Source organism: Lagenorhynchus albirostris, chromosome 2 (genome assembly GCF_949774975.1).
Source record: "Lagenorhynchus albirostris chromosome 2, mLagAlb1.1, whole genome shotgun sequence".
NCBI lineage: Eukaryota > Metazoa > Chordata > Mammalia > Artiodactyla > Delphinidae > Lagenorhynchus > Lagenorhynchus albirostris.
The window spans coordinates 160,201,266-160,268,510 of NC_083096.1; the positions used below are offsets into that span (position 1 = coordinate 160,201,266).

Genomic DNA, 67,245 nt, shown 5'->3' on the forward strand with positions numbered 1-67,245 from the left:
CAGGTCAGAGGTGGACTCATGAAGGCACTATGTGACCCTGAGCGGGTCCCTCTCCCTTCCTCGACCTCTGTTTCTCCATCTCTATTAGAGAGGGGCTAGGGATCTAGTTAACTGATTGCCAAGGTACTAGCTCTAATGATCCAGGATTCTCTAAGTCTACTGTTGGCCCCAGGGCTTGGCCTGCTTAGCACCTAACAAGGCCATTAGCTCTGGGTCTTTCTCTCTGGGGTGGCAGCAGGCAGCAGGAACAAAAAACAGAGATAAGGTCTCTTTTTTGTGTGTTTTTTTTTTCTTTTTTTTTAAAGTGCAAAGAAAGGATGAATGGTTGGACCTCGAGTCTCTCCTTTGTTCATCTCAGCTACTGGTGTGCAGGAGTTAAACTACAACAGGCTCCTGTAGAAACAGTGAAGTTAAACAGTCTCCCGTTAGCTCAGCTTTGAAAGGGAGAGGGGGAGAGTGCCCAACGTGGGGTGGGGGAAAAGAGAGAGAGAGAGAAGGAGAAGAAGATGGAGAGAGGTAATAAGGTCTCTTGACAGCACAGTCTCAGCTCAGGGGCTCTAGGGATGGGCCTTCCCTCCTGCCAGAGAGGACATCCTGGGAGGCTGACTGCTCACACCTGGGCAGAATTCCTGGCTTCTTCCCCTCCTGCCTGAGTCTTGCCCTGTTCACTATCCTCAAATGCTCCACCAGAATGTCCATCGCAAAGGACCATGTCACAGGCTTAAATGCAGGTGGCCAGGAGTGGTGAGGTCGGGGGAGGGGTGGTGTGCTGGCCAAGGTGCTGAATTGTCATTGGCCACCAGGGCATGATGATTTCTCCTTACTCTGGGACACCTACAATTCTAGCCAGTGTCTCTGGGGAACAAGGGGTGATGAGAAGCAGAGCAGAAATCAGAAGTAGAGGGAGTGAGAGGGGGGAGGGGGAGGGAAGGAGAGAGAAGTAGAGATGCATTCAGGAAGCACAGCCTCCAAAAAATAGCGGGAGGGATACTTTTATTCTGAAATATGCTCATTTTCCTTTGTTTTTCTTTTCTATCTGGATTAAATTATGTGGATTTTTGTTTACCTTAGATAGAGAAAAGAACAGTCTTCCATCTTCTTTCAAAATTTTGACAGTTCTATCATATTTCTATTACAAAATACCCCCCATTCACCCTAGGAATTCAGTGAACTAGGGGAAGAGTGGACACTTTGGACCAGAGGACCAGGGGCTTCCTACTCTGATGTCATGACAAGGGAGGGCCTTTCAAGAGGCTGGAGCCAGGGGCACAAAGCCCAGGCCCTGGTGAGCTCCCCAAAACTGTGGGCCATGATGTGATCGAGTCTGAATGCTGGAGGATTTGGGGCTCCTCCAGCCCAATCCGGAGGCCCAGAGAGAGTTGGTTTCTAGTTCAAGGTCATAGAGCACATGGTTGAGCCAAGGCCAGAACCCAGGTGTCCTGGCTCCCAGTCCCTGAGGAGGGAGAATGGCCAGCTGAGAGGGCCTCCCACCCAGGAAAGAGAAAGGAGCACAGACGGCCAGCTGGGAGGGGGCGGGGGCAGGGCTGAGGTGGGTGGTGCTCGGAGGAGAAGGGGCCCCATACCTAAAAGGTCAGCGGGGTGTACGGGTGCCCTCAGAGTGGTGGCTCTAGCTCCTCGGCAAGGAAGAGGAGCAAAGCAGAGTCAGGAAGTCCTCTCTGGGGTGGAGTTAGCCCAGCTGAGCGTGCTAGCCAGCATCACAGATTCCACGATGGCCGTCATTTCACAGGTAAGAAAACCGAGGCCCAAAAGGAAAGTCACCAGCCCGTGAGGAAGAGCCAGGCCCAGACCCAGGTCTGCAGACTCACAGCCATCGGCTCTTTCCACACAACCTTTAATCTCCCCGCTGTGGATGCTGATGCCTCCTCCCACCCCCTGGGAACCTGGCATCAGAGCAGAAGGAGAAGGGGAGTGGCTTGTGTCCCTGCAGCTCCAGGCACCAACAGTGGGTGCCTTTCTCCATCTTCCTCCCCGAAGGGAATGCAGAATTGGCCTGGGCCTCCATAGCCCCTCCTCCAGGGCAGAGTCAGTCGGTGCCTACCCACACCTTGTACCTCGCTTTCTGGCAGCAGAGCCAGAGCCAGAACCAGCCACAGCAGGGACAAAGCCACCTGGGCAGCTACTGGAGCCACGGGGCGTCACAGGTAAGTGAGGACACTGACCCGAGGGCATCCCCTGATTCCATGGCACTAGTGTCAGCCCCGCTACCCCAGGTGGTCGGGGATTTGGAAATTTTTTCCCCGGAGAAGGGGCTTTCCCTCACTCCCTGTAGGCTGAGCCCCTGGGCCTGCTTCCTCTGCCCACTGCACACCCCAGGCAAAGCCCCTCCATAACTAAGCTACCAGATCTACAAGCCAGGAATGGGGCCCTGGGGCCCAGCAGCTCTCCTCTGCCACTGGGAGAAGGGAAAAGCAGATAAGGGCTCCAGGAGGTCCCAGAAAAAGCAGAGACCAGCTGGAGGTGTGTGCGTCCCACAGATGCAGACTGAGGGTGGAGATCTGGGCAAACCTGCTAAATTGGGAGGGGGCCCTGACTTGGTGCCTGACTCACCAGTGACCCTGGACAGCTCCTGGCACCGCCACCTTATGGGTGCCCACTCCTTGTTGGTTTAACAAGAGAGATGGGTGGCCCTGGGCTATGGGGCAGCCCCCAGTTCTAAGGTTCTAACTTGAGGCAGCCTCATGGAGTTTGTCCAGCAGTGCCCACCCCCTTCACCACCACCCCTTCTTCTTTAAGGGCCTCCCTCTGTCACACTTCTGGAATGCATTCCTCCATCCCTTTCGTTCCTCCAACAAAACTTACCCTCCTGTGTTCCTCGGGGTAACTGACTTATGGTTTGCAATGCCTCCCTCCCTGACCCATGCACATTTATAAGAGAAACCTCTTTTTTAAATATAAATAAATAAATTTATTTATTTATTTATTTATGGCTGCATTGGGTCTGTTGCTGTGTGCGGGCTTTCTCTAGTTGCAGTGAACGGGGGCTGCTCTTCATTGCAGCACGCGGGCTTTTCATTGTGGTATCTTCTCTTGTTGTGGAGCATGGGCTCTAGGCGCGGGCTTCAGTAGTTGTGGCACGTGGGCTCAGTAGTTGTGGCTCGCGGGCTCTAGAGCGCAGGCTCAGTAGTTGTGGCTCACGGGCTTAGTTGCTCTGCGGCATGTGGGATCTTCCTGGACCAGGGCTCCAACCCGTGTCCCCTGCATTGGCAGGTGGATTCTTAACCACTGCGCCTCCAGGGAAGTCCCAGAAACCTCTCTTAAAGAGTAGCTAGTGGTGAGATTTCAGGCACCACACCAAGCAGGTGGGAGAAAGATAATAGTAGGGATAGGAAGGCAGAGGAGAACTCTTACAACTCCACATGGGCAGCACCACAGTAGCTGTTACTGTGTGGACAGAGACCCAGCCAGAAATGACCGTGGCTCCCATGCACCGAACTGATCCAAGTCCTACTCTTGGCCAAGCTTTCAGCCCTCATTCCCCCTCACCAATACCCAGCAGGCTAATGATGACACAACAACTGCCTTTCTGTTTTGGGGGTCTCACGGTGGAGGAGAAAAAAATGGTGCATATAATGTTAGAATCAGAGCACTCAGAATGTTAGGATCCCAAATGGAAAATGTTAAGCAGATTCTGGTCCTTAACACCTCCACTTTTGTAATACCCATCCGCCTTCTAGAATGCCCTTGCCCTCCTTTCCCTTCCTGTTGAAATCTTACTCATCCTTCACGTCCCATTCAAGGTGAAGCTGCCCTGGTCGTTCAGATCCGGCAGAACTCAATGCTCTGGACCCTTGTAGCACTTTGGGTCTTCCACTACCACTAGACCATGAGCATCCCGAAGCAGGGATCATGTTCCCCGGGGACATGGTGCAGAGAGTGTCTCAGAAAATATTTGCTGGCTGGAACTTGTTAGTGCCCAAGCTGGAATCATGAAAGGCACTCCATCTCCAAGTTGGGAGAGAGCTTAGAGGCCAGGGATGGCTCCTCCCTAAAGATGCCCAGGGTGAGCACACTGACCACCCCCAGCCAGACTGTGCACAGAAAGAACCAGGAAGAGCCGGCAAAGACTAGGGACATTGTTTGATTGTTTGTCTTTTTTTTTTCAATTATAAAATAACTTCTGCTTATTGCAAAAAATTCAAATAGACGTAAGACCATAAAACAGAAAGTCCCCTCATCCCACTCCCAGGAGTCAACAGCTGTTTACAGTTTGGTGCAGGTCCTTCCAGGCATTCTTCCTTATGCATAAACAAAAATAGAATTTTCTTTTACAAAAATATGTTCACTCTTTATTTCCTATGAGTTCTGTAAATTCCTACAAATAGAATTTGTTGGTCAAAAGGCTTGCTCATTTGAAACGTGTTGCTTTCCTAAGTAAATTTTTTTCTTATAACATGTTCATCGTAGAAAATTTGGAAAATACAGTCAAGACACACAGAGTAAATATTACCCATCAACCACTGTTCAGAGATAACCACTCTGAACAGCTAGCGTTTGGGTGATAAGGTCTGCAGTTTTTATTTTCCATGTGAGTATTATTTACCAAAATCGAACACACTCTCCTATTGTTCCATAGCCTATTTTTTTCTCCACTTATTTTTTTCCCATGCTGTTAAATAGTCTTCTACAGTATCAGTTTAAAACAGTCAGGTTGTTTGACCTTGAGGGCCCGCCTAGAAGCCTGCTCTTTCTAAGCCCTATTCTGAGTAGGGAGCCTGCTACAACAGTGGGCCAGAACCTGTCGCTCCAGGGTGTAACCTTGGCCTGCCCCTACTTTCAGGAAGGGAAGGCCCAGGAAGGCCTTGAGCACCTGCTGCCTCCACCCCTCCTGAGCGAAGGCCCCAACACCTCACTGATGGGCTCAGAGCCCCCCTGTAACTTCTCCACTGCTGCCCACCGGTGCAGTAAGTAGATACCTGCCTTGCCCTTTCCTCGGCTGCTTTCCTGGACCCTTGGATCCTCCAATCCTGGGGGGTAGGGGACTTGGGTGATCCTGACCTTGAGGTGGAGAAGGGCCTCTGGAATCAAGTGGGGGGTGAGGGGAGGAGTGCCACTTGCCGTTGCACTTCAGCCAGCTCTTCAGCCAGCTTTCCTGCATACTGACCAGATTGGGGGAGGAACAGGGGCAGATGGAGGTGGGGGGAGGATGGGGGAAGGAGCTGAGCCACTTGAAAGTTTTCCAAAGCAAATACCCAATTTCCCAAACCAAGCCCATGCTCTGCCCCAGGAATTTACCAGCCAAATAGTGTGGAATTAAGTGTGATCTTGGACAAGACTCCTCCACTCTGGGGGAAGTTTAGGGGTGGGTCTCAGTCTCCTCACTGACATACCACAAGGTTCCTAAGGCACATTCCCAGCTCTGAAATTCTGTAACCCAGTTCGAACCCATGTTTCCAAATGCTCTCTTTTCTCTCCAAGCCCCTGAACAGCCCCTGAAGCCTCCAGCACCCTTATGATTTGTTAAATCTAATTGCACGCCAGACCTTGAGGGATCATTAACAGAATGCATGTTATTAGGGGTCATCTCGTTTAATCCTTACAACAAGCCTGAGAGGAGGTACCATTTTATTCCCATTTTACAGATGAGAACACTAAGTCCAGAGAGTTAAGATGATTTTCCAATTAAGTGGTAAAGCTCAGATTTGAATCCAGGGCTGTGTGACTCCCAAACCCATACTTGTTATTATCCTCCCATACCCATACCACTGTGATGTGTGCAGGGATCATTCTTCCCTAGCTACAGTTGAGGAAACTGAGGCCAGAGAGGGGAGGTGAATTCCTCAAGGTCACACAGCATGTTCATGGCAGAGCTAGGTGAATCCAGGCTTTGTGCCTCCCAGCCCACCCTCACCTCCTACATAGCACTGACCAGTTTTCACAGAGGGAAGCTAGTGAACGAGAAACAGCCCTTGGACTGGAGTCAAATGCCCAGAACTGATTGGGGGTGGGGCAGTCAGGTGGGGAAGGCCATGTTTGTTCAGCCCAGCCTGGGTCCACCCTCCCCCAGCTCCATCCAGGAAGTGTTGACTTTGGGCAGGTCCCCAAGGAGAAAAGGTAGCATTACCTGTGGGTGGGGGAGGGCTGGGCCAGAGGAGCCCCATCCCCGCTCTCCTCCTAGAGAGTCCCACTGTCCTCTCCACTCCCTCACTCTCCCATTCAATCACTTACCTAACAAATCCCTACTGAGTGCCTACGATGTGCTAGCACTGAGATGAGCAAGGACAGGTGCATCTCAGGTCTCCAGCAAAGAGCCATCAGTGACCAGGCAGTCACAGCACACGTGCGGAGGGCTGGGCTGGAACAATAAGGGAGGTGCAGGAACTCAGAGAAGAGGGGCCTGCTGCAGGAGGTACCACAGAAGCTGAAACCTACAGCATGAGTAACAGCTGGGGAAAGTGTTCCAGGAAGAGGGAACAGCATGTGCTAGGGATAGGAGTCCGGAAATGAGGTCATGTGGTTAAGGGTTGAATATGAGGCAAAGGGGCAGCCCCTGCATCTCACCTTCTCCATCTGGTAAATGGGAATAGCATCTTGCCAACCTGTATAAGTCAAGGTACATGAAGCACCTGGTGTTATTAGCATCCCTTCTCTCCCTTTTAGTCCACAAACACGTACCAAGCAACAAGTGCCAAACACTGGGGAAAAGTACTTTTGGCTACTTGTCTCCGGTCACTCAATCTTTGCCTCCAAGCCTGTTCTTGCTCTGTACCATGCCTCCTCCAGACCTGGGAGCCCAGTATTGTGTGGGTCACAGCTACTGAGGGCAGGGGCACAGCCTACCCCTGGGGAGCAGTCTACTACCACTGCCCTGACGCCTCCATCCCTTCGGCCAGACGTGGGTGGCTTGCAGGCTGCAGCGATCATCATCCCAACCCTGGTCTCCTCGTCTGCTCTGCTGGTCATAAGCTGCATCTTATGGAAGACCTGCCGTCGGTGGTCTCGGGTCACCCACCCCAGCCTGCCATCCACATGAGGGTCCCAGGTAACTCACTCAAGGACCATAAGGACAATGAGGTTCTATTTCAGCTTTATTCTTTGCCTTCCTTAAGAGGAGAAACTCTCCTTACTCTTTTGAGGCAACAAGGGATGATGTGCTGAGCTGGAAGAAGCCTCACAGAGGCCACAACCACGTGTGGGGCCTTATAGTCTCCTGTACCCTTGTCCAGGTTCTGCTGGAAATTACTCATCAAACTCTCAGGTCAAGGAACTGTGGCCTTTGTTAACTATGAGACCAAGGCTACCCTTGGCCACATGCTGCCCCCCTAGTTCCCTGCGATGCCCGCTGCCTCGTGGGGCCTCCACAGGGAACCAGACCAAGGAGCAGGAAGTCCTCCTCCAGGGACTGGATGAGAGCACTCCCGTTTTCACCCAGTTGGGGTGTGGCTTATCATATTATCCAAGGCTTGCAGTCCTTAGAACTTTCCACTTCTCATATTTTTAAACACTCCCATCACCAGTGCTTTCCTGAGGTCATGGTGTTTCAGCTTATTACATGGTTCTTAGGGGGAACACAGCCCTAAGGCCCCTGACAGGCAAGGCTTGGATGGCATGGAAATTGCCTGATCCCTGGACCCCTGCCCGGCCTGGAGCCTCCTCTCTCCCTGTCTACCGCCTGAGCCCTGGGATTCAGAGGAGCAACAAAGTGAGGAAATGGGTTTCATGCAGCTAACACAAAAGCCCAGAATTCTCACCACTGCCCTAAGATCTCAGGATATCTGCTCTGTCTGCCAGCCACAGGTTCACGGCTTCTTCCATTCATCCAGTGACACTCAGGTGTGTACCATGTGCCGGGCATGCCAGGTGCTGGGTTTATAACAACAAATGAGACCCAGACTAATAATCTAGTGGCCGTAACAGAACAATGACAACAGAGTATGAGAAGCGCTTGGATGGGGTACAGAAGTCTGGGGGAGCATAAAGAAGAGACCACTAACTAGCCAGGGGAGGAGGGTTAAGGAAAGTTTCCAAGAAGTGGCATCTAAACTGACAACTGAAGGATGACTAGGTGCTTGCTGGAAGGAAGGTGGGAAAGGACAGTACCGGCAGAGGGAACAGAAAGTACAAGGTAAGGTGCTGGCAAACTATGGACCACTGTCTAGCTTTATAAATAAAGTTTTATTGAGATATAATCATGTCTATTCACTTACATATTGTCTCTGACTGCTTTTGCTCTACACAGCAGAGTGGAATAGTTGTCAAAGAGACGCTATGGCTCACAAAGCATAAAGCATTTACTATCTGGCCCTTGACAGAAAAAGCTTGCTGACTCCTAGAGGTTAGAGTGCTTATACTGCCTTTTAGGAACATAGTAGCTGGAGGGTTGAGGGTGGGAACTGTGCAGTAGTCAGCTCACAATGAGTCCTTCTTTCCTCAGCCACAGTGGATTGATCCAGGAGTAGACACACCTGATTTAAACTGATCTAATCAGATTCTCTCTTCCTAGGAATTTGAAATGTGGATTGTGAGACCCGGAAAAGGAGCTGAGTTACATCAAGGTCTGTGAACCTCTGCTGCTGAGGCCCTTAGAGCTGCCCTGCTCCTTTCCAGACCCATTCATCAATAATCCCTTTGAATCTGAAGCCCCTTGCAATCAATTCCCCAAACTTTTAATTTTCATTTCTTTCAGTTTCTGTTCATTTTAATGAAAAAACTTTAACTAAAATTAACATAGTGCAGAGAGATGAAACCGGTGGGGTATACAGTCAGCATGGTCCACTACATGTATAATATGAGCCACACATGTACTTTTACATTTTCTAGTAGCTACATTTTAAAAAGTAAAAAAGAAATTGGTGAAATTAATTTTAATAATATTTTATTTCACCCAATATAGGCAAATATTATCATTTCAGTATATAGTCAATATTTTAAAATCACTAATGTGATGCTTTACATTCTTCTCTTTGAACTATGTCTTTGAAATCTGGGGTGTATTTTACATTTATGGCACATCTCAAATCAGACTAGCCACATTCTGAGTACTCCATAGCCACATGAGGCTGGGGGCTAACATAATGGACAGCACAGATTAGAACCTTCAAGGCAGCAAAGGACCTGCTAAGAAGTCCTGGCTTCATTCTGAAAGCAGTGGGCATCCCCTGAAGAGATTCAAGCCAGGAAGTAACATGATAAGATATAGATAGATAGATGATAGATAGATAGATAGATAGATAGATAGATAGATAGATAGATATAGATAGATATAGATAGATAGATAATTTTAGGAAGATCACTCTAACTTCCACTTAAAGAATGGACTGGACAGGAATTGAGGCTAGAGTTAGGGAGATCGGCTAGGAGGAGTTGAAGAGAGAGGAGAGGTAAAGATTATGATGATAGACTGGCAGCAGCAGCAGGAATATTAAGATACAGTTAAACTCAAGAGAGGCTTAGGAGGCAGGAGCAACATGTCTCATCCTCATTGCTGCCCCTACACACTAAATCTACTTCCCACCTGCACATCTTTGTGTATCTCCTCCCCATCACTCCATCCCACATATCTTCCTCATTTCCTCTCTGGCGACCAAAGAGGCAAATCCTCCCCAATCTTTAAGGCATAGTCCAGGGTAGTTATGCATACACAGTGGTCCACAGTAGGAGATCAATTCACAAATGTTTCTTTCCTCCCTCAATGAAGTCTTCTCTGAATGCTCCTGCCCACACCTCACCTCCAATCCTGAAGTATGAAAGACAGGAATATTGGCCCAATCTAGGGTAAGCTGGAGGTCCTGTCCTGAGAAGTTTCTGGCAACTCTAAGAGGAGCTTTCAGCTTCATGGGTGAAGGTGGAAAGTTATATTTAACCAGAGTTGTGGTTTTGCTAAGAGAGTACACATACAACAAATGAAAAAGAGGCAAGGAAGTAGAGGGTGAATGCAAGGGAGTGATGATAAAGATTAACCATGGAATTTCAGCTGGCATGGGAAACTCTAACTGCTATTCACAAATATTCAAGTTCTCCAACCCCACCGCTTGCTTCTGGACTTTGGGTAGAAATGCACTTTCCAGTCCACTTGAGGCTAGGTATGGCCATGTGACTGGTTCTGGCCAATCAGATTACAGATTCTAGATGGAGCAGTTAATTGCCAACATGACCCTCCAGAGTTCTCTTTTCCTTCTCCCATAGTGACCAACATTATTAGAGATGGTGGCTTTTCCATCACCCTGGGTTTCTGACTATGAAAAGCAGAGCCTTCTGTTGACCCACGATGTTCAAGTTGTGCAAGAAAGAAAGAAATCTTTCTTCGTTGTATTAAAGCTTAAAATGTAAGCCTTAAATATAAGCCTGAAATATTGGGAGTATTTGTTACTGCAGCAGTACCTAGCCTATCCTGACTGATATAACTGGAGGAGAGGACATTAACAGGGAGAGAGAGAACGCAAAATGTAGGATTAATAGATTTCACTTCCTGCCATGGAAGGATTGATGGGGTCAGAACAGGAGGGGGAATAGTTGGAAAGACATGGGGTATTGTTTAGAACATTAGATTCATGATAAGGTCTAGGGTATGACCATGAAGTGAGTGCCTGAGGTACAGAGAGGACAAGATCTCTGAAGCAAGGAACTGAGAGAACAATGTTGGATCATCTCTGTGTATACTGAAATCGTCAAAGATTAAGACAGAAGCAATGTTGGAGAGAGCAAGAACCAGAAGCCAAAAATCTTGTTTCTCTTTCTGCAATGAAGATAGGAATGCCATGAAGGCAGAGACTTTTGTGCTCACTTTTACATCCCCAGTGCCTGGGATAGTGCCTGGTTCAGAGAAGGCACTTAATACATATTTGCTGAATGAATGACCGGATGAAGGGGAGAGTAGTATACCATACACTTTGACAAGAAAACCTAATTCAGGGAAGAGAGTTCCTTCCAGTTCTTACTCCCTTGATTCTATTTTTCTGCAGTACTTTTTCCCCAGACCACAGTGACTCTTCTCTTTGTCCAACCTAGAGTCTGCTTGTTGATCTATCTTGTTGTTGCCAGAAATCTCAAGGAGCTACTTTTTAAACTCATCCCCAGTGGTCTGCATGCTGGCAACTCTAGCTAGCACCACCCCCCCGTGTTAGCAAACACTGGTGTTGCTCTCTCCTCTGCCTCCTCCATCATTCCCACATCCAGTTCCATTGCCAAATGTCTTTCCTTTGTTTCCAGACCTATCTCAAATCCGTTCCCTGCTCTTTACCCCCACAGCTGCTGCCCCAATCCAGATTCTCATCATCTCTTCCCTGACCTAGAACAAGTGTCCCCTCCTAATCCCCCCCGATTTCTCTTTGCTTCTAAGCCCTCTCTAATAGCTAGTTAACTATTGCTGCATTAAAATTACCTTAAATTTTTGTTAAAAATTAAAACCACAAATATTTATTACCTCAAAGTTTCTGTGGGTCAGGAATCTGGGCATGGCTTAGGGGTGCCTCTGGCTCAGGGTCTCTCACATGGCTGCCACCAAGTGTTGGCCAGGGCTACAGTCATGCCAACGCTCACCTGGAGGAGGATCTACCTCCAAGCTCACTTAGGTGGCTATTAGAAGTCCTCAAGTCCTTGCTAGTGGACAGAAACATCAGTTCCTGGGCACCGAAATCTCTCCATAGGGCAGCTTGCAACATGGCAGATGTCTTCCCTAAGAGCACGTGAGCAAGAAAGAGAAGGTGCCAAAGACAGAAGTTACGGTCTTTCTGTAATCTAATCTCAGAAATGGTAACCCATCACTTCTAACATATTCTATTCATTAGAATGGAATCAATAAGCCCAGTCCATACTCAAGGAGAGAGAATCATATCAGTATGTGACCACTATGGTTTGGGATCACTGGGGACATCTTAGAGCCTGCCTACCACAACCTCATCACTGCCTCCTAGTGAGCCACCTGAAGTGCAAAGCTGATCTCTTCTCTCCCTTTCTCAGAAACTTCTGTTAACTTGCTCATACTAGGACATAACCCTTTCATAATATTCCTCAATCACTATTTCATTCTCATCTTCCATCCTGTACTCCAGTTCCTAAGAAATAGCTCTGAATTATCGCACTTCTATCCCTTTACACACCACTTCCCTGGTGTGGAATGCTTCCCTCCACCTCCCCAGACTTTTCTACCTGGCCAACTCCTACTCACCCATCAAGGTTTCTGCTTCCATCCATTGCTTCTGCAAAGTCCATCCTAACTTCTAGCAGGCAGTTACGTCTATCCCTAATCAGACTTCCCTTGGCACCCTGTGCTTTCCACTAACACACCACTTAGCACACCAAATTATAATGATCTCCACTTGGATCTCAAAGTCGACATGTTCAGAAGTTCGTTTCTGCTGATTTTTATATCAATGAAATTTAGCAGGAGATGGATCTTGCAGCCTCGCCATCTTCAATGGAGATGTATAGAACTAGTTATAGAATCTCACCATCTTAACTGGCATTATTAAATGCCCAGAGAGCAGTCATTTGGTAATAGTGTCCTACTAAATAAATACATGTGCTGCTCTAAAGGCAATTCTGGTCCCCACAGGCTTCCATAGGAAGAGGGCTGGGTGAGTATGACTGAGAGATTCTTCCAGCGTAGGCAGAGATGCTTCCCAACCTGCCTCCACTAGTTACTATCTATTCTAGACAAGTTACATCATATCTAAGCCTCAGTTTCCTAATTTATAAATGGAAATAACCTAAGTGGTTCCTATGGTGACCACAGATCAGCTGCTATTCTGAGCACTTTAAATATGTTAATTTATTTAATCCTTAGAATTAGGATATGCGGTAGGTGTACTACTCCATTTTACAGATGTAGAAACTGTGGCACAAAAAACACAGGTAATAACTGGCAGAGCCAGGATTCCAACACAGGCACTGAGGAGTCGGAGTCTGTGTCATAATATCCACTTCACAGGTTAGTGCGGATTAAACGAAAAAGTGCGAATCAAGGTCAAGGGCAGGGCATGGCACACAGTGAGTACTCTTTATTATTTTAAAACGTGAAACACCTTGGCCTGCAAGAATTCTTTCAAAGCCCATGATTTTCTGCGTGAATTCATCGGGTGTCTCCTGTAGGGAATGAAATGGATGAGTGGGGAGGACTCCGGGGACGAGCCTCCCAATACCGATACAGCTCTCTGTCTCCGTTACTCAGGGATGCTCCTACTTTGTAAGGGGAAGCAGAAGTAGCTGGTGGGCAAAAGCCCAGTTCCGGTGTTACTGCGGGCCTTTCTAGCCGGGCAGGGGCACGGTAACCCCCTTGCCTGCCTCCTGCGTGCCAACAGGACCCCTTGCTCGTGGGGGCCCGCCCTCGGCGAAGGTTTGATTTTTCCACTGGTGGAGGCTGCGGGCGGCGTCTGTCCGTCCTTCAGCCAACGGACTCGGCTGTCTCTTCTCGCTGTTTGGTAAAGTCCTCCTCCGCTCTAGCAGAGGGCGCCAGAAGACGGGCCTCGAAGCCTGGGAGGCTCTCTGACACGGAAGTGACGTCACGCCGCCGGAAATCCGCGTCCGCTGGGACTCCGGGGTGTGACGGGTAGTTGAAGCGGCTGAAAGCCGAGCGTGTAAGGTTACGTTAGGAGGTGTTTAAGGGCATTGTTTCCACGCCGGTTAGGCTCGGAGGCTCAGATGAGAAAAGTGAGCTCCTGGAGACAGGGGCTTGTTCATATTCACCCAGCGAGAACCTCTCCCGAGACCAGCGCGCTTCGCACACGACTCCTTTTAGCGGAGGAACGGCCTTGGGGTGGTTTGCTCCGCCTGAGGAGTCCCTGAGGCAAGTGTCACAGGAATACCCGCATTGCACAGATGGGGTAAACGAACCCAGAGAGAGACAGGGACTTGCAGGGTAGGGTTGCCGGATTTAGCAGCTAAACTGCAGGACGCCCAGTTAAAGTTGAAGTTCAGGGGAACAACAGTGTTTTAGTATAAGGATACCCCTAATAGTCATGGGCCATACGTTTACTGAAAAAGTAGCTGTCGCTTTCTGAATTCAGATTTAACTGGGCGTCCCATATTTTGTATGGCAATCCTACCTCACGGTCACCCAGCTGAGTGGAAGAGCAGAAAGAGCTTTTGAGACATCCTGTATGCCTCCCCACCTAAGGCTCACTAGTGTGTGGACCCATGCCCCTTCTGGGTGTAACCCTGGCTCGTTCCAGTTAGTGGCCTGCCCTTCGCAGGATCTAGGCTGCTGTTCAGGAGCTGAGGAGAAGGGGTCAGATACCCCTGCCTCGAGGTTCAGGGGTAACCCCCCCCCCGCCACCATCCTCCAAAACTAGTTTATTCGAAGACACTAAGCACTTACTCTGTGCTAAGCACAAACCCAGGCTCCGGATGACATTGGCAAGTAGGAGAAATATTCCCTCTCTTTGTGGAATTAACAGATTTGCGGGGAGACGAGTAGAAAGATTACATTACGATCAACAGTTCTTTAATATGGGTAAGTGCAGCACGCTGTGAAAGCACAGAGGTGCAATATCCAGGCAGAGAGTAAGAGAAAAGGGAGATACGCAAGCTGAGGCTTGAAAGGTTCATTCAGCTTATTTGTTGAATATTTGTTTGTGGGCAGTGCTTTAGGCACTAGGAACACGGCAGTAAACAAACATATCTCTGCCCTTAAGAGCCTAAGTCTAAGTAAAATGCATGTCAGATGATGAGCTGTGGGGTGCAGGAGTAAAAGGTGAGGCTACGGAGGGGATCATGGGACACTGGGGTGCGAGTATCACAGTTTTAAAGAGCATGGTGAGGAGGGCCTCACTGAGAAGGTAACGTGAGCAGAGATCTGAAGGTGTGAGGGGGAAAGATCATGGAGCTATTTGGGGTTATAAGGAAATGTGCCTGGTGTGTTAGAGGAACACAAAGAGAAGCATGATGTACTGCCTCCAGTATGATAGCTTTCTCAGGGATTTTCAGTGACAACTTTGACAGTGTGTTTCTTGCCTTCAATACTGCCTTTAGAATCTAATTTCTGTAAAATGTGACTCCACATAATTAGCTGGGGGGGCCACTTTAAATAGGGTGTACAGAAAAGGCCTTTCTGAGAAGGTGACATTTAACGTGAGCCCTTTAAGATAAGGATGAATCAGCCCTGGAGAAGCTGGAAGAAGAGCTATTTAGGCAGAGGGAACAGCAAGGGCAAAGGTCTGGAAGCAGGAAAGAACTCAGTAGACGTGAGGAACTGAAAAGAGGCCAGTAGGCCGGTGCATGGTGAGAAGAGTGGCAGGAGATGAGGTTGGAAAGTGGACGGAGAGCTCAGGCAATTTAACTTTCATTGGCATCACAGTAGGAATCCACCGGAGGATTTTCAGCAGAGGATTGACAAGATCGGATTCGTGTTTCAAAAAGATCCCTCTGACTGTTAGGAGCCTATATCAGATATTTTGTAGGTTAAGTTTACACGGGCTTAGCTACTCATCCCCTAGGTGCCAGGAAGAGGGTTTAAAATGGAGCAAAGGGTTGACTGGGAACTCACATCCTGTTGCCTTCCGTATGGTCCCTTTACAGCTGGAATGAGTGGCCAGGGGTGGGGGTGGGGGACACCCGGGGACACCCAGAGAGCCACCATCCCCCTCCTGAGCAGGGGTGGACAGAGATGACAACTTGGACCCCCATCAGGCTCCCTGGCTGGACCTGCCTTAAACAGGCTGGGGGGTGAAGGAGGGTGAAGTGCATGCTACCACCAGCCCACTAGGTCTTCCTCGGCCCCTTTTGAATACACTTTCAATTATCCTCTCAAAGGCCCTGTCATGCTTCTGTTCCAGAAGCATTTAGGGCTGCCTGCTGCCTGCAGAATTAAGTTCAGACTCCTTGCTCTGTTGTTCGATTTGTAGGACTGAGCCCTTAACCTGTGGGATCTGATTCTATCTCTTAGGTAGGTAGTGTCAGAATTGAGTGGAGTTGTAGGACGCCCGGCTGGTGTCTGAGAATTGCTTGGTGGTGTGGGAAAAAAAAACACACACATTATACTAGGCTTACCCAGTGAGAAGCTCAAGTGAAAATATAAAAACAATCGCAATGAAATGTCTAGACCAGGCAAGTCCACAGAGATGGAAAATAGATTCGTGGGTGCCAGGGCTGGGGGAGGGGAGAATGGGAAGTGACTGCTAGTGGATATGGGGTTTCTTACTGAGGTAATTAACATGTTCTAGAACTAGGTAGTGGTGATGGTTGCAGAAACTCTGTGAATATACTAAAAACCACCGAATTCTACACTTTGAAAGGGTGAATTTTAAGGCATGTGAATTATATCTCAATTTTTTTTTAATTGCAGAAGAAAAATTTTTAGGGTCACCAGTAGCAGCTGGGGGAACTCTAAAATCTGAACTCCCTTGCTAAGCGGTTCACACACCCCAGTTGCATAGCTTGAGACCCTAGCAATGTGAAGTCCTGAAGAGAACCGCCAGTGTCTGAGGAGACGTGAGCATCAGAGCCGTTGGCACTGGATGTGGCAGTAGTCTGTGGCCAACCATGTTCTAACAATTACTGCCTGAATAAGCAAAACCAACCAGCACATATTTGCATTACTCTGATTGCCTTGCTGACCTGCAAGGAGAGGAAGGGTACGGGGTCTCCTCAGAACCTCCCAGGGACCCACCTCTTTGCTCTTTATCTTTGGTATGAATTTCCAAAAGCGGTGTCAAATATTCAGTTTTCCCCACTTTGAGCCGGGACTTAAGCTGGCTGTTGGGTTCACACAGAAGCCCCTCACCAGCCATGAGCTGCAGCCCCGGTGCCACACAGAGACAACCGTGACCCCGACCCCAGACCCTGACAGCTCCCCCTTCCTCACGAAGCCAGGCATGGAAGCTTGTGAAGACGAGAGAGATGAGTTAGAGAAGCTGGGTGCCAGTGGGAGGTGCCCACACTGCAGCGGGTCAGGACCGAAGCAGAGGGCATGGGGTTATCATAGTAGGGTGGGGAAGTCTCGGCCCTGGCCTCACCCAGGCTGCTTCATGGACTGAACCGCCGGGTTCCACTGGCGTATTAAACAACCTAAATATTTATTCACTTCATATTTACAAAGGTGGGAAGCAGACCAAGGGAGACCCCAAGAACACCCCCATACCTGGCTGACCAGGCCCCTGGCGCCGCAGAGGAGGCAGACACAACTGGGAGGCACAGGATTTATGTTGCGTACTTGAACTACAGGGAGCGTGAGACTGGTCCTATTTACAGGGCAGAAACACTGCAGGGGGAGCGTGGGGCCGGCAGAGCGAGCGCCGGAGTCCTGGCCAGAGGGTGCTCCTGATCGCCACCTTCCCCTCCGCTCCCAGAGGCGTCTCTGCGGCCCCGCTGGGGTTCTCCGGGGGCGGGGGGACAGGTCCCGCTCACATGATGCTCGCCGGGGTGAAGACAGGGCCCATGCACAAGGTGTCTGTGATCTCCCAGCCACAGGACAGAGGCCTGCACGTGCCCTCGGCGTCCTCGTCCTGTTCTGCAGGCAGCAGCTGCCCTCGCAGGGCTTCCCTGCAAGTGAGAGGGGGTCCCTGGAGGCAGCCAGCACGGGGCCCGCAGGCCAGGCACTGCTAGCCGATGCACTGGAAGACCTGGCGCCACTGGGGCCGCAGAACCCAGGGGCAGGGGCAGGGGAAGGCCTGCTGCCCCTTCTTCCTCTGCTGCTCCCTTCTCCCCCATAGTCTACCCCCACAAGGGAGAGGAACCCACGTTCATTGATGTGCCCACTATTGGGCCAGGCACTTTGCTTACAGTATCTAGTATCCTCCCAAAACCCTATAAGGGTGACATTATCGACCCCATTTTACTCTGAGGAAATTGAGACTCAGAAGTTACCTGCCCAAGGTCACATCTTCTACCCTAGAAGGTGGTAGAACTAGGACTCAACCCAATGCTCACTTCAGTGCCCACATTCTTCATATCCCAAGCTTAGTACTTTAAAAGAATCATCTGCCTCCCCTCAAAAACTCTACAAGCTGTTTCTCCTACATCCCCACGTTACTAAATGGCTCGTGCTCTTGCCACACGTTGTCTTCTTCCCACACCCAGTAGATCCCTGCTGAGCCTAGTTCCTGAGCATCCTCAAAGGTACCTGCTTCTCTCCATTCCCGCTGAGACCACCATCTCTAGCCGGGAAAGTGCAGTCTCCCTGATCTGCTCTTGCCCCCTCTGGACAATTCTGACCCAGGTTCATCTTCCCAAAACGCAAACCCCTGCTCTTGAGTCGCCAGTAGTTTCCTTCCACTCTCAGGCCCCACAAGATCTGGCCCCTGCCAGCCTCTCCCATCACACACAACAGTGCTGCCTGGTTGCCAGCCACAGCAGCCATCTTTTGGGCTCACGTCTCATCCTAGGCCTGTGCACATCCGGCCTCTGCCTGCATCATCAACCGTTCGCTGAGTCCCACAGCCCAGTGTACTCCTTCATAGCAACAAGGGTTCAATGCCTGCTTCCCTGACATTCCTCCAACTATAGCAGGGCAGGGGATATGTCTGAGTTACTCACTGCCTAGTGGCCCCAACAGCAGGCTGGTACATGGTAAACACTTGGTGAGGAGGGGTGGACGCTAGGTAGGAGGACAGGGAAAGAGCACTGGGTTCAGTGTCAAGAGGCCTGGGGGTAGGGGCAGCAGGACAGCCTGTCCTTTACTTCTGCCAAGTTCTGCTTCCCCACAAAACCCTCCCTCTTCCACCTACATCTTCCCTTCCCTCCCTTCATACTTCCAGGCTATTCTAGTCCCCCACCTGCAGGAAGGCCTCCCTCTTTGCCGATATGTGCAATTCAGCAGCAAATCAGTAGTCAGTATCTTTGCGGAGTCCAGTCAGGCTGTTCCCTTCCAGGTGGGAGGTCCTCTGGGCCAAGCACCCCCTGTCTGAGCCTCTGTCTCCTTATCTTTCAAAATGGGTTTTGAAAGGTAAGTTTCTTAGAACCCCTCACTGGCTCCCTACTGCCCTCAAGATCAAGTCCAACCTGGGCCTCCAAGCTTCTTCTTGATCTATTCTTCCCCACAGTCCACTCCAGCCAGCCAGAGCTACTAAAAATTCTTTGGATGGACTAGACTCTGAAGCCCCTACCCCTCCTGGCCCAGACTACCCTCCTGTCAGCTTGCCTGGCCCTCCTTACCCATCAGGCCTCCTGAGAAGCAGCCCTGACCACCCTCCCCAGCCTGCTGGCCCTCCCTCCCTAGTGACCTTGGCACTCTCTATGCCAGGGTCTGTGTATGCAGGTCTGCGCCTTGGCTCGCCACGTTCTCAGATGCTCTTTTACCCGCCAGGACCCAGCACAGAGCCAGACTCTAAAGTAGGACATTTTGATGAGGCCCCTTTAATATGGGGAATTTTTTGACATGGCCATTTCAATACATCAGAATTTTGTGTCCCTAAGTAATGAGCGCATCTGACTCCCTGCAGCCTCATCCAACTGTGCTTGCTGGTGACGGTGCCAGGATGGGATAAGGAAGTCTGTGTGATTATTGTTTTTTTACTTTTGTTTTTTAGGCCTTGTCAAAACAGACCCCTGATGTCAAAACGGTGGCATCAGCCTATCCTGTGCCCCTGCAGGGAGTAGAAACAACAGGTTTGTTGACTGGATAAATGACATGCAACTTTGATACTGAGCCCCGTCAGGCCTGGCATTTGGTAGCACTGTTCCGGTGGGGGTGGGCGGGGGTGGGGGGTGCAGGGAAGAGGCTCAGGAACCCAGCATGTCCCTGGGGACACAGGCTGCACTCATTCCTGAGGGCCTATTATAAAAGCCCCTCCCAACTACCCCAGCCCCCAAAGAGGGGGCCTCTTCATCACTGACCAGCTGTGTGACCTCAAGCAAGTGACCTCTGTTTGTGTGGGTAAAAGGAAATCGTCAAAAGGTGCCTAATGTAGGGCCTGACAGAAAGTTTCAAGGGTTCAGGGTTAGGGTTAGGGTTAGGGTTAGGGTTAGAGTTAGTTTTCTTTCCATCTGGCCTCACTGGATCCCACTGCTGGCCTGCCGTGGGCGAGCTCAGTGAGCAGGCGAGTCTTTGTCTTTCCCGGGTCACAAAGCAGCCACCCAAGTGATCAGCCCTATCTACATCTGCCCTCGTCTTCTCTTAATCCACCCAGTAGTCAGAGCGGTCTTTCAGGCTTCAAACCAGCTCTCAACTTCCTTCAAGTTCCTTCCCAGATCCAACCCTGCTCCTTCTCCAGCCCCGACCAACCTCGTGTAGTTTTCTGAAGTTATGCTCGCTCCCTGTTCCTTCTGCCTGGAACCTGCTTCCCACCCCTCCTGCCACCTAACTCCCACTCGTCCACCAGGCTTTGGCTTCATCCTTCCTTCCTCAGGGAGGGAGATCTGGGCCTTGGGTTGGGAGCTGGGCTCTAAGCCTCCAGAGCCTGCCCCCCTCCCTCCAGCACTGCATTATCAGGAATGTCTGTCTGCTTCTGTGTCTCTCACGGGACTCTGAGCTCCTCAAGGGAAGCTCAGTCTCATTCATGGCCACAGCCAAGCACAGGCCTCACTTGGAATCAGCAGCCAACAGCTACTTGTCACATTGGGTTACACAGGAGCAGGGACCCAGACCTGGGGTTCCCCTTATTGCTTCTGCCCAGGCTGCTCCCTTCTCCCCCCACTCCATTTCCCAGGAGGGCCCCCTTACCAGGCCACCCGGGACATGGCATAGGTGATACGGCAGGTCTGGGCGCCCCCGAGGAGGGAACCCATGCCCACGGTGTAGGCGCCCATGTTCTCAAAGACCAGCCAGTCCCCTACATGTAGTTGCGGCAGCCACAGGCCCTCAGCTATGCAGTCACAGCCATCGATCACTGGGCCCCATAGGCTGCTGCTGTACAGGGGCTGCTCCGTGGATGGTTTCTGCAGGAGAGAAGGATGACAACGGTCAGCTTTCCTGGGCATACGTGCACAGCCTGAGCACCCCCTCCCTCCGAAGCCTGCATGGCTCCCAGAGCCAATAGAATAAAGACTTGATGGGCCTCTAAGCCTGCAGTTAAGGCCCTCCCACTTCTCTGCATTCATTGCTTCCTACACTCTGAAGCCATAGTGCCTGGTCTTACATCCAGACTCCAATACTTGCTAGTTGTGTGACCTTGGGCAAGATACTTTATCCCTCTGTGCCTCAGTTTGCTCATTTGTAAAATGGGAATAATAACAGTACCTACCTCACAGGGCTACCGAAAGGATAAATGACTACAGGTAGAGCATGTAGAACAGTGTCTGACACATGGCAAGGGCCCAGTAAGTTAGCACTATCTTTATTATTGTTGGTGTTGCTGTCAGCTCCCGGCTTGGGCCTTCACTGGTGTGTCTGCCACTTTCCAGACCCTGGGTGAGTCCCCCCCTCTGCAGCCCTACCCGCTCCCTCAAATCAGAGATTGTCCTCTGGACCCAGCCCTGGGGCTCCTTCTTCTATGCAGGCCTCCACGATCCCCTCCTTCCATGCTAGGCCTGGTAACAGGAGCTAGAAGCACACCAGTGAGTTAGACCGACCCTCCCTCCCTCCCTCGGGCTCTCAGTCTGGTGAGGAAGACGGGCCTCCCACAGACAGTCACAGGGTGACCTGCCAGAGGTCACAGAGGACCTCACAGGGTAGATAGAATTACTCCCATTTCAGGGAAACTAAGGTTCTGAGAGGTTAAGTGACTTACCCAAAGACACAACTAACAATGACATAAAATTTTTATTTTTTTTTAAGTGACTTCCAAATCCAAGAAAGAAATCTGTAACATAGGCCATTTGCGGACAACCAAGATATCACTGCAGTTTGTCACAGTGTAGGGATCCTGCCAGGCAGGTCCTAGAGGAGGAGTCATGACTGAAAGAGGGACAGAAGCGAATCCTGGCTGAATCATGCCCTTGAAAGCCCCTCGTTCCAGTTAGTCCAGCTGCTCTAGGCTCCCCAGGTAAACCCTGCTTCCCTTCCCCCAGCCCCAGCCATCCCCATGCTACTCCCTGAGGCTCCAAACCTACCAATTCCTAATTTTCCTTTAGATCTCAGCTTCCTCATGGAAGCTTTCCTAAGGCTCCCCAAGCTTTGTCATCATAGCACGTACTATGATTTATGATTAGATATTTATGAAATGTATCACCCAGGCCTGTCTTCCCTGTCAGACTATAAATTCCATGAGTCCAGAGATCACGACAGTCTTGTTTACCCCCATCTCCTCCAAGCCTAGCAGTCTGGCATACAGTAGGTGCTTTTGTCAATAATATTTCTTAAGTGAATGAATGAATAAATGAATAGAGAATACATGAGTGATGAGAAAGAGGAAGAGCCAAAAAGAAAGAAAAAGAAGGTACGAATGGAAGCCATCAAAGAGCCTAGAAGGAGGCAGTGGAGGAAACCAATGCAGGATGAAGGAAAGGTGTTTCAGTACCTCAGCCAGGAGCAGGAATGAGTCAGACTGAGAAGAGTCATGGGTGCCATAAGCAGAAATAATACTCATAGTTGACAAAAGGGTAATGCATAAGCCACTGTCTCATTAATAAAGAAAAACATGCACGTTATTAAAATCAAACATGAGAACTATCCTATACTCATTAATTCATTCAATAGATACTTATTAAGCACCTACTATATGCCAGGCTCTGATCTAGGAGCTGCAGACGCATCAGTGAACACACACACAAAAAAACAAAGTTCCTGTGCTCATGAAGCTCACATTCTAGGAAAGCGAGATAAACCAATACATCCTTGTTCATATAACTTAACGAGCTTGTTCACAAGCTTCTTGTTAATGAGTAAAATTCATCTTAGTTGCTCTGAATTATTTCCCTTAGCTCCAGTTCTTAAAAAACAATAAGCTAGGGACTTCCCTGGTGGTGCAGTGGTTAAGAATCCACCTGCCAATGCAGGGGACACGGGTTCGAGCCCTGGTCCGGGAAGATCCCACATGCCGCAGAGCAACTAAGCCCGCGAGCCACAACTACTGAGCCCGCATGCCACAACTACTGAAGCCCGTGCGCCTAGAGCCTGTGCTCCGCAACAAGAGAAGCCACCGCAATGAGAAGCCCACGCACCACAACAAAGAGTAGCCCCTGCTCGCCCACGCGCAGCAACGAAGACCAAACGCAGCCAAATAAATAAATAATTAAAAAAAAACTTAAAACAAAAAAACAAAAAAAAACAATAAGCTAACCTTTAAAGAACTGTGAGAGGAAATGCTATATAATTGTATCCATGAGGATCCTTAAGAAAATAGGTTCCAAAGATTCTTCCACAATAAGATAAAAAGGAACCCTTGAGTTATAATCAGAGTTCTCTCATTTCTTAGTAGTGGTATAAATTAAAAATGAGTGGAAAAGAAAGATTTTAAAACTTCACAGGAAATAATGCAATTATCATTTAAAACCTTTAAAAAAAAAAGGAAACAAAAAAGGAATACGCAAAATAAATGTTCCAAAAGCATGTGGGGACAGGCTTGTAAGTCTCAGCTCTGTTTATGAGTCGGAAAACTGAATGGAAATGGACAGGCACCTGTAAAAATATAAGATGCCCAGTCTGCTACTAGGGCCCCCTCTGAGAGAGAGGTCAGAGGGTTCCTACTTTACAAAGCATGCCCACCACTACTTCACACCTCATCTGGGAGGCAGTTGCAATTCCCATGTTACAGATGAGAAAACTCAGAAGAAATGACCTGCTTCAGTAGAGGGGGTTAGCAGCAGAACTCCAGGTGGTCCCAGACAAGGTGCCTCCTAGCTGCACCTGAATGGCTGCTTTCCTCAAAGAGACCCAATAGGTGAGCAGATCCACAGATGAAACAAGGTGAAACATTTAGAATGGCACATGGCTTTGATGGAATCCCTAAATAGTTCCCCAACTTTTAAACAATAAATCAATTAACTCCTATACTGCATAAAGTATACAGAAATATTTTCAAAGGGAAAAAAATGGCATGAGCAAGGGCTGCACACAAAAAAGGAAAAAGAGGAAACAGAATAAAAGCCTATGATCAAAATCTCACTCGTGAACATATAGGCAAAAATCCAAAATGAATCCCTAGCTAATCAAATCCACACTCATATTCAAAGAATCACTTTCAATGATCAGATAATTTGTCTCTAAATGGAAGGCAGGGATGATATGAGCAAGGCAATCACTGGCTTCATCATAATATGGAAAATATAGATCTACAATTCAAATTAAATTTTCCCAATACGTGTCAACATGGCATTCAATAGCCTATAGCATCTCTTCTTGATTAAAACTACAGACAAAACTAAACCCCACAACGAAGAGAAACTATTTAAAATAAGGAGCCAACTCTTAACTTAATGGAGATACACTAGAATGGCTTCATTTCAGAACTAGAAGCAACCTTAGTAATTAAAGTTAAGCCCCCTCATTTTCCAGATGAAGAAACGAGAGAAACAGGGCCCAGAGAGGTTAAGTAATTTGCCTAATGTTACTCAGCTACTATATGGCAGAGCCAGGACTAAGACCCATATCTTCTGGCTCCAAGTCTGAAGCTTTCTGTCATGAGAAATGCTGGCAATAGCTAGCAGGGAAAAAATAAACAATACAGAGAAAGTGAAGAAATAAAATATCACATTGCAGATAACACTTGCCCACCTGGCAAACAAAGGGGAGAGAGGTAGTTACTAGAAGAGCTCAGTGAGTTTCAGCATGCAAGCCAGTGTCTCGGCTCAAACACACAGGGGACCGTCTTCACTCACGACAGTAATGAAAGCATTACTAAACTCAGGGATGTACTTGGGCCACAATAATACTTATTCAAAGAAAATAATAAAACCTTAAAAGGAGAGATAAAATACAAGAGCTCTACCCTCTCCTAGCTAGAAAAGCTGAGTAAAGCAAAAAAGAATTCTCTCCAGTTTAATAGATTAAATATGCTACGACTAATTAAAACTCCCAGGATATCTTTCTAAACATTAGAAACAATATGACAAAAAATAAACATGAGCCTATCACAGAATATTAATAAGTAGCAGTGACAGACTCAATTTTTTGTTAAATGTTTAATTCATACAAAAGGACATTTGTATCATGTGTAAAATAAAAATAATGATAAAATGAGTATCTGTGTACCCACTGCCCAGCTAAAGAAATAGAACATTTCCTCTATCTTTGAAATCCCCATCCCAATGACATGTCCCTTCCCAAACTCCTCCAGAGGTAACCATTATCCAGAATTTTGTTTTCATTTATTCTTTTGCTTTACTTTTTTCCATGAGTATACCTAACCCTAAACAATTTAGAATTTGATTTTGCACTTTTTAAAATGTATATGATTGGAAATATAGGGTATGTAATCTCTGCAACTTGCTTTTTTGTTTATTTGAAACTTACATTCCCAAGATTCATCCAACTGATGCATGTAGATATAATTCACAATAAGCTGCATAGAATTCATTGTATGGAATACACTGTAATTTATTTGATTACTACCCAGCATCAAGACAACATTAAGGTTGTTTCCAACGTTTTGTATTATAGAAATTGCTCCTGTGAACATTCTGACATCTCTTCAAATACACATGCCCAGAGTTTCTATGCAATATATACCTAGGAACTTGCTGGGAGAGTGTACACATGTCTAACTTTACCTAAATAATGCCAACTTGTTTCCCAAAGTAGAAAGACCAACTCCACCTAGCAGTATCTAAGAGATCCAACTCTCTATATGCCACCAACACTTGATATTGTCATGCTTTACACTTTTTTCTAATCTAGTTGGTAGAAGATGTATCTTGTTTTCCTTTTACTTTGCATTTTCTTGATTACCAATGAGGTTGAGCACCTTTGCATTTTCTATTTGGCTTTCCTCTTCTGTGAACTGCCTGTTAAAGTCTTTTGCCCCTATTTCTATTGCTTTCTGCTTCACTTTTTTCCCCTTATTTTCATAAGATTCTTATTTGTCTCTGTTTCCTTTTTAAGAATCCTTCATATATTCTCTCTACTAATCCCTTATCAATTATATGTGTTTCAGTATTTTTCTCCCACTTTATGATTGCCTCCTTCCTTTTACTAACAGATGAGCAGAAGCTCTTCATTTTAATGTAGACAAACATCAGTCTTCCTTTTTGGTTTTAAAGATATTCTTCACTGTTTTTTCCTATTTCAAGGCCAAACAGATACTCTCCTATATTGGTCTCTGGAATTTATATATATGTACGGTGTAAGATAGGGATCCAGTTTCATTTTTTGCATATGGACAAATCAGGTGGTCTAGCATCATATATTAAACAATTCCTAACGATATGCTTTGCAAGTGCTGTCAAATCAAGTTTCCAGATATATGTGGATCTTTTTTGTGCTCTCAACTATGTTTTGCTGGTCTATGTTTTTATGCCACTCTCCAAACCAAACTATTTTAATAAACTTCTATTATTTTAGTGGTTACTCTAGACATTTACATTTTAACATGCATACCTAACATAAAGTCTAAAATTAATCGATATCTTTACCTTCTGCTCAAACAATTCAAAATCTTAGAAGACCAGCTTGGTCACTCTACCTCCCAACTTACATTCTATTGCTATCCAGTGTTTTAGTCTATCTTGTTTGTGACAGAGACTGCTAGTTGCCTACCCCCAGCAATTCCAATCTTCAATGTTAGCTGGGCACATGTCCACCCAGAATAAAGACTATATTTCTCAACTTCCCTTGCAGGTAGTTATGGCCATAAGATAAAAGCATAAGCACTTTCAGGAAATTTCCTTGAAAGACAACTGGCAGAGGGACTTCTCTTATTTCCTATAATGGCTGGAGCTTCAAAATGCACCTACCAAGATGGGGGCAACACCTAGAAACAGGTACAGCTGAAAGCCATATGGTTCCATGTGAATATGAAACCACTATACCAGCTCTGAATTGCCTGCATCCAGACAGTTGCATAAGAGTAAAATAAACTTCAGGGTCTTGTTCTAGTCACATAATTGTTGTTGGTGGTGATGCTGGTGCCAGTCAGTGATCCTTTAAATATACCCGCATATTTACCTACCTTTGCTCATCATTCCTTCCTGCAACTCAGACCATCCATCTGGATAATTTTCCTTATGTCTGAAATATATCCTTTAGAATTTCCTTTAGTGAAGATCTATCTCTCAGTATTTGCTTGTCGGAAAATGCCTTTGTTTCATACTCATTCTTGAAAAACAATTTTGCTGGATATAAAATTCTAGGTTGATAGATTGAAGCTGCTATTCCACTATCTTCTGCCTTCCATTGTTACAGGAGAAAAATAAGCTGTAAGTCTAATTAACATTCTTCTACAGGTATTCTTCTATCTGTCTCATTTCTCTCACTAGTTTTATGATCTTCTCCTTGTCTTTGGTATTGGTTCACTAATATGTTGTCTAGGTATGGATTTATTTTTAGGTAACATACTTGGAATTTGTTGGATTTCCCAAATCTAAGAATAAGTGTTCCTCTCTTACATTTTATTAACTCTCTGCCAGCTATTAATTTTTTAAATTTTAATTTATTTATTTTGCCTCTCAGCTCCAAATCCACCCTTCTTTGCCCTGGTTTGTGATGCTGGAGTAAGACATTTCTTCTTTACTATCCATCTCTGTGTTAGGCTTTGTCAATAGAAGTTGCTGGAAAGACACTGCAAGAACAGATCAGGAAGAAAGGACTTTCCTCCTTTTAGCCTGATGTTTTCTGTGTGGCCACCTCTGGTTCAGGGTATGAGGGTCTGGTTGCATTCACTTCAGTGGCCCCCACAGTTCAACTTTGGCCTGCACAGTCCAACAAGCTTCCCTCCACTCCGCAGCAGGCTGCTTCTGTGATGCAGTTGTGTTGGGAACCCTCTGAAAGTTTCTTTGCCACTGGTAGGCTGCACATCCTTGTAACAGCCACAGTCTCTCTTTAAAGGTTTCAATCTCAGCCTTGGAGGCAGAAGCCCTCCTCTAAGTTTCTTCCTTTTTCACTCTCCCTTACCAGGGGTAGTAACTGCTTTTATCCTTTTTAGTAATTAACCATCTTTAAAGTTACCAATTCTTTATATTAAAATTCCCCTGTTCAAATTACTTGTCTCATTTCTGTATCCTGATACAACCTCTTCCTGAAACTATGATTAGACATTATGCCTTCTCATTCTATCTACCACTTCCTTTGCCTTTCTTATTTTCTTTCCTATCTCTGTCTCTTTGTGCTACATTTGCATAGTTTCTTCAGCTCTATCTTCCCATTCCCTAATTCTCTCTTCAACTGTCTCTAATATCTTTCTTACCCTGTGCATAAGTTCAATTTTCATATATTTCATTTCTAGAAGTTCTATTTAGTTCTTTTAAAAATGTGCTAGTTCATGTTTTTATATTTGCTTACTTTTGGGTCATATTTTCAATTTTTATTTCTTTAAATATTGTAAATATTTTTATTTTTAGCATCAGATAATTCCAGTACATGTAGTAATTGCAGGTTTGAATCTGCTGTCTATTGCTTCTGCTGGTTCCCCCTCATGGTGACTTGTTTCTTTGTGTTTTGTGATTTTTTATTGTGATCTCATGTACCTTGGAAATTTATCTGTGAGAATTTTTAAAAGCCTAGGTTGAGAACTCCTCCTCCAGAGAGAATTTGTGTTTGCTTCTGCAAGATAAAATGAATTCTAGGCTTGATGTTTTTCAGACCACACAGTTAATATGAATTTGGGCAACAAACCCAAGAAAAGGCCGGCTTGTGGTTTCAAATTCTCATTGTTTTGCTCTCTTCCAACTACTAATAAGATCAAAACAGACAAGTTTTCTTGCTGTCCTCCTCTGTGGGAGTTTTTCCTAATATTCTCTTACACTAATGATTATGTACTTTTTCAGGGTTCCCAGCTTATGTGAGGGATCCTATCATATTCTCTATCTTGACTAGTCCCTAGGAACACACACAACTATGAAAACTGAAGATCAGTGCTAAAAGGATTCAGTATACACCTCCCAGAGAGAAAGCCAGTTTCAGAGTTAGGTTTTCTCTCTGGATTAATTAATTCACTTAACGCATATTTGAACAGTCACTGTTGTATGTGCTTGGGACACACTAGTGAACAAAATAGACAAAGATCCTTGTCCTCATGGAGTTTATAGTCTAGCAGGAGGGAGGAAAACAAAATAAAGAAGTTATATACTGTGTTACAAAGTAATTAAAAAACAAAAGACCAGGTGGGGGGGTACAGGTGTAATATTAAATAAGGTGTAAGGTGTCAGGGTAGGCCTCCTTTAGGGCAAGGACCTAAAGGAGGTGAGGAGTGAACCAGTGTGGTACCTAGAAAAGTGATCCAGGCAGAGGGGAAAGCTGGTGCAAAGATGCTGAGGCAGGAACATGCTGGGTGAGTTCAAGGAACTGCAAGGAGGCTGATATGATTAGAGTGGGGTGAGCAAGGCGAAGAGGGTGGGGGAGGTGGTCAGAGAGGAAACAGGGTCAGATCACAAAGGGCTGCGGGAGCTACTGTAAGGGCTCTGGCTTTAATATGGAGTGAGACAGGAGCCAAAGAAGGGTTTTAGGTAGAAAAGAGACATGATTTGACTTACATTTAAAAAGGATCCCTCAGGCTGGTGAGTTGACTGGCATTTACTCTAAGTGAAATGGAGATTCCTACTTTCACTTATTTTTTGACCTCTGAAGATTCCCTGCTATCTCTTAAGTCAGGACACAGTTTTCTTTGTTGTCAGTGGGGAGGCTGTTTGGGGTATCTAGTCTACCACATTGCTGGAGATAGAAGGCACCCTACCAGTTTTCTAAACATAGCACAAAGCTGTTGTCAAAAGAATGGGATAAAAACTAGAGATCATTGAAAAAAAAAGAAATTAATGTACAGTATGGCAAAGCAGAAATAAAAAAGGGTTAGAAATCATTACTTAAGAATTGTTAAGGCAAGAACTAACCAGATTCAGACCTGACAAATACTACTGCAATATATTCCATATGGATTCACACTTTTTAAACCATAAATAATTAGAATAAAATACAATGACAAGTAAGAAAGCCCAATCTTTTCAAGGGAGGGGGTGTCTCTGTACAGAGTGGGGCAACTAGAGCTTGTACCCTGAATTTTGCTTCCCAAGATTCTCGTAAAACTCCCATGGTACTTGCCCCCTCTGGGTACCTCCCCACACCTAACTATACCTTGCATTTATGAAGTGCTAATACCCATTTATTGAATTGCATCTTTATACCCTAAATATATGTCGTTTTAGACCACTCAGTGAACATTTAAAATGTTTATAAATAAAGAGTCCATCTAACATATCAGTAAAGAAAACCACATCTCATAGTATATAATTTTTTTTAAGTTAAAAACAATGTGCACTATGACACTTAAAAAAACAGGAATGAAAGTAAATTTTAACAATAGTTGTCTCTGAATGGTGGGATTAGTGGGTTATTTTATTTTACTGTTTGTGCTAAATTTTTCTCCAATAAATGTTCTATTTGTTATATATATACACCATATATATGGTAATCTATAAACCGCAGAGCAGTTAGAGACAAATTTCCTTACTATTAATTGCAGCACACTTAGTTAAGATATATGATAGTGTGTTGAAACTTCTATGAAAGAATAACAAAGAATCACAAAACTAAAATAATAAACCATCAGATTAAGAAAAAATATATGTATCAAATATTATATTAAATACATACACACATGCATATGCAGGCTCATCTTCATTTGCAAGAAAAAAAAAATTTAAGACCTCCCAAATTAGGCGAACAGAGAATATAAAAATATATTGATGGGACTTCCCTGGTGGTGCAGTGGTTAAGAATCCGCCTGCCAATGCAGGGGACATGGGTTCAATCCCTGGTCTGGGAAGCTCCCACATGCCGCGGAGCAACTAAGTCCGTGTGCCACAACTACTGAGCCTGCGCTCTAGAGCCTGCAAGCCACAACTACTGAGCCCGTGTGCCACAACTACTGAAGCCTGCGTGCCTAGAGCCCACGCTCTGCAACAAAAGAAGCCACCACAATGAGAAGCTCACACGCCGCAACCAAGAGTACTCCCCGCTCGCCGCAACTAGAGAAAGCCCACGCAGCAAGGAAGACCCAACACAGCCAAAAGTAAATAGATAAACTTATTTATTTTTTAAAAAAAGGATCACTTAAAAAAAAAAAGACATTGACATCAAAGGAAATAAAATAAACCAAAAAAAAAAAAGTTTTATCCTTGTCAAAGAAACAAGAATGAAAGAAATATTGAGGTATACCATTTCAGATAAATTAGCCAACAAGAAAAAGGTCATGGACTTCCCTGGTGGCGCAGTGCTTAAGAATCCGCCTGCCAATGCAGGGGACTCGGGTTTGATCCCTGGTCCGGGAAGATCTCACATGCCATGAAGCAACCAAATCCGTGCACAACAACTACTGAGCCTGCGCTCTAGAGCCCACAAGCCACAGCTACCGAGCCCACGTGCCACAACTACTGAAGCCCGCGTGCCCTAGAGCCCACGCGCTGCAACTACTGAGCCCAAGTGCTGCAACTACTGAAGCCTGCGCGCCTAGAGCCCGTGCTCCACAACAAGAGAAGCCACTGCAATGAGAAGCCCGGGCACCGCAACGAAGAGCAGCCCCCGCTCGCTGCAACTAGAGAAAGCCCGCACGGCCACAAAGACCCAACACAGCCAAAAACTTTTTTAATTTTTTAAATAAAAAGAAAATGGTCACAGCACATAATGCTGGTGAGCTTATTGTGAAATGGTACAAATGGTAACAATAAATATTGGTCCAAGCTTTGAGGAAAATAATCTGACAATATGTATCAAGAGGCATAAAAATGCTCAAATCATTTTACCCGGTAGTCCTATTCCAGAGACGGGGGTGGGGGAGGGGGAAGCTGGGGCAAAGTGAGAGAAGCATAGACATATATACACTACCAAGTGTTAAATGGATGGCTAGTGGGAAGCAGCCGCATAGCACAGGAAGATCAGCTCAGTGCTTTGCAACGACCTAGAGGGGTGGGATAGGGAGAGTGGGAGGGAAGCTCAAGGGGGAGGGGATATGGGGATATATGTATGCATATGGCTGATTCACTTTATTGTACAACAGAAACTAACACAGCATTGTGAAGCAATTATACTCCAATAAAGCTGTATAAAAAAAGAAAAGAAAATAGTTTTTAAAAGGGAATATACTTTAAGCATGTGCATTGAGCCAGCATACAAAGAGACTAACAAAGAGCATTCTAGGCAGAGGGAGTACTCATAGAAACATGAATAAGAATAAACAAAAATTAGCAATGCCCAAATGCCCAACAGTGGCGAGATTTTACAAGGAGGCGGTGATTTTATAGAGAGGCCATCATTTTATAGGAAAGTATCAATAGTCAAGAGCTTGTTCTTTGGCAGCAGACAGGTAATCAAAGATGAATAAGACAGGAACTCTGCCCCCAACGGTCTACAGTTTATTCCTTTATCAACTGTGTGAGTTTTGAGTCAGTTGCTTCACCACCCTATGCCTCAGTTTTCTCACCTGTAAAATCAACTATATAAACCATTTATGAGGGGAGATCTGAACACTAACTAGACGACAGGGGATACTATGGAACTGCTCATTTGTTAGTTTGGTGATGTTACTGTGTTCTTTTTTTAAGTCCTTATCTTTTAGTGACAACTACTAAAATATTTTTGAAAAAAGTTCAATAACATTTGTTCTGTAGTTTTTGTACTTTTCTCATGACACTGTTGTAGTTTGTGTACTACTCTCTCTCTCTCTCTCTCTCTCTCTCTCCCTCTCACTCTCTCCCTCTCTCTCTCTCTCTCTCTCTCTCTCTCTCACACACACACACACACACACACACACACACACACGTTTCTGCCCAGCAGGATTGTATTTCAAAGACACAGGCAATTATTCCTCACCTGCTGTCTTCTGCAGACCTCGGCACAATGCCTTGCATGTGGAGGGTACTCAAATATTTGTTGAATTTTTAAAAAAGAAAAGAAAAGAAACAAAAAGGAGCCATGCATATTCCAATGATGAGAAGAAAACCCTGAACCAAGGATTATGTTTAATATGAGTTTTTCTCCCTGAGGTCCAAAAACAAAGTGCCTGGGCATGAAGAGCAGGGTACAAAGCTGCCATCCTGGCTAGTGAGGGGCACCGTCCTTGGGGAAGAAAGTGCAGATACCCCTGGCCAGGCTGGGTCCCTCTGACACACTCCCAGCACAACTGTAGCTAACTGACTATGTGTGCTGTCACCTACACGGTGTCTGTCTCCACGGCCACACCGCGGGCAACACCGCGGGGCCCCACCCTGGGTATGGTCACGTGGCAGGACTCCTAAGCGGTTGACAGCCTGAAGAAGAAACCTCAGCACCCACCAGAGGAGGAGCAGCACAGACCACCGAGAGGGTCAGTACCATCCTGGTGCGCAAGTCAGGAACACCAACTAGAGGCTGGTCAGCCAGAGCTCCTGGAGCAGGTATGGGGCTGGGCTGGGACTACAGCCCTGCCTGCTCGTCTGAGGAGCTGATGAAGGGAATGGGGAGTGGGCCAGGGACCGCCTGCAACAGAAAGAAGGGAGCGGAACCGGGACTGGGAGGGCGACTGGAAGGGAGAGTAACTGGGAAGCAGCTGCTGCCTGCTGTGTAGCCTGGGGCTTGGCTGGCCTAGGCCTGGTGCTTCCTCTGTGTGGTAGGATGTGGGAGACCACAGGAATGCAGGGAATGCTAGTGCATCACCGTAGAAAACTAAATTCCTGAGCACGTCGTCGTCGGGAAGGCTTACTCAGACAAGGTAGCTATGGAATGAATATCCATCAAGTCGTGGGTGGGGTAGGGGCGCCTGGAGGAGAGAGGGGCTCCCTCTGCCAGCCGTAGAGGAGGGGCAGGAAGAGCTACAAAGAGGAGCTAACATCTGATTGCCTCTGGAAAAACTAGTCAGCATGGAAACGAAAAGAAAAACAAAAACACATTGAAAGCTCACGATGGTCTAGGTACTAGTTAGGCACTTAAGTTTCCTTCCCAAAGCAAGACCACACAAAGGCCTGGAGATGCGAAAATCTTACAAGTGCGTCTGATTTCCTTTCCCCTCTTAACAAGGCCCGCTAAAGCTGCCAGAGGCCCTGGGCTGGATTCTGCAGAGGCTAGAAGGAATGTTCTGTCTATTCCTATTCCCTCGTTAACATGGAAAACTCATTAAAGATGAATTTTTACTTCTAGGAATTTATCCCAGAGCAGTGATCAGAGATGGATGTCAAGATAGACCCACAAAGCTCAAAATCAGGAAACCAAATGGACAATCACTAGAGTTAGATTGGCTAAAATATTATGTAGTCATCAAGAGGCGTGTTGTCAAAGATTGGTTAATGGCATGCAAAGAGCTACACCCCATATTAAGTGGGAAAAAAATCAGGTTACAAATTGATATGATCCCAACTTTATGGGAAAAAAGTATAATACATTTTTTAAAAGATTGAAAAGAAATCTAATGTTCAAAGAGTCTCTGTGGTGGAATTATGGGTGATAACGTTCTTTATTCCTATTGTCTGTTTTCCACAATGAATGTTTTAGTTTTTTTAAATTAGATAACAATACACACACACAAATGTTATCTAAATGCACCCACCCAATTGAAAACAGGCCCAGTGGGGTAGGCTCACCTTCTGCAGGATGGGGGTAGGGCAGGTGTTGTCAAACAGGACTGAGTTGAAGATTCCATACTCGCCCTCACTGAGTTGGTACAGGATGGTCTTGGGGGCGGAACCGTTTTCCTCTGCAGGGAGGGGAGGGGGCGGGGCAGCACAAGCAGCACATGAGGGGTTGGAACTGTGGCAGGCTCAGCAAGGGGACAAGCTACTGAAGCAAGAGGGCTGCCCCTTCCTCAGCTATGAGGTGGCCAGTCTCCTCCTGTGAGAGGAGGTTCACTACTGTGTTGGAAACACCTTGCAGCTGAGCAACCCTGCCCAGGACAAACTCCCCGACTGCATCTGAGCCCCTCAATGCCCCAGCAAAGGCAGAAGAGCAGCCCACCCAAACTCAAGACCCCAAGAGGTTAAGCCACCTGCTCAGAGGCACACGATGGGGCAGCGCATGAGCTGGAATGAGAAGCCAGGTCTCCCGGCTGGACTAGAAAGTACAATCCCCCAGATGTGTAAAGGAGGCCAGAATTCCATCCCTACACACACACACACAGAAGACCTTCCACCTGGAGCCCACCACCCCTCTCCGAGGAAGAGCACACTGACCTCAGGCTCTCGTGCCTGGGGGTCCCAGAGCAGAGAAAAAAGCCCCAAGATCAGAGTCAGACCTCTCACTCAAGAGGCTGCTGGGGCGACTGATCTATCTGGAAGGTCAGGGAAGAGCGCTGATGTTGGCAGTGTGGACAGAGGAGCCTTGAGTCAGCCCAGCCTGGACTTGAATCCTGGCACTGCCCCTTATCAGCTGTGTGACCTTGGGCTAGTGACTCAACCTCTCCATGCCTACATTCTGTTGTCTACAAAGTGGGCTTAGACAAATATAAGTTGTCATTAATTACTTTCAATATGTTGTGAGAAGCAGTAGGGTGAGTAAGAGCCTGTACTTTGGAGAGAAGACAAACAAGGGGTGAAATGCAGGCTTTACCACTTACTAGCAATTAAGCAATTCACTTGTATTCTCTCTGGTTCTCAATTTCTTCATTTGTACAATAGGGTTAATAAAGCATCTATTCTCCCTAAGGTTGCTTTGATCTCAATCTTCATAAAATATAAACATGCATAGGAAAAAAAAGATGCTAAAGAGTGTCTTGGGGTGAGAATACTTGATTGTAAACTTCCCTAAAGCAAGGACCCATTTTCCAGCTTCCCCCACCCCTTAAAAACAGACCCGGCTCAGCCAGCCACTGTCCCTGGCTTTAGGGAAGAATGGGGCTCCGCTGCCCACCTGGCACCTACCCTCCCTGCCAGGCTGTTCCAGAAGAACCTCCTTCTTGGCGATGATGCTGACTGCCAAGGTGAAGGCCGAGGTCACATAGTAGCGCCCCAGCTTGGCAAGGATGTCCACACCACAGCCCTCCGGGAAGTACAGGTCCAAGGCTGAGTTGACCACAGAAGAAATCTGAGAGGATGGGGGACAATTACATGTTTGAAATGTGGGGTTTATGCTGAAGACTTGCTGCAGCTCCAAGTCTATTTCTTGAAAGCTTCTTTGATTTCAGGTTACCCCAGCTGGTAACCACGGACAGCTGGACAAGAAGGTAGGCAGAGACAGAGTTGGGTCAAGACCCTCACACTTGTGTAAATCACCCTTCAATGACCCTACAATGGGAAAAGACACTCTTAATCTAAGACTTGGTACTCAGATTCCAGAAGCCCTGACGTGGATTTTTCTTTCCTAAATAACCAATATGCTAAATAACACATTTTTTTAATAGAAACTACAGAGAAGGAAAAAGAAGGTCAAAGTCACCCCTAATTCTATTACCCAGATTAACCTAATCAGTGTTAACTTTTTGGAGTAGCTCCTTTAATTCCTTTTTATACAAACCTAAAAACCTGATTTTTTTATTATAAACACAATAGGGCTATAAGTATATATGTTTTTATAAACTGTTTCACTCAATAAGCTGAATGACCTCCCCATGTGTGTAAATGTTTTCACCATAAGAATATACCATAATTTAACCAATCCATGAGTGCTATAGGGACCAAGGAAGTCCACTGGACTTCTGTTATGAAGAATGCTGCAATGCTCATCTTTGAAGCTAATTCTTAGTGTCCATCACGTATTATTTTCTTAAATTCAGTTCCAAGATGTGAATATTCCAGGACCAGGCACTTACTAAGAAAAAGCGACACCTAGTGGTTCAAGTTGGGATTGCAATGACACGTTTTTCCTGATTTCACCTTCCAGATGGGAAGGAGACAGACGGACTAGGAGTGGACAGAAGGTTGGCTTTTCCTTCCCCTGCCCACTTGACTTCTCATCAGTCCGCCGGAGGGTGAACAGGGCACACCCAGACCCTCAGAAAGCCTTATGACTTATGCAAATATGGCCTGGTTAAGCCTCAAATAGGTGCATGGACGGAGTCAGGCAGAGCTGGGTGCGCAGCCAGCTCTTCCATGGACTCAGGAAGTGAAGTTAACGTCTGCGAGCCTCAGTTTGCTCAGCTGTAACACAGGGTTAATAATAAAATAATCCAGGTAAAGCACTAAGCACAGCACGTAGCACATGGGACCCACTCACAGTGAGCTTCCTGGGATCATTATAACCCTCCCTGCCCCCATCCCCATCCCCACCCCCACCCCCACCAAGCCCAGTGTGACACTTGCGATCCCAGGGTTACCTCTTCGAATCTCACTTTGGCCCCCTCCACTCCAGGGAAGCCGCCGCCAAGGTCCAGGATGTGCATCCTGTGGCCCAGCTCAGCACCCATTTCAAACACCAGCCGGGCGTCTGCGATGGACCGAGCGTAGGCCTGAGGGTCAGGACAGCCACTGCCAATGTGAAAACTGGGAAGGGAGGAAGAGCCTCGGCTTACACACAGGCGCCCAAGTACCACCACCTCAGTCCCAGCCAGGAGCAACCTTGGCCGAGCACACTGGATGCTGTGCCCATTTTCCAGATGTAGTGACTGTGGGCATAACAGGTTAAATGGGCTGCCAAGGGCCATGTGGCAAGTGAGGAGTGGACAGGAGACTGGATCCAAGGTCCCTTGGCACTTGGCGCCCCCCCATCCCTCCATGCTACCCCTGGGGCTGAGCCTTCTGGGGTGAGGGCTAGGGCCCCAGATTCAGCCAGATCTGATGTACATCTCACTCAGCAGTCTGACAAGCTGTGCTTCAGTTTCCCCATCTATAAAGTGGGGATAAGATCCCACAGTTATGGGATAGTGTCCATGAAGCATTTAGCAGAGTGCCTGGCCATCCTAAGTCCAAAAAAAAGGAAAGCTATATTGTTAGGTCATAGTTCTTGCTTCTTCCATATCCCCTACCAGAAAAGAGGCACAGCCAAGGTGTGCCAGGATGACCTTTGGCCTCAGGCTGGGAAAACTCCTGCAAAGCCAGGTCCCTCCTGGAACCTCCTGGGACAGGACCTTCTGCAGACTGTGGGGTTGGGGCAGTGGGACACTCCAAAACTTCTTTCCAAAGGGAGGAAGCTCTCAAATGGTAGAATTCTAGGCCCAGGGACAGGCCCTCCTTGGAGACCCTGAGGGAGGTCTCACACAGAGTTGATTAAGTCCTGGGAAAACAGGCAGTGGGCAGTGGGCGTGGGTGGTGATGGCGGGGCTTCTGGGCACTCACCTCACACCCACCACCTCTACGTGGTTCCTCTTGGCATCTTCAAGCAGTTGTCTGCAGGATTTCAGCGACACTCCGAACTTGAGGCTCAGGCGGCTCCGGGAGTGGGAGTCATCGGTGGCAATGCACAGAACCATCCTGAGGAGACACGCAGCACCTCTGCAGGGGGCGCCATGCCTCACCCCCCCACCCCACCCCCGACCAAGCCTTCTCTAAGTCAAGAGGCGTGAACCCTCATGGCTCAGAGCTACCCAACCCCACAAGCCCCTGGACCCCTTCCTCTCCCTGCACAGCCAGTCAGCCTCTGAGTCCTGTCCAGTCCATTCCCTCAATGTCCCTGGGCCCTTCCCTGGGGCCCCTGCCCTGGTCCCAACCTCACCAGTTCTCCTCTGGGCAGCCCCACTTCTCCGAATCAGCCTTAACACCAGCCAGGCTTTTCCAACTTCTCTTGTATCAGGGGGACCATTTTTTAAACACAGTCTTATTGAGAACCCCGATATCCCCAATATGTAAAACAGACAAAATGGAAGCTGCTTTGGGTGAACTAGAGTGGCCCGCCACCTGGCTCCCCAGGGTGTCCAGTGACCAGGTGAGAGGCACAGCCTGAGCAAGATGTCCAGCCCTGACCCCTCCCAAAGCCCACGTGCATTGGGGTCCCTGCCCTGTGACAAGCATCATTCACTTCTCCTTCCCCCCTTGCACATGGTATGTTCCAGCCACATCAAATTTCTGCTTATCCCTCAAATGCCCCATGCTGCTTCTGGCCTCCATGCGTTTGCTCACGCAGTTCACTCTGACACCCTGTTTATGCCCTCCCCAGATGCTGGTCACCCCTCAAGGCCCTCCTTAAATGCCACCTCCTCTGTGAAACCACCACCCCCTCTTGCTTCCTCTGCCGTGACTTTGACCTCCGTAGTACCGTGGGCTTTGCTCTGCCTGGCCTCTAATCCATCATTTCTACCTCTGTCCTACTCAGGCTCTGCATCCTGGGTCCAGTCCAGGAGTGCCTGCCCCAACCTCCTGTGACTCTGGCCGGGTCCAAGGCAGGGTCCTCAGCCCCGGCCCCATTCCTCCCACTCCCTCTGCCCTCACACGCAGCCCAGCCTCCCCCATGAGTGCTTCTCAGCTTACTTGGCACTGGGGTGGCTTTTTGCCACCTTTGCCAGCTCCATCTCGTTGTCAAAGCTCAGCAGTCGGACGCCATGCTTGGCAGCATACTTGATGTGTGCGATTTGCTTACAGGGGTTGGCGTAGATGATCTTACTGGCGGGGACACCAATATGCTGGACCAACTCCATCTCTGCCTGTGGGATCCCAAAGGTGGTGGTGAGGAAGCACCAGAGCCTGCTGGGCCCACGGAGGCCAAGGAAGCACAGATGAGGGGAAAAGTCATAGCTGTGCCTGGGGAGGTCCATAAAAAGTGGGCCTCACTTTTAGACAACAGGTATACAAAAACCAGTACGCACGCTGGTTCACGACTGACAGGCAGGGCTGCCGTGTACAGCTGTGTGGGTGGTTTACTGCACAATCCTAGGGAGGGAGGGGTCCCGTTCAGAGAATACATGGTAGATTTGTATGTTTATTATGACTTCCTAACAGTAAAGCATCTTGCTCTAACAAAATCAGTATATTTATTTACAACAATTAAGTGTCTTAAGGAAGGGATACATTTTCTAATTCACACAAAGGCACTCTACAGATTCATGGTAGCCCTGAAAACAGGTTTCTGACACATTTTCCTGGCAGATTTAAATGTGTAGAGACTATCACTTGATGTATTAGAAAGTTCACCAGACCAAATCGTCTTTTTGACACAGGACATCCAACATCCAGACACCTGCTCTGTGCATGGCATGGTGCTGGGCGGCTCCAGCAAGGCCCTCCCCCACAGGGCCTCCTCTTCCTCACCTCTTCCTCCACCTGATTGCTGCATTAATGATCCAGACGATGATGATGATGATGTCGAAAGCAACCGTGCTCACAGCACCTACCACAAGCAGGCACTGAATGAGAGGCTTTACATCAGGTGTTGGCAAACGTTTTCCATGAAGGGCCAGAGAGTAAATATTTTAGGCTTTGTGGGCCGTATAGTTTCTGTACAACTACTCAAATGTCTTTGTAGCACCAAAGCAGCCACAGGTAATGCATAAGTGAATGAGCATGGCTGTGGTCCAATAAAACTCTACAAGTCCCACCATCCATTGTTTGCCAACCCTTGCTTTACTTATTTATGTGTGTATGTATGTATTTTTATTTATTTGGCCTCGCCGCACACCTTGCGGGATCTTAGCTCCCCGACCAGGGATCAAACCCGTGCCCCCTGCAGTGGAAGCACAGGGTCCTAGCCACTGGACCGCCAGGGAAGTCTCCAACCCTTGCTTTAGACTCACTCTTTTATTTACTCCTTACAATACACCACCAGATGGTATTAGCTCCATTCTATAGAGAAGGAAACATGCTCAGAGAGGCTATGGAGCAAGTAGGAGGCAGAACCAACTTTCAAATTCAAGCCTGACCCTCCATGATTAAGAAGGTGTCAGTTTGGAAGCACGGTAGGAGACACAGGGCCATCTTCAGCCATCCCAAGTTTGTAACAAGACTGTAATTTTAATGTAGCAACTTTTCAGCACGAGGTATTTATGTGCATTATCTCATGCAATGCCTATAACTATCCTATGAAATATTTATCGGCCACATTTTACAGAGGACAAATTGAGTTCAAAGAAACCCACTTGCCTTGGTGACACAGCCAGTGAGTAGCAGAGGGAGACACAAAGGTCCACCTCCAGAGCTGGAACTGCTGTCATCACAGCTTGCTTCCAAAGACCCCACGTCTGAGCAGTTATGAAAATGTGGTTTCGCTCCCTGCTTCACCCAAGAGGTGAGAGGAAGCAGCAATGGTAACACTTTGGGGACCTGTGGTTTAGCTTTGATTAAAATTATTTAAATAATAACCATTGTCATTCATTAAAGGATTACTGTATGCCAGCCATTGCATTAAATATTTTATAGACATTCTCATTTCATCGCCATATTAATCTTATGAGGCAGGAAACAGAGGCTCAGAGAGGCCTTAAGTGACTTGTCCAAAGTCACACGGCTTACAAGTGGCACTGCCATAATTCTAACCCAGGACCGTCCGACTTTAGCACACCAGCTCTTAACCACAGCACTTCAGTGGAGAAGACACCTTGATGTTGAATTGGCAAGTGTATCTCGAGCATCTACTGAGTTGCCAGGCTTTGAGACAGGTGCTAATGAAAACAAGTGGTGAGTAAAGCAGACAGGGTCTCTGACCCTGTGGAGGTTTCAGGCAGATGGGAAAGAAGGGGAGGAATGAATGAACACTGAATAATAATAGGATTACAAATGGATAAGAGCCAGGGAGAAAAAGTACGGGATACTAGAGAATGTGGGATAGGGAAACCTGGATGTGAGGGGGTGACGGACAGTTTTCTGAAGGTCAGAAATTTAAGCTGAGGAGGAGGTGTGGAGAAAACGGAACCCTCCTACACTGTTGCTGGGAATGTAAATTGGTGCAGCCACTACGGAAAACAGTATGGAGGTTCCTTAACAAACTGGAAATAGAGTCACCATATGATCTAGCAATCTCACTCCTGGGCATATATCTGGAAAGGACAAAAGCTCTAATTTGAAAAGATACATGTACCCCAATGTTCATAGCAGCACCATTACAATAGCCAAGACACGGAAGCAACCTAAGTGCCTATCAACAGATGAATGGATAAAGAAGATGTGGTGTGTATATATATATATATACAAACACACACACACAATGGAATATTACTCAGCCATAAAAAATGAAAGTCTTTCATTTGCAGCAACGTGGATGGACCTAGAGATTATCATACTAAGTGAAATAAGTCAGAGAAAGACAAATACCATATGATATCACTTATATGTAGAATCTAAAATATGATACAAATGAGTTTATTTACAAAACAGAAACAGACTCACAGAAATAGAAAACAAACTTATGGCTTCCAAAGGGGAAGGAAGGGAGGGAGGAATAAACTGGGAGTATGGGATTGACAGATGCATACTTCTGCATATAAAACAGGTAAACAACAAGGATTTACTGTATAGCACAGGGAACTATATTCAGTATCTTATAATAAACTATAATAGAAAAGAATTAAAAAAAGAATATAATATATACATATATATGTATAACTGAACCACTTTGCTGTACACCTGAAGCTAACACAGTACTGTAAATCAACTATACTTCAATTTAAAAAAAAAAAAAGAAATTTAAGCTGAGCCCCATAGGAGGCCTGGGCCAGGCTGAAAGGGAAGGAAAGAATGTTTCTGGTAGAAGTGGCCTGTGCAGAGATTCTGAGGCAAGAATGTACTCAGCCTGAGGGAGGAACAGAGAACGCTGGGGTGGCCTGGGCAGGGTGACCACGGTGGGGGACGATGAGCTTGGAGGGATGCAGGCAGAGCCAACAGGGAGACCAAGAAGGCTGATGTGATTTATATCTGACCCTGCCAGTGGTGGGAAACAGTTTGAGGGGTCTCAAGAGGGAAAAGGACATGATCAGATGGGCATTTTGAATGCAAGGTCTAAATGCATATCACTCTGGCTACCGTGTGAAAATGGACCAAGGAAGGGCCTAGGAGAATTCTGGGAGACAGTCACAACCTCCCTGGGAAACAGGACAGGCTGCAGAGAAAGGGGGGTGGTGACATCTGTAGGCATGGCTGGCAAGCTTGGTGAGGGACTGCACGTGGGGATGTGGGGTTAGATGTCTGGGGGGGGACTCCTCGCCCAGCAGACCCAGGGGCCCCTCTCGAGGGGAAGATCACGAGTGCATTTGAACACACTGGGTTCCAGGCATCCTGTGGCAACAAGTCAGCACCTGGATACACAGGGTCTGGGCTGGAGATCAAAACAGGGGAGGTGGTGGCATATTAGGGGTATTTGAAGCCATGGGAGGAGATGAAATCCCCTACGAAGACAGAGAGTTTATAAGAGAAGGGAGCCTGAGCCAGAATCCAGAGGAGCTCTCCCAGCTAGAGAGCAGGAAGAGCCGGTACAGGACCGAGGGGAGGAGAGAGCGTCCCCAGAAGAGAGAACAACGCAGAGGTTCTTATGCCATTCCTGTCAAAGCAAACCCTGTCTTGCAATTCACATCTGTGCAGAAGGAGACCTCTCCACTGTCAGAGGCACCCCAGGAGGGTGGAGCAGGCTCCCAGCAGCGTCCACTTTCACTGGATATGTTTCTAAAGTCTTTAAAACCAAGAGCACGTGTTGTTGAGTACAAGCATACCTCATTGTATTTCGCCTCACTCTCTTGTGCTTTGCAGATATTGTGATGTTTACAAATTGAAGGTTTGTGGCAACCCTGCAACAAGCAAGTCTATTGGCACCATTTTTCCAGCAGTGTTTGCTCACTTCATGTCTCTGTGTCACATTTTGGTAATTCTTGTGATATTTCAGATGTTTTCAGTGTTACTGTATTTGTTTTGGTGATCTGTGATCAGTGATCTTTGATGTTACTATTGTCGTTGTTTTGGGGTGCCACGAACCACGCCCATATGCCCATACCGTGAACTTAATGGATAAATGTCTGTTCTGACTGCTCCACCCCTCAGCCATTCCCCATCTCCCTCCCGCTCTTTGGGCCTCCCTATTCCCTGACATACAACAACCCAACCATATTGAAATTAGGCCAGTTAATAACCCTACAATGACCTCTAGGTATTCAAGTGAAAGGAAGAGTCTTCTCTTAAGAAACTGCCACCCCACACTTCAGCAACCACCGCCCTGAGCAGTCGGCAGCCATCAACATGGAGGCAAGACCCTCCACCAGCAAAATGATTACGACTCGCTGATGGCTCAGATGATGGTCAGCTTTTTTTAGCAAGAAAATATTTTTTACTTAAGGTATGTACATTTTACTTCAAGTATTTTTTTAGACATAATGCTATTGCACACTTAATAGACTACAGTATAGTGTAAGCATAACTTTTATATGTGCCGGGAAACCAAAAAAATTGTGTGACTCACTTTATTGTGATCTTCACTTTACTGTAGTGGTCTGGAACCCAACCCACAATATCCTAGGCTAGGCCTGTGTTTTTAAAAAGAATGTGTTTCAGGGCTTCCCTGGTGGTGCAGTGGTTGAGAGTCCGCCTGCCGATGCACGGGACATGGGTTCGTGCCCCGGTCCGGGAAGATCCCACATGCCACGGAGCAGCTGGGCCCGTGAGACACGGCCACTGAGCCTGCACGTCCAGAGCCTGTGCTCTGCAACGGGAGAGGCCACAACAGTGAGAGGCCCGCGTACCGGAAAAAAAAAAAAAAAAAGAATGTGTTTCAACGGATGCAACTAGAGATTATCATACCAAGTGAAGTAAGTCAGAAAGAGAACGACAAATGCCATATGATAATCACTTACATGTGGAATCTAAAATATGACACAAATGAACCTATCTATGAAACAGAAATAGAATCAGGGACATAGAGAATAGACTGGTGGTTGCCAAGGGGGAGGGGGGTGGGAGAGGGATGGATTGGGAGTTTGGGATTAGCAGATGGAAACTGGTATATATAGAATGGATAAACAAGGTCCTGCTGTATAGCACAGGAACTCTATTCAGTATCTTGTGATAAAACATAATGGAAAAGAATATGAAAAAGAATATATATTATGTATAACTGAGTCACTTTGCTGTTCAACAGTAATTAACACAAAATTGTAATTCAACTATACTTCAATAAAAAATAAATTTAAAAACTAAATTTAGGGCTTCCCTGGTGGCGCAGTGGTTAAGAATCCGCCTGCCAATGCAGGGGACACGGGTTCAAGCCCTGGTCTGGGAAGATCCCACATGCTGCAGAGCAACTAAGCCCGTGCACCACAACTACTGAGCCTGAGTGCCTAGAGCCCGTGCTCCACAACAAGAGAAGCCACCACAATGAGAAGCCCGCACACCGCAACGAAGAGTAGCCCCCGCTCTCTGCAACTGGAGAAAGCCCGTACACAGCAACAAAGATCCAACACAGCCAAAAATAAAATAAATAAAAATTTTTTAAAAATTTAAAAAATACTAAAAAAAAAAGAATGTTTCAAATGGGGAGTCACTACTCAATGGGTATAAAGTGTCAGTTCTGCAAGAGGAATCAGTTGTAGAGATGTGCTGTACAACATGTTGCCTATACTTAACAATTCCTTATTAAACACTTAAAAATTTGTGAGGGTAGATCTCACTTTAAGTGTTCCCACCACACACACACACACACACACACACACACACACTTTTTCATGGTGAGATCAAAAGCTAGGACCAAGGAGTGTCCCCTATAAGGTCTAAAAGCATCAACATGGACACATCTCCAAAATCTGCTGAGCTTAAAGCTACTGTAAGGGACTTCCCTGGTGGCGCAGTGGTTAAGAATCCACCTGCCAATACAAGGGACACGGGTTCGAGCCCTGGTCTGGGAAGATCCCACATGCCGTGGAGCAACTAAGCCCATGCAGTGCATCACAACTACTGAGCGTGCGCTCTACAGCCCACGCAACACAACTACTGAAGCCTGTGCTCCTAGAGCTCGTGCTCCGCAACAAGAGAAGCCACCCCAAGGAGAAGCCCGCGCACCGCAACAAAGAGTAGCCCCACTCACCACAACTAGAGAAAGCCCACGCGCAGCAATGAATACCAAACGCAGCCAATAAATAAATAAATAAATAAATAAATTTATTTAAAAAAATAAAAATAAAGCTATGTGGCACAACACCTACCACATGAACATCTTATATTTTGTTACAAAATCACAAGATATTTTGTAGGTTTCCTATGGATCATATTTGTAAGTATTTTTCAAATACCATGTGGCCACCAAACTCAGAATGTTGATTATCTCTGGAGACATAAAGCTGACATTCTACTTTTTTTTTTGCAGATGAATCAACATATTATTTGAATAATTCAAAATGAATGTCTAGAATAAAGTGCTCACTGGATCCTGGAGATTGCTGGGGACGTTGGCAAGAGGAGATTCCTTGGAATGATGAGTGGAGGTCGGGAAGCAGTGGCTTAAGGACTGGGTGCTAAGGGAAAGAGACAAGTGACTGCAGACAGGCAAGTGTAGACAACTCAGTTTGGCCACGAAGAGGGAGCGAGGGATTGGGCTGGGGGACGATGTGGTGTCCAGAGAAGGCATTTTAAGATGGGAGGATGCTGAGGGAGACAGCCAGAGAGGGCAAGGGCTGGGGGAGGAGAAATGACATAAGGTCGTTGGGAAGGTGGGTGGGTGGACCAGAGCCCCGTGTAAGGCGTGGCTGGTGCTCTTGACCCTGGAGCCTGTCTGATGCATATCTGTACACCGAGCCCCAGCTCATGCCTGACCCTAGGTCAGTGGCCGCCAAAGCATGGTGCTGTACAGCGTGGCCACCAGCTCCAACCAACCAGAAGAGGGCAGCCTTGGCCTTCCAAGAAAAGCTGTGCCACCTCTCAGGAAATGCACCCAAGGGCCACATGATCCCACCTACCGGGTGGGGTCTCAGCTCTGCCATCCCCTCCCCAGGGATCTTGGCAAAGACAGCAGTGATAAAGTCAGAGACCCCTTGCCATACTCAAGCGGCCCCTTCCCAGGGCATCCCTCAAACCTCTGTGCCTCCTTGCCTCATACACTAACTGCTTCCTCATGGGGATGTTGTCAAAATCACGGTGATAATAATTACCTCACAGGGTTGTTTCAAGAGTCAAATGAGATCATGTACAGAAAACGCTTGGCGAAGCACATGACACAACAGGAGCCCTCAGCAAACGTCCGCCCCCCCCCCGACTTCAAGCCCTACACCCCACAACTCTGCCCTTTGGAGGCCAGTCCTGAGGCTTGAGGGCCAGCACAGGGCCCCACCTCTGGGTTTCCGGAAGCAGAGGACTCTAGTCAGTGAGGTTGGGTCCTGTTCTTCACCCCTAGACCAAGGGTTATGGAAAAGGGTCCCCTTCCTCCTCGGTCAGAGCAGAGACCCGGCATGCTGCAGGGGGCAATCTTGGCTCTGCTACCAGCAAGCTGTGTGAAGCTGACCCCCAGTTCCTCAACTGCAAAATGGCAATCTCTTCTCCTAGGCACTCCATGGGGCTTTATGTGGGGCATGCATGAAACCAGGTGTGCAAAACAAGAGCTGATGCAAAGGGGCTTCACGGGTGACATCAGGGAGACTCACCTACCAATAAGGACACTAACATGCGTCTCTGATAAAGGTGAACCTGCTCGTTCCAACCGTCCACCATGGTGTGCACCTCTCTCCCACCTGGAATCCCTCCAGCCTCCTACCCAGATGAGCTCTCCTCCTGTCTCCTCCAGATCCCTTTCTAGAATCCTCCGCACAACACCCAGCTATATTGCTGACCAGGGTTTAAAAGGGATTCCCCCTCAAAACAATCATTACTAAACATTTTTAAATAACTGTAATAACAATATCACAAACCAATGCCCACAGGCTTGCTCCCACCTCAGGACCTTTGCACTTGCTGGTCCCTCTTCCTGGAATGCTCTTCCCCTGGTTATCCACCTGGCTTGGATCTTTTGCTTCCTTCAGATCTGTGTTCAAATTTCAGTGACGCTTTCCCTGGCCAAACCATCTAAAAGTACAATCCTCTTTCCGACATCCATGTCTCTTCCCTACTTCCCTTTCCCTCTTTAATTTTCTCCACAGCATTTACCATCTAAAATACCATAGACTTTCACTGTTTCACTTGTTTGTTCTTTAGAAAGCAAGCTCCACGAAGGGACTTTTTTTGTTTTGTTCACTTGCTAAATCCCCACCTAGAAAAGTACTTGACCCCCCAGTAGGTGCTCAATAAATGTTGCTGAATGAATAACTATGTCCAAAGCTGTACTCTGAGGAACCTTTATAGCTAAAAGACTTATCAAGTAAGAACAGAATGGAAATAGATAAGCCGTGCATTCAACTCAAGGACAACAGAGTCTGTTTTACTCAACACTGTATTGCCAGCCCTACCTAGAGCAGTGTCTAGCACACTGTCTAGTGTCTGCAAGAGTTCAGTGAATAGAGAATGACAGTAATAAACAAATCTAAAGAGAGCAGGAGGGAATTAAGACAACAGCATTAATCAAATCAGAAAGGCAGCAGAACTGGCAACAACAAAATTCTATAAGGATTAGTTAAGAAAATGTACAGTCACACGTTATTAATATTATAAAAGAAAAAAATAAAACCAATGATAAAATGGTGTTTTTGTTTTGTTTTAATTAGAAGAATATCACATATAGCTCTATGCCAAGAAGTTTGAAAATCTCCATTAAAAAGGTGACCCACCTACCCAGGGTCACACGTGGTTCCAATGTGGAACTTCAAGGCTGGCAAATTCCACCCTCATCCCTTACACCCCTTGCATGTGGTGGCCCTTCCCAGAGGGCAGGGGCCAATTACAGGTCACTCCTGCTTCCCCAGGTCCACCCACAGCAGCTGCAGCCGGGCCATGTGGGTGTTCAGTAGGCAGTGAGGGTCAGTGTGCAGGTGGGGGGCAGGGGCTCACCTTGTTGGCACAGCTGAAGCCCAGTCCTAGCTCGGCCAGGACCTTCAGCACACCCGGGCTGTTGTTGCACTTGACAGCGTAAAAGGGTCGGACTCGCGGCAGGCACTTCAGAAAGCAGAAGTGCTTTCGCACTACAGCTCCCAGGTCGGCCACAAAGAAGGCAGCGACCTCTTCCTGCACAACAAGAAGGGTGAATATGAGACCCCACCCAGCTTCCTCCTAGTGCGTGCCATTCACGGTCCTCCCAAGTACCCTGCTCTAATATTCTCTGGGGATCCCCAAGCCTACAGGACATTCGAGGCTCTGTGATCCAGCTCCAGTCCCTTCCCTCACTTCAGCTCAAACTCCAGCTCTATCCTAGATCATTTTCCACCTCCCAGCCTTTATTCCCACCATGTCCTCCATACAGAATATCCTTCCCCCACATGTATCTGGCAAGTTCCTAATCCACCTTCAAGTTCCAGCTGAAATGCCACCTTCCCCCAAACCAATAAGGCAACTCCGCCTTTAATGCTCCCACTGCGTTTTGCACATGCTTCCAAAGTATCAGAACTCTGTGTATATAGACAACTGTTTTCTCCAGAAAAAAAGATAAATTCCTTGAAGACCCACAGCCTACAGCCACTGCCTTTCGCATTTAGGTGTTCAAAGAAGACTTGAAGTAGTCCCACTGCTACTGCAACCCATGCCTGAGGACAGCTGTTTACTGAGGGTTGAACACATATGAGGCCATTGGTGAGACCACATTAATTAAACCTTTTCTGGGACTCAGTTTCCCTTTTATGCAACACTTTTTTACTGATGCCCCCCTGGTGTCTGACCAAGCATACCTGTGCAAGTATGCTAAGTATGCTTGGGCCTGCAAAAGAACCCCTTAAGCAATTACAAGCCCATTCAATCAATGCTAAGCAGGAGTTTCTACAAAATGCAGAGGGGGCCATGGGGAAGGAAAGTACAAAATCTGCCTGGGGCAATCAGGAAAAGGTGACACGGTTGAGTAATAAGTAATGAGCAGAAATAGGTAAGAGGCAAGAGAGGCTGGGAGAAGGGAAGAGGGAACAGCCTGGGCAAAGGAGTGATAATGGAGCCCATGGACTCCTCGGGAAGTATGAGCAGAGTAGCTCAGCTCTGATGGAGCATAATACACACCGTGGGAAAAGCCAGGAAGGGGGCTGTGAAGGCAGAGGGGCCTGGACCCTGTAGGGAGTGGGAAACTGCCCAAGAATTCTGATTTTGAGCAGGGCTGTGATAGAGTTGGAAGGGGTGGGATGAGGCAGGGAAAAGGTTAGGGGAGTTTTAGAGAGATGAGGCCTAAACTACACAGTGAGGTCCCAGAAGAACGTACTGAAGGGTAATTCAAGGAGGCTGCATTCACAGAGTTTGGGGGTGCCCAGGTGTGGGAGGGGCAGTGAGGACTCCCAGGTTTCTGACCTAGAGGCCTGTGTAGATGATGGTAGTGTTGTTCATGAAGACAGGGAACACAGGAGGGGCAGGTATGGGGGCAAGGACCAGGAATTTGGAGAAAAAATGAGACGTCTCTCACAAACAGAAAGGAATGAATACCAAATAAGTGAAAGAATCAGATGTGGGCCCTAGGAGGCAGCTCAGCCTGCTGGGAGAACAGAAGACCCATCCCCACTCCCAGGCCCTCACCGTGGTGGCCTGTGAGGCCCCCAGAGTGAGCTGCTCCAGCAGGTCTCGGGTGCTGAAGCCCTCCTCCACCATCACGAAGTCCGCTTCACTCAGGCAGCCAGCCATGCTGAGGAGGAGCCGATGGGCTGGATGGAGCTGCCGCTGCCTCCGGCGCCTTAGAAAGTATGCAACACACTGCTGGAGGAGAGTGAGGGGGCCGCTGGGGGGCTGGCGTCAGCTGCACCCCTCACCTCCCCAGGCCAGGGCGCCCACTCCTGTCACACCCTGCCCCCAGCACAAGCCTGGGGAGCTTAGGTTCACTGGGAGGAGTGAAGGAGAAGGACGATCAGGAATCCTGGACTGGGACAAGGCATTATCTGCCTAGATGTCACTGCCTCTCCGAGCCTCAGTTTCCCCATCTGTAAAATGGATGCATTGTTTTGGAGATCCTTTCCAGTTCTGAAATTAGGGTTTGGGTTTAAAGGGAAAGAATGAGAGAGAAAGCAGGAAAGCCGAGTGGGGAAGTTTCCAGGTGACCCCCCCCATCCTGACCACGCCCACCTGAAGTGGCTGCAGGTGGTCCCACCAAGGAGTCTCAGCCTGAGAGCTGAGGTTCGAGTCCGCTCTCTGCTGCGTGACCCTGGGTACGCCCCGTCCCCTCTCGGAGCCTCAGTTTAACCGTTTGTAAAGAGGGGCCGGGCTGGTCCTGACGCGCTAGGACGGTAAGCGTGCGTGGGGGCTCCACGTGGTGGGTGATGGCCGAGGGCTCCCGGGCAAGAACTGAAGGCTGAGGTTCTGTCCGGGTGAGCCCTCCTGAGTGCAGGGCCGAGGTCCCGCCCCCCCCAAACCCCCTTACCAAGCCCCGTGCTCCTTCGCGGGGCCAGAGTCAGGCACGCTGCTAGGGGGGGTCGCCGGTGACCTCGAAACTTGTGCAGCACCCCGAGGAGGAGTGGCAGCTGCGGAGCCGAGGCCCCTGCTGAGAGGAGACAAGAGGGGCCAGGGAGCAGGTCAGCACTGGAGCCCAGAACTACCGCTCCCGAGGCTCCCCAAGCCTCTCCCCCGCACTCGCCTTAAAACGCATTTACACGGCTTCGACCCATAGGTCCCCCCAGCGAGTGAAACGGCACCTCCGCGCCTCCGCTCGCTAGCTTCCTCCGGCTTGGGCCCCGCGGCCTGCCGCCCTCCCGCCCGGCAGCCACCGACGCCACGCCCCGCCTTTCGCCCGGCGCTCACTTATATAAGCCCCCCCAGACCCCGCCCCTGGCGCTCAGGCCCCGCCTCCGCTCGGCCCCCCCTCCGTAGCCCTGGCAACTGGGTGCCACCATCCCATTGGTCGATTCCGACATAAAGCATTCAAGCCTGCTAGCCGGCTCCGCAAACGTGATCCTCAGTCCTACAGAGACCCCTCTGCCGCTACCCTACGCTGGGAAATCTCAACTGCAGGCCTGCTAGCTCAGAACCCCGAGCGTCTACGCGGTGGGACGCTTAGCTCCTGGATATTAGATCTTGGAGAATGGGCAGGAAGCCAGGAGGTTTTTTATTTGCTCTGGGAAGCCTTTTCTGTGACTACCTCAGCTCGACGGTGCCTCTCCTCTCTGATCTGGTGAATTGCCCACTCATCCCAGGAAGCCCAGGTCAAATGTCATCTCCTTGTTTTACTTTTCTAATAAAATCATTTTTATTTAATTGCCTCTTCCAGCATCCTCCAACTCAAAACCCAGATGAAATGTCTTCAAAGATCCTTCTTGTGACTTTCCCAGCTCAGGGCAATCCCTCCCTTCATCCCATCTTCTGGATCTGGCAAACTCTTACCTCTCAAAATGTCTCCCTCTCCAAGAAGCGTTCTCTGACTTCCTCAACTCAAAGCGTTTCTTCTCTTTTATACCTATTGAACTCCTGCTCCTGCACATTCATCAAAGTCCAGTATGTCATCTCCCCTGTTGAGCTTCCCATGACTTCCCTAGCCAGAGGAACAATGGAACTCACAGCACTTACATCTGTGTGGACTCCTCACTCTTTTGGCTTTTGTTACCCGTAGCTTGAGATTCCTGTTGTTGCTTTACACTTCTTGTTTGGTTACACTTCCCAGCTAGTCTGAGCTCCCAAGGGCAGCAACTGAGTGCCTGGCTCCTCAGAACACCCAGGGCCTGGCATAAACAAGAGTACTGGGACTTCTCTGGTGACGCAGTGGTTAAGAATCCGCCTGCCAATGCAGGGGACATGGGTTCGAGCCCTGGTCCCAGAAGATCCCATACCGCTGAGCAAGTAAGCCCGCATGCCACAACTACTCAGTCCGCATGCCACAACTACTGAAGGCCACGTGCCTAGAGCCCATGCTCTGCAACAAGAGAAGCCACCCAATGAGAAGCCTGTGCACCACAACGAAGAGTAGCCCCTGCTCGCCGCAACTAGAGAAAGACCTCACGCAGCAACGAAGACCCAACGCAGCCAAAAATAAATAAACAAATAAATTTATTTTTTTTTAAAAAAGAGTGCTGAGGAAGATTCAATATCTATGCTACTCAAAAGCTAATACAAAAGTTCATCTGAAACAGTAATTGTACAAGAACAGCCAAGACATTCTTGAAAAAGAAGAGGACGTCTTCTACAATACATCAAGATATTTTATAAAGCTATGGTCTTTAAAACATCATGGTGCTGGGGCTTCCCTGGTGGCGCAGTGGTTGAGAGTCCGCCTGCCAATGCAGGGGACACGGGTTCGTGCCCCAGTCCGGGAAGATCCCACATGCCGCAGAGCGGCTGGGCCCGTGAGCCATGGCCGCTGAGCCTGCGCGTCCGGAGCCTGTGCTCCGCAACGGGAGAGGCCACAACAGTGAGAGGCCCGCATATGGAAAATAAATAAATAAATTATAAAACAAACAAACAAACAAACAAAAACATCATGGTGCTGGTGCAGGAAAAGACAGTGCTAGAACAGAACAGAGTTTAGAACAGTCTTGTGCATATTGGAGAATTTGGTCACAATGAAGTCAGCATTTCAAATCAGTGGGGCCAAAGAGCTTTTGGCCTTACATATGTGCTCATGTCCCCTGTCAGGCTGTAGGCTTCTTGAAAGCCAGAGGCACTTCTTGTTCTGCATCAGTATCTCCCTAGGGCACCCTGCACAACCTAATCAAAGCATCTTCAGCACACAGATGGTATAGAGCAGTGACCATGGAGTCTGCAAGAGCCATTTTCTGCTCCCCACCCAGCCTGGCCACATAACTGCTGGAAGTCCTTTGTTGGATCATCCTGCTGAGACCAGGGTCACATCTGCCTGGCCTGATTTCCACCTGTGAACTGAGAGGGCTCAGACTGAATGATTTCTCTGGGCTCTTCTGCCTTGAACACTCTTGCTTTCTATGCTAGGAACAGACTTTCAGTAGGCAGTCACCTTCACAGGAGGCGTCATTTGAGATCCATTCTTTGAGAGATCTGTAGTCATTTGCACCATAGTGTGAATTAATGACTGAAGTCCTCCTAAGAATAAGCATCTACTGAATGGGAGGGGGTAGATAAGGATGGCCATGGCAGAAACCTCAAAGGGAGCCCTCAAGAAAAGATGATAGTAAGAGGATGGGAGAGGCACCCAAACAAACTGGCTATACTTTTCTTTAAGTCATTCTTTGAGCTGCCTTTATTTGGATGCCATGGTCTAAGTCTGCCTCACTAGCTCTTTTCATTACATAGTAGGCACATAATAGGCACATTCAGTATGCTAACTGAATGAATCGATAAAGGTAAAAAGAAACAAACCATCATCCAATCTGTCCATTTGTAATTTGTCAAGGGTTGGTAGTCAGAGCAGAAAAATCTGTCTCCTGGACTGGATACAAATAAGCTGTGGATTTATCTTTTTCCCTACTGGGTATGTGATGTCACTGAAACTCCATGACAACCCTATGTCATAGGGCTATAATTATCCCCATTTTACAGATAAGGAATCTGAGATTCAGAGAAGTTCAGTACCTTACCCAGGGTCACACAGCAAGTAAGGGTGGAGCTCAGATTTAAACCCATCTGTCCTGACCCTTAACCTTCATGCTTAACTGCCAACCAGTAGCTGAGCATTCAGGCCCCAGCTCAAAAAAAGTCACCCTGTTGGCATCCAGCCCAAAGTCTGGTGGCCCCTCTCCTGCTGGTCTCTCATGCCACTGTTATCGATGGATGCCATGCAGAGCCCTCAAAAACATGTTGCTGAAGCAGGACAAAGAGCCTTTGATCTTTGACCAGGATCATATCTGTCAATTTCAACCTATTCTTTTTTTTTTTTTTTTTTTGCGTTACGCGGGCCTCTCACTGTTGTGGCCTCTCCCGTTGCGGAGCACAGGCTCTGGACGCACAGACTCAGTGGCCATGGCTCACGGGCCCAGCCACTCCACGGCATGTGGGATCTTCCCGGACCGGGGCACGAACCGTGTCCCCTGCATAGGCAGGCAGACTCTCAACCACTGTGCCACCAGGGAAGCCCCAACCTATTCTTAAATTAATCATAAGTGTAGTCACAAACACTGCAATAACAAAAATGCCTTACGTGTGCATAGAACTGGAGAGTTTGTAAAATACTTTCCTGTTCATCATTTATTTGGGCTTCACAGTACTTTGCAAGATTGGATATCTGTTAAATTTAGGTTTGGCTGAGGAAAACAGAAAAGTCAAAAGTAATAGAGTCATAAACAAACAGGTTTACTCTGCTATGTATGTAGTATAACACTGGAGGGAGGCTGTCCAAATCTGGTATGGCAGCTCCACAAGGTCATCAGGAACCAAGGTGCCTCCTCTCTTTCAACTCTGCCATCCTCACTGACTGGCTTCTAGCCTCATAGTCCAAAATGGCTGCAAGAGCTCCAGCCACATTCTTAGGGCTAATATTTAACCAGTACACACAAGTGTGACCAGAAAAATTGTTCACGGCCAGCGTCCTTTCTGATTGATCAGTGCCTATCTTCATACTGATTGCTAAATATTTTAAACACCAACCCTGCACGTTCCAGGGAGGAGAAAGCAGCCACCCCCAGATTCCACACGTGTTAATTTCCCAGGGTTGCCATAACAAAGTACCAAACACTGGGTGGCTTAAAATAATATATTGTCTCACAGTGCTGGAGGCTAGAATTCCAAAATCAAGGTGTTGGCAGTGCCATGCTCTCTCTGATAATTCTAGGGGAGAATCCTTCCTTGCCCCTTCTAGCTTCTGGTGTCCACTGGCAATCCTTGACATTCCTTGGCTTGTATCATTCCGGTCACATGGCCATCTTCTTCTCCCTGTGTCTTCACATCATCTTCTATGTATACATGTCGGTCTCTGTGACCAAATTACCCCTTTTAATAAGGACTTCAGTCGTATTGGATTAGGGCCCACCCGAATGACCTCATTTTAACTAGATTACTTGCATAAAGACCTTATTTCCAAATAGAGTCATAGTCTGTGATACTGGGGGTTAGAACTTCAACTCATCTTTTGGGGGGACACAATTCACACCATACCAGCACCCAATACTTCCTTTCATATCATTGGCCAAAACATAGATACATGGCGCCACCTAGCTGCAAAGGAGACAGGAAGATGTCTTTAGTCTGGTACATTGTTGCTTCCTCCCACCCCCAATAAAGTCAAAATAGTAAAGAAGAAAGTAAAGAAACCAGTTCAGAAGGATTATGGGATTTACTCCATAGGGAGAGGTGACAGAGAAGTAAACAAACATTTTTTGACCACCCACTCTATGACAGGCATCATGCTGAATGCATGATTGCAATTAATCTTTAGACAACCCTGCAAGATAGGCATCATTAGTCCCATTTTATAGATGAGAAAATTGTGATTAAATCCCTTGTCTGGTGAGTAACAGAGCTGGGACTTAACTTAAATAACGTCTGACTGACATTATGCTTGTGAGATGGGTCCCAGGAAGAGGGCATGACTCCAGAACAAAGAATGCTGAGATTGATCTCAGAGAGGCAGCAGTGAGTGGTGGCATGAAGCAAGATCTTAATTCCCTGCCCAGGAACTGAACCTGGGTAGCCTGGATGAAAACCAGGAATCCTAGCCACCACACCTCATGGCTCTTGCACCCAGTGAAAAATGCATTTCTCACGGAGGCAAAAACTGTAAAAACAGGTACAAAGTTTATCATTAGACACATAGCGCAACAACAAGTGGGAGAGCGCAGTTTGTTTAGTTACGACAGAAGCAAGGCAGAGATGCACACCCGGAGAGCAAGGGTGTGGGCGTCCTCCCTAATGAGGAGGAGTGCAGTAAGGAGGCGATGAAGTCTTTTATATAGGGCAGATCTTCCGGGTCTTTGTTTACCTTTGGCCAATTATCTGGTTTCGTTTTCCACACCTGACTTGCCTTAGAACCCTCTCCAACATGTGTGCGCAGCTTTCTTCCAAGATGGATTACAGCCCAGAGGCCTATGGGATGGCCTTAGCGTCACATGTTATGGGGTGGTGCCCCCTCCTTTTTGACCCCCAAGGAGCCTTTCTGTGCATGTGCAATGTTTCCCTTGGCCCAAGGGTGGGAAATGTATGACCTATTGATCTTTTAACAGGGTTTAGTCCCACTCTGTCCCTGCCATAAAAATGTCCCGTCTGGTTATTTACCCTATTTCTGTGGCTGGTTTTATATCGAGGTGCAGATCTTGAAATACGGACACGAGTCTGGTCATAAATACGTAGTCCTGGAGCCCGTTTGTCTCTTGCTTCAGGAACTGTAAACAGGGGGCTGGTAATGAATGTCTAGCCTGGAGCCCATCTTCTTCTCATCCCAGGTAGTGTGAACAGGAGGCCAGTTGTAAATGTCTAGCCTGGAGCCCATCTACCTCCTTCCTCAAGATCAAGCCAAGTGCAAACAGCAGGAAGACCTGAGAGAGGCTGGAATTCAGAGTCAGACACAAGATGGATTGGCAGAAAAGGCACCAACCCCAAGTCAGCACTGCAAACTCCCTGAAGGCATCAGTGAGATGGAGACCCTGAAGTAACCAGAAACCAGAAGCTGAAAGCAGCATTAGGCACTGTTAGGTCAGACCTGTCTTCACATTAAGATGGAAACTAAGCACTAACAGCAGCCACCATGTACTGAGCATCTACTGTGCTCCAGGCACTGTATTGTGTGCTTAATAATAACAAGAGCAGCTAACATTGCCAGAGTATTTACTATTCTGCAGCCTTGATTTATATAACCTTTAACCTCACAACAACCCTATGAGGTTCGTGCTATTGGTATTACAGAGCAGGAAGCAAGGTAGAGAGACTAACACACCTGCTCAAGGTTACACAGCTAGTGAGGGGCACCATTATGCTACATACATTTCCTCCATCCTCACAGCAAGCCTGCAAGGTGGGAATTATTACTCTCGTCTCACAGTGGAAGAACCTGAGGCCCAGGGAGGCTGAGTGATTTGCCCAAGGTCACACAGCTGGTAGGTGGTAGAGCCTAGACCCAAACTCAGGGCTGTGCGCTGGTGAGGAACTTGAAATGCTGCAGTCCAGAGTCGTGTTGGAGCAGACCCTGAACCACAGCCCTTGGAACCCCCCAATTCTAGTTATTAGTGAGGTGTCTGTGTCCCCTGACACAGAAGCAGGCAGGACAGAGGCCCAGTCTGTGCCTCAGAGCCCAGCCCGGGACCGGGCACCAAGGAGGCAGAGCTTGAGTGTGTCGACTGAGTGTGGAATTATAGTTGCAACCCTTCCCTAGACAGACAGGATGCTAAGATACTGAATTGGGTACTTTGGATTTCTTTATGTTTATTTTCACTCTCTTTTAGGCCAAACACATATGTGAAAAAATAATAATAAGGTGTGACAATTAAGGAATTCACACACTATCTCTCGCCAACCCTGAGTCATCTCTGACAAATGTGTTGAGAAAACAACAACAACAACAACCGAATAAAAAAATAAAAAATACTCGAATGAAAATTCTCACTTTGGCCAGCTGCTGTCGCCAGAGCCACCTGGGCGTAGAATGGAAAAGCGTGTTGATCTTCTGCATTCTCCAATGATTCTCAAATGAGTGTGCATCAGAAGCACCTGAAAGGCTTGCTAAATGACAGATTTCTAGACCCCACCCTAGAGTTTCTGATTCAGTAAGTCTGGGTGGGCCTGAGAATATGCATTCTGACAAGTTCCCAGGTGATGCTGATGCTCTGGCCCAGGAACCCCACTTTGAGAACCCTTGCCCTAAACGAACTTGAAGCACAGCAGGTCAAGAGGTCAAAGCTGTGTACCCTTGAAAAAGGGCATCAGGCTCTTACCCCCATCCCCTCTCTGGCAGGGAAGTAGGGCGGGGCAAAAACCAACCTGGGCTAGCCGAATGGCTGTACAGTTTCTAGATAACAAGAGAACAAATTTCATGGTATATAAGCTTTACTCCATCTTCTGGGGCCACACTCACCGGCTGTGTGACCTTGGCAAAGTTACTTATCTTGTGTGAGCCTCACTTTATTCATCTGTAGAATGGACATAATGAGAGTACCTACTTCCTAGAATTGGTGTAAGGAATTCATGGGCATGTAGAAGCTCTTGCCTAGTGCCTGGCACATCACATTAGTAAATGCATTCTAAGTAGTAGCTGCTAGTATTATGACCCTGAGCTGGGGGTGCAGGGGCCCAGAGGAGAAAATTCAGAAATGTGTCAGAGTGATACTGCTGGGACAGGATGGGAGAAGCAGCCCCACAGGGAGGTTTTGGGACCTGAGCTGAGGAACACCCAGCAGGAGGCAGAGGCTCAGGACGAGAGTCCATGCAGTGTGAGGGGATGGGTGGTGGAATTCCATTCCAACCCCATGGGATTTCACGGGGGCAGAGCCAGTGTGCTGAGCACTGAGTCATGGAAGCCTGCCCCAAGCTGGGCCTCTTTCTAAACTGCTGTAGTGTCATGTTCTCCCTTTGAAAACTGCTCACTCACCCCAGGGTGGAGTAGAGACAGGCAGCCATGTCTGTACCTCAGGGATCCTGCTCCCCTGCCCCACTGCCAATAGAACCACACAGCGTCCATATGCCTCCAGTTAACTGACCAGTCAGAGACACAGAGACTGTGGTCAGGTGACAGGTCAGAGCCAGGGTCAGTGGAATCTTCTCCATAGGGAGGCAGAGAGTGTTTGCCTCTGTCTCTGAGGGTTCCTGCCCTGCCTGGTGTCCGTGAGAGGCCCTGTGTCCTTTGGCTAAACCCCTTCACAGAGACCACTTAGCAGAGTCCTCTATAGCATGGACACCAGACCTCCTGCCTTTGAAAGGCACAGTGTCACTTCCTCTGCATTCTACTGGTCAAAGTGGGTCACAGAGCTGTCCCAGATTCAATGTGGGATGAGACTACACAAGGCATGACTATTGGGAGGCACGGTTCATTGGGGGCACCTTTGGGGCCTAGCACCACAAAATCCAACCAATCTCTGTATAGCCATAGCCCCACTCTAAATTGTCATCATCTCTAGCCTGGAGGTCTGCAATAATTTTCTAAGGGATCCCCCTTCATTACTTTTACCTCCTGCCAATCTAGTCCCACACTGCCACCAGTGTTCTTATTAAAATGCAAACAATGTCAAACGCAAGTTAAGTCAATCCCCATTTTAAACTCTGCAATGGCTTCCCATAGCTCTTGGGAGAACGTCCCAGATCCTTAACAAAACCTGTGAGACCCTCCATCAGGGACCAAGTTCCAGGTTCCTCACTCTACCTGCCACCACCATCTGGACCTTTCTGCAGCTCCTCAAACCTTCACTGCCCTTTCCTTTCCTGGGGTCTTTGCATTTGCCGGTCCCTCTTCCTGGAATGCTTTCCCTGCCTCTTCATCCGACCAACGGCTGCTCATCCTTCAGGTCTCTGCCTAAATGTCCATTCCTCAGAGAGGCTGACCCTAACACTTGGGATCAGTCAACACGTTTTTTGTTGCGAGTAAGAGAAAATCCAACTCAAACTGGCTCAAGCAAAAAGGGAATTTGTTGCCTCATGTAACTAAGCCACCAAGGGATAAAAGTTCAGACTCTGACTTTGCTTCAGGTCTCAGCTGGGCCTTCCATGGAGTTGGCTTCCTCCTCAGGCAGGCTCTCACCACATCCGCCAGCCCTGGACCCCGGGACTCTGTCTCCTTGGCCCTGTTGCTTGATGTGCACTTCTCTGATCGGCCGGACCTGCATCTCCAGCCAAGCTGGGAGATGGGATGAGTACGGAAGGAGAGTGGGGAAGGGGAAGTTCCTCAAAGGAAAAGTGGGTGTTGTTACCTGAAGAATGAGGAGGCATTCTAGGCAAGTAATAAACACCGATGCATTCCCTTTACAGCTCTTCCTCAACTTAGGATGTGTTACATTCCAATAAACCCATCATAAGTTGAAAATATCATAGGCTGAAAATGCATTTAATACACCCAACCCACCAAACGTCATAGTTTAGCCCAGCCTACTTTAACATGCTCAGAACACTGACATTAGCCTACAGTTGGGCAAAACCATCTAACACAAGTGTTGAATACCTCATGCAATTTATTGAACACTGTACTGACAGTGAAAAACAGAATGATTGTGTGGGTACAGAATGGCTGTAAGTGTATGTATGGTTTACCCTGGGGACCGCGTGGCTGACCTGGAGCTGCAGCTGCCACTGCCCAGCATCACGAGAGAGTATTGTACCGCACATTGATAGCCTGGGAAAAGATCAAAATTCAAAGTACCATTGCTACTGAATGCGTATCGCTTTCACACCACCATAAAGTTGAAAAACTGTAAGTCGAACCATCATAAGTTGGGTTCCATCTGTATCTCCTTTGCCAGTGCCCTGAGTGTCTCCTTCACAAACCAGGCACCCTCTCATCTAAGGGTCTTGTTTGTTTGTTTGTTTGTTTTCTTGCTGTACACGGGCCTCTCACTGTTGTGGCCTCTCCCGTTGCGGAGCACAGGCTCCGGACGCGAAGGCTCAGCAGCCATGGCTCACGGGCCCAGCCGCTCCGCGGCATGTGGGATCTTCCTGGACCGGGGCACGAACCCACGTCCCCTGCATCGGCAGGCGGACTCTCAACCACTGCGCCACCAGGGAAGCCCTCATCTAAGGATCTTTGCACAAGCTGCTCCCTCTGCCTGGAATGCTTTTTTTTTCCTCTTTAAATAATATAAATCTTTTTAAAAAAATATTTTATTTCGGAATTTCATACAGAAAATTTCTAAAAATTGTATATTCTCTTCACCCAGATTCCCCAAATGTTAACATTTTAACACTGCTTTATCATTCTTTTTCTCTAAATACAACTATATTTACATATGTAAATACACACATACATATTATATATCTATTTCTATCTATCCATATAATTTATTTTCTTGGAACTGTCTTAAGTTGCAGACATGATTCCCCTTCACCCCAAATACATCAGGGTGTATTTCGCCTGGAACGCGTTTCCTCCCGATATCCAGATGGTCCACTCTGGGTGTGGCACACCCTCACCCCCTTCACGTTTTTGAAAGTTCAGATGAAGCCTTCTCAAGGAGGCCTCCCTGATCACCCTTTTAAAGATTTCACCCCACCCCCTCCACACACACTGTTGTCACTCTTGGTCCTCTTACCCCTCCTTACTTTTTCTTCTTTTACACACCTTTCACTTTCTAGAATATACTTTAGAATTTATATATTAAATCTGTGTACTTTAAGCTTCATAAGGGCAAGGATCTCGTGTTCACTGAAATATCCCAAGCTCCTAAAACAGAACTTAGCCCAAAGCAGATAGTCGATAAATATTTATTGAATGAGTGAATGAGGCGACTCAGGGTCACAGCAAATGATGGCGCAGTGCTTTTCATCAGGTGCTGCCATGGGCCAGGCCCTGTTCTTGGAGCTTTTCTGTGATGTCCTCAGGGGCTGCCTAGGCTTTCAATGAGTCCATCTGTGATGCTGGTTAATGTAGACCCTAGCCACGGTGGGGATGACCCAAGACAAAATTATGACATCTCCATTTTGTTGTTGTTACCTTGGCTTCCCTTTTTCTCTCCTTCCCCCACCCCAAAGCTACCCTTTACCCCAATGTGCTTCCCCCGTGTGGCAACCATTCCCCTCCTGTGTGGCAGGGACAGGGCAGTTTGGTGCAAAGAGCACTGGGCAGCAGGTTTCCCTGGTGGTGCAGTGGTTAAGAATCTGCCTGCCAATGCAGGGGACACGGGTTCAAGCCCTGGTCCAGGAAGATCCCACATGCCGCAGAGCGACTAAGCCTGTGCACCACAACTACTGAGCCTGTGCTCTAGGGCCTGTGTGCCACAACTACTGAGCCCACGTGCTACAACTACTGAAGCCCACGCGCCTAGAGCCCGTGCTCCACAACAAGAGAAGCCACCTCAGTGAGAAGCCCGGGCACCGCAACGAAGACTAGCTCCTGCTCGCCACAACTAGAGAAAGCCTGAGGGCAGCAACAAAGACCCATCGCAGCCAAAATAAATAAATAAAATAAATTTATTTTTTTTAAAAAAAGAGCACTGGACAGGAGCCCTTGGAAAAGTCACTTTCCTCTCTGGGTCTCCATTCCCTCCTCTGTGACTCCCATGACCTCTGAGACTCTTGGTGACTCAGATATCCTCCGCAGTCTCTTGACATCATTGCCCTGGGGAATCTGGGTTGAGATTGTGCCCTTTTGTCTGATGGAAGAATGTGTGGCTTGTTCTTACAGTCAATAGATGAGAAAAGTATTTTCAGGTCGGGGGCTGCTGCTTTCCCGCCTCCCACTTTGGGAACTAGACAGATCTGGAGTTAAATCTAAAGCTGCCACACCCTAGTAGCTCTATGACCCTGACAATTTGCTTGAGTGTTCTGAACCTCCGTTTTCTCCACTGTAAAACAGGTTTAGTAATATCTTCTTCAGATGGTTGTTGGGAAGAGTAAGTTAAAAGATGCACACAAAATGCTTTGCACATCACCTGACACATAGGAAGTGTTCTAAAAATTGCAGCTGTTATTAGCTTCTGAGCCCCGAGTGGATTCCTGCAGGTAGGTGCACATCGGCGGGGTGGGGGGAGCATTTCTGGAGTCCTCTCTGCTCTGCATGTGTGGGCCTGGGCGCTGTGGGCAGCTGGCTCCCGCTGTGGGCATGGGTGGAGGCTGTGGCTATTTCGGAGACGCCAGTTCCTGACGTCTAGACAGAGCTCAGCCCTCTCATTTCCCCATCGTGGAGATGGAGCCCAGAAGTCTGAGTCACAGCAAGCACTTGAAGGTCTCTGGGAAAGCCATCTGGGTCAGGCGCCCTTAGAAGATGTTTTCCCCACGCTTAGTTTATCAAAATATCGTATTTGTCATTTACAGCTGCAAAACAAAAAACTCCCAAAACATAATGGTTTCAAACAAAAAGCATTTATTATTTCACACAGTTTCTGAGGGTCAGGAATCAGGAGGCAGCCTAGCTAGGTGGCCTGGCTCAGGGTCTTTCATGAGTTTGTGGTCAGCCAAGGCTGCGGATATCTGAAGGCTTTAACCAAGGCTGGAAGATCCACTCACAGAGCCAGGAAGCTTTGGCTCCTTGCCTTGTGCATTTCTCCACAGGGATGCTCAACACTTGGCAGATGAAGTGATTATAGGGACAGAGCCCCAAACAGAATCTTAGCATACTTTGTAATCTAATCTCAAAAGTGGCACGTCATCACTTCTGCCATATTCTATTCGCCACACAGACCAACCTGCTACAATGTGGCAGGTTGTGTGCATACCCAAGGTGGGGGTCACTGGGAGCTATTTTGAAGGCTGCTCCTCACAGGTATAATTTCCATATAATGAAACTCACAGGTCTTAGGTTTGATCAGTTTTAACAATCGAATATTCTCATGAAACTCACACTCCTATCAAGGTGTAAAACATTTCCATCACCGCACATTGCCCCTCATCCTCATTCCTCGTCCTCAGAACATTCCTCAGAACGGCCATCACCCCAGGCCTCTTCCCAGTCGATCCCCCCTCCTCGCAAGCAACTGCTGATCTTATTTCTATCAACACATAATCCACAGTTGTGTCTGGCCTAGAACTTCATGACATGGAATCGGGCAGTCTGTACTCTGTGTCTGGCTTCTTGCGTTCCACATGATGATTGTGCGACGCATCCCTGTTGTGTGTATCAATATTTCGTTCCTTTTTATTGCTGAGTGAAGCACTCTCACCTCGGTATGAGTCTTACCCTTTTTCAGTGTGCCCTGTAAACTGTGTGGACAAAGAAGGTCACCTGCCATTTCAATAAACAAAGGATGTTGTGGCCATCAAGCCATCGGCCACTACAACTGCCCCAACCACGTACCCTGAGGGGATTCAGGATGGAGAAAAACAGGATCCTGGCCCTAGATAGCTAAGAGGCATATCACAAGAATGATGCCAATAAGCCCAGACTCTTGCCTCTTCCCATGCAGAGAAAAGTGTTAAATTCATTAACTTGAGATGTCTGGTTTTTCTTTAATTAACAGTAATCTTGGGACTTCCCTGGTGGTCCAGGGGCTAAGACTCCATGCTCCCAATGCAGCGTGCCGGGGTTCAATCCCCGGTCAGGTAACTAGATCCCGCATGCTGCAACTAAGACCCGGCACAGCCAAATAAATAAATAAATATTTAAAAAAAAAAAAAGAATAGTAATCTTCTGACATTCTGACTACCTGGGTTTTTTTTTTTTTTCAAAACTCCTATATATCTTGTCTCCTCCCTTACCTCTTCAAAACAGTCCCTCAGGGCTGTCTGAGAGGCTGTCTCCTGGGCTTTAGTCCTCAGTATGTCCACTGAATAAAACATAATTCTCAATTTTTAGGTTGTGCTTTGTTTTTCAGCTGACACCTGACATCTGCCAGTTAACTCTGCATGTTTCTCCTTCTACTGGACTCTGACCTGCCCAAGGACAGAAGCTGTATCTCATTTATCTTTGGGTCCCCAACGTGAGCTCAGTGCCTGGCAGGCAGTAAGTGTGGGGAACTGTCACATCCGGGGACTTGGAAATGGGGCATAATGGGAAGTAGGGGTCGGCAGGGAGCAAAGTGGCGGGGTAGGACAGGCTGGACACTGGCGGGAGACCTGTTCACCGAGGCCAGAAATCACTCCAAGACCCAGAATCCACAGGCCCCATGAGCTCAGAAGGATCTCCACCCAGAGTTTCCAGGACAGAGAGGGGCTTCTTGTCCAACAAACACAGAGGGGTCTTAGGCCAGGGCTGTCACCTCTGGCCACTAAAAAGCTCACTGGCTGAGGACAGGCCCAAGAAGAAAGTAAAAGCCGATTCTCCTTCTCTCTTTTCCTCCCTTTTCATCCAAACAGTGCACCTGACAACTAGCCCCCACCCTCAGGCAGGGGTTTGAAGCCAAGTCTCTCTGAACACCTCCCGGCAACCCTTCCGTCTCACACTGCGCACACCTGCCTCATCCTTGGCAGGGCCCTGAGGAGACCAGGGCTAAGGCTCCAACACCCAGTAAGCTTTTTGGAATCCCAGCGTCCCTAGAGCAGGGACTTAGGGGTCAGGGTACTGAGTCCCTGCTCTACCACCCTCCAGCTACATGACCTTGGCCAGATGAATCCCTCCTCTGTAAAATGCGGTCATAGCTAGTAGGATGAGTGTGGGGTAGACTGAGGCAAAATGCTAAGTGCAGGGATTTCCCTGGTGGTCCAGGGGCTAAGACTCCATGCTCCCAATGCAGCGGGCCGGGGTTCGATCCCTGGTCAAGGAACTAGATCCCACATGACTCAAGTAAAAAAAAAAAAAAAAAGATCCTGCATGCCGCAACTAAGACACTGTGCAGCCAAATAAACAAATAAATGAATATTTTTTAAAAAAATGCTAATTGCAGTGGCTGGCAAAGAAAGGGTAGTGCAACTTGGTGGGACAAGGTGCCAGGTGGGACCTTCTCTGTTTATCCAGAAAGATAGAATTAACACCAGAATCCAGAGATGAGAACAAAAGGCTGGAAGTACTCCACCTTCCAAGCTCAGAGGATTGCTGGCTCCCCTCAGGGCTCGGTAGGAAGCGCCTTTTAAGCAGAGCCAGCACTATTCACAGGACACAGGCTGTGTCTCTCTCTCCCTGAGGGGCAGAGCAGGGATAGATGGATTGTTTCCTCTCAGGCTGCTATGTCCAACTATGGCCACCATAGTATCCGTTGTCCCACTTGGTCTTCTGCAGTGTAATCTGATCACTCCTCCATCAGGAGGACCAGCCACATCCCCTCCCCTTGAATGTGGGCTGGTCTTGGTGACTCACTTGTAACAACAGAATGCAGCAGAAGGTGACCCATGTGACTTCTGAGACGAGGCCAAAAAGAACCTTGCAACTTCTTCCATAGTCTCTTGGAAAGCTCACTCTGTAGACTCTCCCTCTTGAGACATTCCCTCTCGGAGCCCAGCTACTTTGTTGTGAGAAGCCAAGCCATTTGGACAGACCACAGGTCGGCCCTCCAGGTGACAATGCCAGCTGAGCCTTCAAGTCATCCCAGCTCAGGCACCAGCCCGTGAATGAAGCAGCCTTCACGTGATTCCAGCCCACAGCTATTTGAGTCTTCCCAGCTAAGGGCCCAGACATCATGGAGCAATGTATTAGTTATCTATCACTGTATAACAAATTACCCCCAAAGTGTAACAGCTTAAAACAACAAACATTTATCATCTCACACAGTTTCTGACAGTTAGGAATCCGAGAGCAGCCCCTCTGGGCGGCTCTGACTCAGGGTCTCTCATGAAGTTGCAGTCAAGCGGTCTGCCTAGGACTGCAGTCATCTAAGTCTTCCTCTGGGGCTAGCCGGAGGCCTCAGTTCCTCTCCAGATGGGCCTCTCCATATATGAGAGTCGTCATAACGTGGCAGCTGGCTTCCCCCAGAGTGAGTGATCCAAAAGAGAGGCCGAGCCTCAGAGTGTTTTCAACACTATTACCAGGTTTCCCCAGGGAGAAAAGTGTGCCAAGTTCAAAGTAATTTCTGTTGGCCTTATTGCGATGTGCTGCGAAATGCTCTGTATTATAATTCATTGGGGGAAATAGTATGATTTTTACTTGAGATTTTTAAATCTGGGAAAAGGTCA

At 47.6% G+C, this 67,245-nt stretch overlaps 1 protein-coding gene across 10 annotated transcripts; it reads right to left on the reverse strand.

The window, feature by feature from the left end:
• Positions 1–17,076: 17,076 nt before the first annotated feature.
• On the reverse strand, positions 17,077–51,450 carry AZIN2 (antizyme inhibitor 2). 10 transcript variants are annotated; one of them, XM_060140649.1, is made up of 11 exons: positions 51,317–51,450; positions 51,104–51,223; positions 50,269–50,422; positions 48,616–48,789; positions 39,211–39,383; positions 38,083–38,238; positions 37,125–37,290; positions 35,734–35,896; positions 34,462–34,574; positions 20,552–20,766; positions 17,077–17,433 (listed from the first exon to the last, which is right to left on the reverse strand). In XM_060140649.1, the coding sequence occupies exons 3-11, from the start codon at positions 50,371–50,373 to the stop codon at positions 17,295–17,297; spliced, it is 1,404 nt and encodes a 467-aa protein (XP_059996632.1). In that variant the 5' UTR covers positions 50,374–50,422; positions 51,104–51,223; positions 51,317–51,450; the 3' UTR covers positions 17,077–17,294. The 10 variants fall into 10 exon arrangements, with proteins under 10 accessions (XP_059996632.1, XP_059996626.1, XP_059996628.1 ...); XM_060140643.1 differs by lacking the exon at positions 51,317–51,450 and adding an exon at positions 50,532–50,666 and having other exon boundaries at positions 50,809–51,219; XM_060140645.1 differs by lacking the exon at positions 51,317–51,450 and having other exon boundaries at positions 50,809–51,219.
• Positions 51,451–67,245: the final 15,795 nt, after the last annotated feature.

Coding starts and splice junctions, on each gene's coding strand:
- AZIN2 (XM_060140649.1), bottom strand. CDS start 50,373: ATGGCTGGCTGCCTGAGTGAAGCGGACTTCGTGATGGTGGAGGAGGGC. Junction 48,790..50,268: donor GGGCCTCACAGGCCACCACG/GTGAGGGCCTGG, acceptor CTTGTTGTGCAG/GAAGAGGTCGCTGCCTTCTT. Junction 17,434..20,551: donor GCCATGTCCCGGGTGGCCTG/GTAAGGGGGCCC, acceptor TCTCACTTGCAG/GGAAGCCCTGCGAGGGCAGC.